The sequence below is a fragment of the Vitis riparia genome, chromosome 3, assembly GCF_004353265.1.
Source record: "Vitis riparia cultivar Riparia Gloire de Montpellier isolate 1030 chromosome 3, EGFV_Vit.rip_1.0, whole genome shotgun sequence".
In the NCBI taxonomy this organism is placed as follows: Eukaryota; Viridiplantae; Streptophyta; class Magnoliopsida; order Vitales; family Vitaceae; genus Vitis; species Vitis riparia.
This window is the reverse complement of record NC_048433.1, coordinates 15,157,199-15,229,287: the sequence shown is the minus strand read 5'-3', so window position 1 is coordinate 15,229,287 and position 72,089 is coordinate 15,157,199. Positions and strand designations below refer to the sequence as shown.

At 32.4% G+C, this 72,089-nt stretch overlaps 1 protein-coding gene across 2 annotated transcripts; it reads right to left on the bottom strand.

The window, feature by feature from the left end:
* Positions 1–31,408: 31,408 nt before the first annotated feature.
* Positions 31,409–47,460, bottom strand: LOC117910739. Of its 2 annotated transcripts, none has more exons than XM_034824886.1 (5): positions 46,748–47,460; positions 44,664–44,864; positions 43,980–44,019; positions 38,737–39,295; positions 31,409–32,315 (listed from the first exon to the last, which is right to left on the bottom strand). In XM_034824886.1, the coding sequence occupies exons 1-5, from the start codon at positions 47,274–47,276 to the stop codon at positions 31,545–31,547; spliced, it is 2,100 nt and encodes a 699-aa protein (XP_034680777.1). In that variant the 5' UTR covers positions 47,277–47,460; the 3' UTR covers positions 31,409–31,544. The 2 variants fall into 2 exon arrangements, with proteins under 2 accessions (XP_034680777.1, XP_034680786.1); XM_034824895.1 differs by having other exon boundaries at positions 32,200–32,315; positions 38,841–39,295.
* Positions 47,461–72,089: the final 24,629 nt, after the last annotated feature.

Genomic DNA, 72,089 nt, shown 5'->3' with positions numbered 1-72,089 from the left:
CCAAAATTACCATACTTAAAACATGAAAATAATTACACGTGATTGACTAAATTAATTAAACAAAATTATAATCAACTGCAAAATTGGATATAAATAGATTAAATTCAAAGTTAATGAAATAAAAAACACACAAAGACATTCAATACTAAAAATAATTAATACTAGATTAAATTAAGAACATCAACAACATCTAATAAGATTGGCTAAACTATCAAATTGAAATCACAAATATATTTAAACTAAAGCAAATAAATAAATTAACAAAATAAAATTAAACTAAGATCAAAATTAAAAATATGGAATTTGTCTAAGAGGGTTAATCAAACAATTGAATTAAAATCATGAACGCATTCAGATTATAAAATAAATTAAAATCAAACTAAATTGAAATTAAATTCTATTTAATAAAATTATTGGAATATTAAAAACTCAAACTTTATTTGATACAATCATTTAAACTAAACAATTAAGATCCACGAATGCCTTTAAGTTTTCGAATTAAAATTAAAGTAATTGGAATTAAAAACTCAAACTTTATTTAGTGTGATTATTTAAACTAAAAACGAATTAAAATCAAACTAATTAGGATTACTAACACATTCAAATTAAATCATAAACTAAAACTAAGTTAATCCGAAATTACAAAAATAAACTTTATCTCACAAATTATTTAAACTAAGGAATTAAAATCATTAACGCATTCAAATTAAATTATAAACTAAAACTAAATTAATCCGAAAAAGATAAACTTTATCTCTTAAATTGTTTAAACTAAGGAATTAAAATCACAAACATATTTAAAATAATAGCTAAATTAAAATTAAAATTAATTTGGGATTTTAAAAATATGAACTTTATCTATCAGGAATACTTAAACTAATGAATTAACATCTCAAACACATCTAAACATATAAGATAGATTAAAATTGAACTAAATTGAAATTAAAAATAAGAACTTTTCTAATATGAATAATTAAACTAACGAATTAAAATCACAAAAACATATAGGATAGATTAAAATCGAACTAAATTGAAATTAAAAATAATAAATTTTCTAATATGAATAATTAAACTAACGAATTAAAATCACAAACATATGGGATAGATTAAAATTGAACTAAATTGAAATTAAAAATAAGAACTTTTCTAATATGAACAATTAAACTAATGAATTAAAACGACAAACACTAAACATAAAAGGTAGATTAATAGTGAACTAAATCAAAATTAAAAACAAAAACTTTTCTAATAAAAATAATTAAACTAACGAATTAATATCATAAACACATCTAAACATAAAAAAAAATATTAAGGACTTTTATAATAGAAACAATTAAATTAAAGAAAACTACAAACACATCTAAACATAAAAGATAAATTAAAACTAAATCGAATTGGAATAAAAAAAAAAGGGAACTTTATCTAATGGGATAAATTAAACTAAAGAATTAGAACCACAAACACATCCAAACTAAAAAAGAAAAAATAAATTAAAACTCAATCGAAATTAAAACAAGAAATTTATTATATAGGATTAATTAAATCAAAGAACTAAAATCATTAAAACACTAAAGACTAAAAGGATGAATCAAAACGAAATCCAAATAAATTTGAAAGCGTACACTTACCTATAAACCATTATTTTTGGAGATTTTGTGGGCTGCTCCTCTCTTTTTTATGGTTATGTGTCGGCTCCTCAAAGTTCTTCGCGCGTTCTCTCAAAAGAATTGCTCTCATGTCCTCTCTGCCCCGAAAAAAATCCCCCTTTTCATGTGTTTTCTCTGCCCTTGTTTATATGGCAGCATCTTCCTTCTATTGAATATTCTATTTCCTTTTTTAATGCACATGGATAAGGAAAGTGCATACATGGTGGCTCATTGGGAGATTCCCTTAAGGATGCAGCCGTGTCTTATTTGGTAAGTGTCCAAATCCTTACCATGTTGACTTTTCTTTCTAAAAAAAGAAAAAGAATCTCCTCACAGCCACTATATGTGTATTGTGCACTAATGGTGAACTACATGTCCACTTCTCCTCATGTGTGGATGAAGAATTGATGCGCAAATTGGAGGTAGACCAATCATGGAGGTTCAAGAATTGGGATGCCAATGTTATTGTCAATTTTCCTTTCCTCTCTTCAATGCACGCTGAAAATGTATAAAAAATGGTGCAGCTGGTTGATGGTCGTCTTCCCAATGGTGCAATTGCACCTTTATCCTGATCAGAATTGGTGTCCGCTCCTCTCCAAAATCTGGTGCATCTTCATTCAAAAATCTGGTGCGTCCCCCTTTCAAAAATCTCATCATACCCCCTTCCAAAATCTGGTCATCTTTCCCTTCAAAAATCTGGTGCATCCCCCTTTCAAAAATCCCATCATACTCCATTCCAAAATCTGGCCATCTTTCCCCTCAAAAATCTGGTGTATCCTTTTAAAAATCTGGTCATCTTTCTCTTCCAAAAAAGTCCGGCACGATCAGAACCCCTCCTCAGTTCCTCAAGAATCTGCTAAAAAATCCTTCCTTCCATATTTGCTCCCACCTTGCAACCGTAGGGATCCTTCAATATGTGGACTGCCCAGATATTTCACATGCGTGCTGGCCACTTACCATCCTTGCATGGTGATAGCTTCCTTCCTTTTTTTACAGGATTCATTCCAAGTCTCTTTATTTGGTTGTGATCTTCTCTGCTTGATGGCTCCAAGTCTCATGCAAAAATTAAAAATAAAATTGAAATAAGAAATGTGAGTTATGATAAAAATGAAATATAATGAAATAAAATAAAATGTCAAATCACATAGCCACAAAATCCAAGATATCAATTTATGGGATTAAAGAATAAATAAATAAGTAAGTAAATAAACAAATAAATTGATAAAAGTATAAAAATAAATATTAGACGTATGCAATTAGGAAAATCAAGAAATTAAATTAATGCAATGGATTATAATAATTTAAATGTCAAACTCAAACCATTAGAAATCAAAAAATTCATTCATGCAATAAAAAGTCAAGCCAACACTCATCTTATCCTAAAATATAAGTAGCCAAAATCAAGATTGTGCCTAAGTGAACTATGCCAAAAGAAGTGTCTAAGTGACCTATTCTGAAATAGTGTCTAAGTAACCTAGGGTGAATGTGTGCAAGCTATAGAAGGTGCCAAGTGCATCTAAATGGGCCTAAGGTGGTGCCTAATGGGCCAAGTGTATCTAAATGGGCCTAGGGTGTCTAAGTGGGCCTAAGTCTAAGTGAGTTTAAGTCTAAATCAAAACTTCCAAGGGTCACAATAAGGGGTTAGGCAATCCCTCAACCAGAGTCTCCAAGGTGGCTCAAGAAAGGTAAGTAGTGTGAGTAGCTATGGGCCACCAAGGAACTACTATAAAGTATCAAATAAGTATCTAATAGGACATGTGCTAGAATGACAAAATTGAGGGTCTACAATATGTTGAACTAATCTCTCCCCTCAACCTAGTTCTTTCTCAAACTTTAGCAACCTGACCAACCTCCAATAGGCTAAGAACGCACCTCTTTTATTTCACAATTTTTTCATTATAGGTGTACAATGCTAAAGGTATTGTTTCCTAAAGTGTCCATGTAATGGGGATCCATCGATGACTCCCAACCAATCAAGGTTTATGGCATCAAGCTTTAAGGATCTTTCGACCACTAACTTCTCAGATTTCACCCCAGACTTTTGAGAATGAAATTTAATACCCAAGCACCTACAATATATTAAACTCCACCTATTCACCCTTGTAACGAGCATTGAGGTCGGTGGCTCCTAACCAATAAAGGTTTAAGGCACCGGGTTTTAAAGACTTTTGCCATATACCCCTCAGACCTTGCTCGGGTTTCAAAGCAAGTGCAACACTTTGTTCTTGTTTATTTTTTCAAAGGCTCATTGGCCTTTTATAAGGTGTCCCAATACTATTAAAACGAAGTCAAAAGTACCAAGTCGAAATTTTCCTAAGTTTAGGGGGTGAGATAGTTTTTCATCTTATAAACGGAACTTAATGTGCACAGTATGTGGTAAGATTAAAGTGAAAGAAATAAAGTTGAATTCAATAGGAGTTTCAATAATTCATCAACCTTAATACGCATTGATTACTACTCACTAAGTGCTATTTCATAGCTTGTAATTAACTCTTTTAAACACTTTTGAGTAGTAGTTATCACCTTTTAACCCAATTAACATATTAAGGACCCTTGCAATCAATTCTAATCAAATTGTGTTAAGTTTTTGTGTTTTGATAGCTTTTTGATCACCAAAGCAATCCGAGATTGAGGAGAGTTCTTTGGAATCCATGGCAAAAGATGTCCGGACAGGGCATCGGGACACACCATCGGAGGGTGGCGGAATATGGGCTGTGGCAGGCTGTCGGAATGACGTAGCAAGGCTTGCTCACTTTAGTCAATGATCCGGACAACATATCCGGATAGGATAGGCTATCGTCCGGGTGTGATGTTCACGAGTGCCATGTGCTTCTCCCTGAGGGAATCCGGATAGGGGAGTGCACCGCGTGTCCTCTTGGGGAATCTGGATGGAGTTGCTCCGGATAGCGACGCGCAGCATAGCTCATTCCACCTTCTCCGGATATTTCACAGCCGGATGGGAGAGGAGGACGTTTCAACTTCCCCGGTCAGACATGTCCGGATCCTTTGATCAGATATTTCACATCTGGATATCTTTCAGTCGGATGGGAGAGGAGGACGTTTCAACTTCCCCGGTCAGACATGTCTGGATCCTCTGATAGCGCTTACCCGGAGAGTTTTTCTCTCAATATACAGTGCCGCGGTGTTCTCCTGAAGCTTCCTGATATTTCCGACCAACATCTTGAGATATTTGCTTTAGATATTTGATGTCTAAATCCCCAAACTCTCCTTGTAACCCACCTATCATAGGATTCCTTAGTCTTTAAGTAAGAACAAAGGGTGAATAACCTCATATATATAGTTTGTAATTTTCTTTACACAAGCATATAATATAGAAGAGAGTCGAGAGCTTATTCTCGGACGCATCCTTTGTACAATTTTGCAAGAAATATATTTTACAGAGCACTTGCTCTGTTTTTCCTATATATTTTCGTTTTCTCATTCTTTTTCTTACTAGCCAAACAAGCTCTGAGGAAGTTTCCTCAGAGAATGAGTGGTTAGACTTTTAGTTCCTTGGAGCTAAGGTTGCTGGGAAAGGTTCCAAGTGCAAGAATTTATAGCTTTGTGGTTTCAGCCATTAATGAAGAGAAAGTGTGATCCTTTAATGATTTCTATGTTTTTAGTGAACTTAAAACACCTTCAATTCACTTGAGTCAACACCTGGTAAGGCAAATGATCTCCATCCATGGAGATGCACTAGTTTACCTCTTGCGAGCTTTTGGAAAGTGACTTGAAGGTAGGATTTTCTAGAATTGCCAACACTTGGTAAGCTTTTGGACTCCAAGGAGACATCCATTAGTTATCTCTTGCGAGCTTGAGAAAGGAAGTCCAAAGTTAAAGATCACCTTGAATGGCAAATGCTAGGTGAGAGGCACGAGCCATTGCAAGTTGCATTAGTGAGAGGGAATTAGAGCTGGAATCCATTTAAAGGTTACATCTGTACAACACCGGTTAGAGAAATAACTATATGTTAATTCTCTAATGCGAGGAAATGAACCAAATGACCGAAGCTCTGTTTTTGCATAAGGAACCTCCCCTGTGAACCCAAACCTTCAAGGAATGTTTTTCTTCATAAGCAATTTCCATTACTTTCTTTTTAGTTAGCTTGAAACAAAACCTCATTTAACCAAAGTTTGTGTTTTATTTCTTAAGCTAACCTTGAAATGAAAAAGCACCAATTTAACCTTGAATTAGTATCAGTTGTGAGTTGAAAACCCTTCCCAGTGAACGATCCTATAGCCACTATGCTATATTAGCTAAAGCTATCCTAATGCATGGTGATATAGGTTATAAATTTTGTTGATTACTCTCTCAATCAAAAAGCACCAGCTGGACATGAATCAGCTGAGACACCAATTGGGAACGAATCACGCATAATACAAAATCTAAGATTTAAGTAAAAAGATAAGAATTCATTTTCTCCCATTTCATTTTGAGAATTTTTCTTTAATAATCATGGAGAGTAGAGTAAAAACTTTAAAAATTATTAAAAATTTAAGCAAAAACAACAAAATAACCTAGCTTTATTAGCAAAACTTCCTTCCTTAACTCTCCTCCCAACCAAGATCAACATTGCCCTCAATGTGGCAAGAACGATTGCAAATAAAGGGAGGAAGTGGTACCTCTTGAGTGACATGGAGTATGAGTCGTATAGGAGAAACCACATGATTCAAAAAAAAAAAAAACAAAAGAGTAATGAGTAGAGGAAATAGATGAATGGAAAATATAATAAAAAAATGATGTGTATATATTACTATGAGAAAGTACAATGTGAGATATGATCATGTAATACATCCAATCCTAGAATATAAAACATCAAAATAAGTAATTATGTCTACTAATATAATAAGTAAATATAAGATAAAGAGATGATCAAGTAGTGGTAGGATCATGTGAAGATGATAGATCTGTGGTGGCCTCGTGAGTGGGTTAAATCGGGAAATCGACTCTAGTGGTCTCCTCAACTGGAGCTATGGGCTCTGATGGTCCAGGAATGTTAGGCTGAGGTGGTGGCAGAAGTTCCAGATGCTGCTGAATCTGACGAAGGATAACAGTATGTCGGTCCTGCTGAGCACGTATGTCGGCTATCTGCCGGAATAAAGCAGTGTGTGTAGTGGTCAGTGTCTGGAATGTATGTACCATGGCACGAAACTTTGTGGCAGAAATGGTGATGGAGGCCTCAGATGTAGAAGGTGCATCCGGTGGAACGACAAGAGTGGTAGGAGGAGCAGTATAAGTGGCCTCAGGCATAAGTGTTGTAGGGGCATGTGGTACAGACTCCATGGGAAGTTCATCCTGCTGTGTCTACTCAGCCTATGGTGGCACTGGAGGTGCTGGCCTAGGTGGGGCTCCTAGAGGTACGAGAGTGAATCACTTTCGACAATGGTGGCAACGCTCAAAGTGGGGCTCAGTAGGATAGCCCATATACTCCAATATGTGACAGAGCAACCTCGGAAACAGTAGTGGAATAGTGTCGGCCTCTGGAGCTTCTTCTTGTGAACCTTCTCCTCGAAGTGGAGGAGAGAGGTGTGGACCCGCATTTTTCACGTGCGTCCCCACTCGATCGGCGAGACTCGCTTTTTATTTGTGAAAAATTAATTTTTGGAAAAAGTTGGAGTCGCCACTTATTTTATTTTTATTTAAAAGGGAAAATAAAACAAGAAAGAAAAACCCTAAAATGTGACTCCATAATTTTTGGAAAAAGCATGTCTTTGAAAAATCCGAGTCTTGGTCCGGGGATCAGGTTACTTATTGGGAAGGTACCTCTAGGAGGTAGCACCCCTCTAAACCCTAAAAAGGTCTCTACTAACAAAGTTAAGGGGAGTGTGGCCATTAATCAGTTAATTATGAATACCTAAGTAGACTAGGTGATTTCGAATATTGCATGCCTAACAAGAAAATCAACCATAAGAGGGAGTCAAAGTGCATACCTAAACGGCTTCTCAAGCGCTATCATAAAACATAAGAGATTAGTTTGGGAATCTATCACACAGCATGTGTCTTATCCGAGCAAATCAAGTATGTATTTAAACACCCAAGAATCACATCATGCATGGATATGGTCACTAATCACATACGTGTCCATAGAATTCTCGAAAAAATAGATGAGAAGAAGCGTACCTGTATAGCAAGCTAAAGCGCCTTTATGTGAAACAAGGTTAGCCCAATAACAAATATGAAACAAATTCATGTATATCATCAAGAGGAATAAAAAAAATCAATTAGATATCAAACAAACAATATGGAAGAGGGTATCAAGAATGTCGGGCCCCCACCAAAGCCCTAATTAATTTTGCATGAGTTGATTCTATGAATTCCATTATTTGGAATCATGAAGTTTATTCATGCTTGAGAAAATTGAGAAAAATCAAGAAAATCGATTGAAAGTCAAAGAAAATAGTGAAAGTGCATGCCGAGAGGAAAAATGGCAGCAAAGGATTATTGAAGATGGATTTTCAATGCTGGGAATATTTAGTTGAAAAAATGATTCAAAAATTCAATTTAAAACAATAAATTCCCAATCAAAGAAGCGAAGAGAGGAGGAGGTGTGTGTAGCAAGATAGCCATGAGGGACTGGAGATTGGGAGGTTTAGCTATTGCTGGATTGCTGATGGTTGTATGAAGAGGCCTCTATACATTGCTGGCATGTCTGGAGTAGAGCTGGCCATATTCATTTCAAAGCATGTGCTCACTTGCTGCCACTCATTCTCAAGTTTCAAATCTTCACTCAGAAGTTCATCTGATTCATCAATTTTCTTATAGTTCACTTCTGGATTTTTCTGTAGTTCAGAATCTGAGTTTTCTAGCTCATTGCGAACTTCATCTTTTGCCCTTTCAGTAGTACTAACTGGTCTTCTTTAGCTCGCATGGGAAAATTCACTGATGTAGCTTTTCGAATAAATACACGGACTGTTGCAACATCTCCAAGCTGTACGTGTGTTCCACTTATGTGAAATCCTTTGCATAGCTTTCTCTGGTTCAAACACTTGAGTCAGTCTGGAATTGAATTGCTGAAATGGGAGCCTGATATGAGCATGAAGGAGGCCGCTGTCCAGCACATAAACTTTCTGGCGTATTCAATGAGCCATCAAATCCAACAGCTGAGTCTGAATATTCATCATTTAATCCACCATCTTCTTCAAATGAAGGAAGCTCCATTGATTCTGGTTTGAATCTAACCTTTGCATTGATTTTATCCATGTGCTCATTGACGGTTTCTTCGGATGATAATGCCTCTCCTCTAATTTACTAACACGGTCTTTGTAATCAATTTTCAAAACATTGTCGCTATTCACATTATTGCCAGGGTTAAGAAATGATAGGAGATTCATAAACTCCAACGTGCTCTCCCTTATCTAACCATTATAAAGAAGAAGCCTTAAATCAGCCACAAGTATCTTATATTCTGCAAAATGTGATGAAATTTTGGGGCGTTGACATTCATCAATTATGACAGCTTCCCATTTTGATTCATATTTCCATTCACCCTATCATTGACATTGAAAATTGGGTGTGTAATCTTTACAAGGGCAGTAGGTGGCATATTGGCAAAATGGTCATAGTCAAGAAGGTGAGCTGTCACTTCTCTAAACCTGTCCCCTCAACCCTCATTAAACGTTTCAGGCCTGATTGCCCAAGGGTTTTCCCCACCCAACTCTTTGGGCTATTTGGGAAAAGGCTCCTCATCTATTGGCTTCACAAATGGTAACAATCTCACCGTTACAGTTTCTAAAATAGTATGAACTTCCAAACCCACCGCAAACAGGAATTGGATCAATACCATTCTCTATTGCCTTCTCAATGTTCTTCACCCGTAACTTTATTGAAGCAAAGTAATTTGAGCACCCCGATATTTCAATTGGACCACTCTTTCATCGTCATTACCACCAATAAAGTTTGCATTAATACCAAATCTTTTACTTGAATTTGTTCCAATTCTGAGTTGTCAGGTTCAATTACTTCAGCCTACAGAGTCAGCCCAACTTCTTCCAATTCCGGATTAATCTATGAAGCTTTTTCAATTGTAAATCCGGAAAGCATCATGCATAATCTACATTTCTGGAAGTCCTTGGGGAATAATTTCTTCACTGAGCCTTTGTCGATACACTTACGGTGAACATCGACTTCAATCCTCATGAATTATCATCACTCCTTTAGCATAATCAGTGGACCTTGAGGTGAATTGCAAAAAATGAAGATCATCTGGCTGTTTTTCAAATTGATCAGCAATATCTTCTTGAAGCAAATCTCTGGAACACTTGATCCAAGAATCTGTATGCGACCATGGAAGATCAGACCAACGAGTTGAGGCTTTCGATTTTATTTTATTTTTTATATGAGATCAAAACTCTTCACAGAACCTGCACAGCCAGCTCTTTGCAGTAGATCCGGAGAAAGAACTGGAACTGGTAAGAGTTCTGCCCTTATGCACTCAAAGAGGGGATCAATGAAGTCCAGACCTGGAATGTAGTCCTTTGTAAGTCCTCTGGCTTGCCATTACCCCTTCTTCATTAATTCAGGTATAGAGTGTTTTATTTTGGATGACTTTGTGAGTCTCCCAGTGCTTCAAATAGCCATTAAGGGAAACAATATTCGAGGAATTACACTCCTGGGAATACATCCAATCTTTTGAAATCCCCACCCCGCCAATCTGATTACAATGAAAACATCCTCAAAAAAAATATGGGAAATCTTGGTAAAGGATTGTCACTTGTTGTCTAACTCTGATCAAAAGTTTTCTCCGAAGCATGACCCTCATCCACAAACATGCTAATTAAGTTCTGATTAAACGACATGCATCCAGATTCTATTTTGAACTCTGCCATCAATCTTTAACAGTTTTTTTTGGTCTGTTATAATGCAGTCAAATCTCCCAATCTGATAGTTCTTTACGAAAATATTGTGCAACTTTATACAGCCAATAACCTAACAGAATCTTGATCATCCTGTATCAGATCCTCAAATATTGACATGGTGTCAGCCTTTGAATGAGCAGCTTCAACAGCAGCAGCAAACTTTCCCAGATTTGATGCAGCAGATCTCTTCACCATTGGCATGTCATCTTGACAAAGCTGGCTATATATTGCTATATTGAAGTAGATGACGTATTCTGGAAAACTGTGCTTGTCAACTGGATTAATTTCTCACGACATTCAGAGGAACCACGTACTTCTTCATTTGAATCTTCCCACCAAGCATTTAATTGAATACTGGATTCTTATATTACCAATAGGATAAACAAACTAATTCCTGTAGCTTCACTTACAAGATCGTAAATACCTTGCTGCCATGTGTTCAATATTAGTCTTGTTTCTATCTTTTAGAGCATATATAAGGACATGCTTCAGCACTAAGAACTAGAGGGCCTTTACAAATGTCTAGGCATCCCGCAGAAAGAAAATAACTCTACTAATCAGAGATTGACCGGGCGGGTGCACTTCAAAAGGAGATAAAACAGAGGATAACGCCCCTAGACAGCCCATTAGTTTTCCATAGCTAGGTAGAGAACTGTAAAACCATGAAAGATCAATCTATTCCTTTCTGTTATGCTCTGAATTCTGGTCATCAGTCTCCATTGGTGAAGTAGGAGTCCTACTATCCATAAAAGGCGGTTGACTACAGCTAATAGTGTAGTTAAAACTAACTGAAACAATACATGATCGTGCAAGCGATTCACCAGAACAGGATTATAGGAATCTGGCCCATCCGTTAGAAATGCCATTAATAGAATCAGTAACTTTACCATCTCGACATTCTTAAAGAGAGCAATCTGCAGTGGGACTTGATGTCATACACATCCAATATCTCCCAAAACATCTTTGCTGTCGTTTTTTGAATTCAGTGGAGTTGGGTGATGCTGAGCAGAGCCTTTTGTATACCACGACGCTGTGCAAAGCAATAGACATTCCTTCAGAGGGTTGGACATCATTAAGTTGTGGTAGAGGCTTCATTAAAACTTCAGTCCCTGATCGTTCTATGAACCGAAACTATCACACGAAAGATGCAAAGTTGGAGGAACCGCTCATCATTGATGTTTACTACAACTGAACTTATCAAAGCTCTACGGCAAAGGCCATCCTCTTTTTCCCCACTTCAAGCTGCATAGCTATCCTCCTTGCGATATCAAGGCCGAATTCTTCACCAGTTTGCATTCTCATAAGAAGTGTTGACTAGTATAGAACCTGCTCAGCTATGGAATCTTCAGGAGAATGACCTAGGCTCTGCACAAGCCGAGAGGATTTCAATAACACAAGCATAATATCGCAAAGAGCGACAGAACCTCTGATTCCCTAGCATCAGGTACATTCCTTGTGTAGTCACCAAGAACAGGATCCATCATTGGAGAAACAAGTTGCTTTCCAATTTGTGACTGATCTTCAGCCTTGTCCAAAAAATATCTCAGTGAGCTTGAGAGTCTCTCCCTTAACTGACGGCAAAAGCTTTACGTAGGACGTTTTAGAGGCAAAGGGCCTTCCTTCAGTAATGCTATTTGATATAAGCTCACTGTACATTCTGCATACGTTAAGCATGTCCAAAAATATCAGCGTAATTTGTGATAAGAAATATGTTCCAAGTGAAGTGGCAACACTTGCATTTGTTTGCAATATATTAAGCATAGTCCGGATCACATCTTGATCCTTCAGGAAATCAACACTTTGGCGTGCCTGTCCAACAATTTCAGCCCATTTCTGATTTGAGAGTTCCATCAACTTCTGTAGACACTCATCCTTCTTCCGGGGATCAGATTCTGCTTGGATCATATGACCAACAGATCTATAAAAAGTATGGATCTGGTAAGGCTCAAGATCTGCTATGGTTGATGGAAGGCTTGATAGTAATTCAGATACAAATGGTTCATTCTCACCAACCTGTACAATAACAAATTTACGTTTGCACTTCTGGACAGTTTTCAAGAATGTATCTCAGGCCATGTCCTGAGCATCTGGATGTGTTTCGTGCATGAACTCAAATAACTTATTCACAACAGTTTTCGAGAATTTCCAATGGGCCCTCAGAAATTTTGGGGTATTGTTTAACAACATACATGATATTGCTTGCAATGACGTCCTTATTATTTTTTTTTTCTTTTGTGATTTCTCATAAATTTAGTAAATCATGGATGACCATCACCAGAAATCTGTTTTCCTACTCAATTCAAGCAACCATGGAAGCTGTAATGCTACAAAAGACAAAAATTTTCCATTCTCTCTCAGAAGAGATTCCCAATCAGTCCCATCTTCCAAGGGTGGATTTTTAGCAACAACAGAAAGCATGGTTTTTTATGTCATTGAAATGATTTTCTTGATCAACATTGTCAACCCCTTCAACTAGTATAGAGCAATCTCTTAGATTAACAATATCTGGAATACTGTGAACTGGAAGTGAGATAACAGAAGAACCTTGAATTGAGAAATTGGGAGGATTTGTCCCTGTCGACATCAATCAATGTCTCACACTGGCCTTGCGTATCTAGATCTTTCCAGGCATGTAGCAGTTCACCAATGGATTCCTCATCACAATGACTCAAGGCAAAACCTAGTTGCTGCTTTCGAGGATTTATATCCATGTTTTCAAGGGCAGGACCCTTGCTATAGCAGCACATAAGTCCCAAATGGGACCATGTCCTTTCTTTGCCAAACTAAGGCAGAGATCAAAGGTCAATTGTAGATCACCAGCAACCGCTGCTTCTCTTGCAATAGCTTCTTCAACAGCTGATACATCATCCTGAGAATTCAATCCAAGGAGTTTAGCAATTTCAATGAGTTCATCAACCTGCAGATAAGCTCCAGTTCGACTTGTTATTGTCTTTTTAATGATTTCCATAGGATCTTTTATTTGCCTTTCCAAGATAACCTCAAACTTCATCCCCTTTAAGCCTTTCATTCATCACCATAGAATTGAATTCTTCAGTGAACTACGCTGTAGATTTCTTAGGCTATTGAGCAGAGGCTGGCAATGGCAATAATTGTGCTTGAAATGCTGGAGTAGACATTATGCTCAAAGTATTAAGTGATGTTGATGTTGAGGCAACCTTATCCATTTGATCAAGGTATGTGGCTGCAAAATAGGACATGTTCAGTCTTGTTTGGAAGCTGAGGATTCACATCAGCTTTCACGTAAGACTACTACACACCTATAGGCAATGGATGCTCGGAATGGAGAAGTATTAGCATAGCCATCAGCATATATGGGAATTGCAAATTCTGCTTCAAATACAAGCAACACTCCCAACTTCCCAGGGAAGACAAGATCGAATAAAGACCACAGCTCAGCCAGCTTGTTCTGAATTGGTGCACCAGTCTTTATTATACAATGAACGGCCTACTACTGTTTACGAAGTATGGTAACTTCAGCATTTGGATTCCGAATTCAGCGTCATTCATCTAAAATTGCATGACCCCATTGCTGCTACTCATATCCCTTGTTGGGAAAACTGATTTACCATTCAAAGTCAGTTCATTACTCTTCACAACTGTCTGTAAAGGCTGCTGCTCTATTTTGGCTGAAGGTGACATTGGATAATTATTAAATGCAGCAGGATATTTCACCAGCGGTAAAGTCGAATCTGGTAATGATGAGAAACCTGTTTGTATCCTCTTCTCATCCCGAAAACCATAATTCATGAGAAGGTGCTCAAGGCCCGAACAATTACTACGATCTATCTTCGAGGCATCTAGATTTTCGTCAATGCAATGATGACCAATGAATTTCAGATTAACTGATTTGTTGTTTAACTTAGGATTATGGACCCTTCTTTTATCACCATTCTCATTACTACAGGATACGCAAGAAGCTCATCTAGTAATAACCAATAGATGAACTCTCGTGTAATTGCTGCTGAATGTAAGGACTACACAATTGTTCTGGTCCATTGATGTACATCTGTCCACCAACAAAAGGAGGAAGGGAATATCCAGAGCCACCCCTATTCTGATTCAAAGTCCCCCCTTACCACTACAATAGTACAGAATATCATCAGTATTGTCATTGGACCAGTAACTCATCTCCATTGAAGAATATGAACCAGCTTTCTCATCAGAATTGCAGTAAGATGAGACCTGACCAATCTCAGAGACTATACACACTCCCAGGTACTTGGCTGTGAAGGCAGCATCATAAGTGCCAATGCATAAGTATGACACTGAGTTGTCATGTGCAGAATGCAATACTTTCAGTCGTCTCCTTTTCATAGAGATGGATTGTTGAATTAAAGAATTTAGTTAACAAGCCTTCTGGTTCACACTTGAATAGTAAATTATTGCAATACCTTCATGTTGTTGTGAAGGTACATCATTGAACCCTCACCTGACTGACCTTCGTCAAATCCATAGATTTCTCCCCTGTTTTACGGCAACAACATGCTTTTGAACAGCACCACTATATAAACTGGGGATTTTCTAATTGTTGATCCATTTTTTTTTTTAGTCTGTACCACTGCCTTCTCTCGTTATTCTCAAAACTGGCGCCGAAATCTGCATCAAAAGTAGTCAAAAGAATCCCAAACAACACCACAAAATGCCATAATCAGAATTTCCCAAAAACTCATTGCCTGCAACCATTCCCCATGACATTTTTCCTCACGGATCCAGAATCTCAACCCCAGTTGCATCTCCTCATTACTTCTCATCTCTTTCCATAATCCCCAAAATTTTTGAACCAACGCTGTCAACTTTTTCCTTGCTTCTGTAGAACTGATTAGGACTGTTACTGAAGGTGAAAAACCCAGGTAATATTTGACTTCTAGATTTTAGGATCACAACAACAGTACCAGAAGGCTTAGAGAAGTCCATGATTTTGAGCGCCACATTATGCTCATCTAAATGCAGAAAAAGCATAGTGTCCTTTTCCCATGATTTTTAATTTTTAATTCCGAAACAGAGAACAAATCTTGAAGACTGGGGAGTGGAGCTTGTTGAGGTACGAGCCAAAAATAGAAGAAAACAACAAAAACGTATAGAAAGAGGAGAAGGATGACCAACAAAAGTCACAATTTCACATTTCAATCTATTAGCTCAGAATAGGGGAGTGATTCAGAGTAAGATTTGAATAAAAACAGGGAGTGATTTCTACCATCCAGTCCGAAGATGGACATGTATGCAATTTATTTTCAGATGGGATTAATGACATTAACAGAATGAAGAACATACCAAACAAACAAAGATTTAATTTCAACACAGCAATTCGTGGCCCTTTCCGTCCACACCAATCAACAAAATAAACGCCTAGAACCGTCAAAGGATCCTCAAGAATGGAATAAGATAAAGCATAGGTAAATAGTCGCAAAACATACCTGGGTGGTCTTGGCTGCAATCGTTCTTTTCCGCTCCCTCTGTTCTTCTCTCCCAAAAATTCTCAGAATTTTTCCCACTTCAGAATTTCTCTTCTCTCATATATATATCACCCGCCAAAGGCCTAAATCTGTTCCTAAAAAGGAAAATTCTCCTATTTCCTTTCTTCTCTTCTTCCTTTTTCCTTTTTCTTTTTTTTTTAAATCTTCCAATTCAAATTCCGCTCCAAAACCTTCCAAGGAGAGTCCCACCTTCCTTAAACTCCAATGGTAATTTTCCTTGCAAAAACATGAAATTTTTGAAGTTAAATAATTGAATGAATAGATAAGTAAGTAAATAAATTAGGAAACGGTAAAAAAAATAAATAAATAAATAAATAAAATAAAAATAAACAAATAAATACAAAAATGGACCCCACAAGCTATGCAACCACACAAGTCATACAAGTCACGCTAAAGATGTCCGAGTAGGCCAAGTGTGCCTAAAAGGGCCTAAGGTGAAGACTGGGTGGGCCTAACTAAATGAGCCAAGGGTATCTAAAAAACTATCCTAAAAAAAAAAACACAAGAAAAGCCTCAAATAACCCCTCAACCAAAATCTCCGAGGCGACTCAGAAAAAGGTAAGTGGTATGAGTAGCCACGGGCCACCAAGGAACTATTGTGGAGCATTGAAAACGAATTTTAAAGACATGTGCTAAAGGGACAAAATTGAGGGTCTACAAGAGGCCATAATGAAGTGATGTGGCTCGAAATAAAAGCCCTTTGATATCCAGAATAAAGCATCCAGAATAGCTCCTCGCCTCTGCACTAGATGCTGAAAAGGAAAAAGGTTGGACTACAGCAACACATCTACTAAGAGCATCCTAGGTGGAAGCTCCTTACGTAGAAGGACTGAATCTACAGAGGTCTCCCTAGATAAGATGTGGACCATGTCCCGCTGAGATACAGGGGACCACTCCCTGAAATCTGCTAGATCCACTGGCTCGTATGGAATATGTAGAGCCTCCGCAACGTGTCTAGCCTCAAGAATACCCTGGTGCCCATCAATGCTAAAGTGAATGGCGGTTGGACTCCGGGTGCCATGAGTAGTCATAGACTGATAGAAGTCCATTGCCACTATAGGGTAAAAGAACTCCCTAGGAGTCATAAGGTGCTCAAGATGGTACCTCAGGAGCAGTTCAAATGAATCTCGAAGCTCTGGATGTTGTTACATGACCTCGAAGTCAAAATATAACTCGGAATGGAATGGTTTGGCTCTACAATATGAATTTCCCTCAATGAGCGGCGTGGTGACCATAGGTCATTTGATGATGGCTTTCGATGACATGCTAGAAGGACGCTGAGAATCGGTAGGGGCCCGAGGATTCGGTTGTGAATGTCTAGACTACTCTCCAAGGCTTGAAGTCCTGGCCCTCTTAGTTGGAGTGTGACCTAATGAGCTTTCAGGGCTCGAAGAAGTCACACCGGGTGTAGTCGGTGGTCTACGCATCTCGTATCTGCACTAAAGAGGATTAGAGAGCACTCCACCCTCCGAAGATTAGATGGTTGGGGCCTCGGGGGCCTAAGATGTCGAATCCCGCTGAGGGGAGGCTCTTGGCCTCAGCTTGCAAGACAACAAAGAGTCAGTATGACCTCCTCTAATCCGCGCCATGTGAGAAATAGAGTGAGAGGCTTGGGTCTGTGTTCCACAGATTTGGTGTGGGTCGCCTCTTCAAATGGGTGGCCGCGAGCCGTCCAATGGAGAAGAAACGATGGAAGCTTGGGCGTCACAAGGTGATGGAGGGTTTCGCAATGAGCAGATGGGGTGTGCGAAATGAAAACAAAGCCTGAAGGGCTTTAAATAGGCTTTTAAGTGACTGTTGGTTTTCGCAACGGCTGTTGGCCTTCGCATAGGGTTTGAAAAATGGGTTTGCACACCCACACAACTTTTCTCAAAGCAAAGTTGGGTTTGCAAATTTTTCGCACCCCATGCGAAATGGTATTTGGGATTTTCGCAAGCCCTGTGAAATTTTCGTAGGGTGTGCAAAATGCTCTATTTTTCTGGATTTTCCTCCATCTGTTTTGAAATCCACCCGCAATTGATCATCAAATATTAAATTAAATCATAACAAAATAAAATTAAAGCAAAAAATTACAATTAAAACAAGTACTAAATCAATAAAACTTTAAATCAACATTAAAACAAAAAATTATGGACTTAATATCTTCCGACAGACTAAGTCCATCTAACCACTTGTCTTGTTAAGCTTGATGTGGCTCAAGGAGGATGATTTCCTCCTTGGCTCAAGAAAAAGGCTCCACAAATGGCTTGAGACGATGGCCATTGACTTTGAAACTCCTGGTGCTGTTGGAATTAAGTAGTTCCACTACTCCATTTAAATGCACTTATTGAATAGTAAAATGACCTATCCACCTTGACTTCAGCTTTCCTGGGAAGATGTGGAGCTTAGAGTTATATAGCAAGACTCTTTGTCCCTTCTGGAATTCTTTGCGGGAGACTAATTGATCATGCCACCTTTTCAGTCTTTGTTTTGCAATGTTTGAATTATTGTAGGCGTCATTTCTCAATTCCTCCATCTCATTAAGGTCTAAGAACCTCTTCATGCCAGCTCTGCTCAAATCCATGTTAAGCTTCTTGATTGCCCACCAAGCTTTATATTCCACTTCTACGGGGAGATGGAACTCTTTGCCATAGACTAGGCGATAAGGAGACATTCCAAGTATGGTCTTGTATTTTGTTTTGTACGCCCATAGTGAATCATGAAGCTTAACAAACCAATCTCTTCTGCTCATATTCACCACCTTCATTAGTATGTTTTTTATATCCCGATTTTCTAACTCAACTTGCCTAGAAGTCTGAGGATGGTAAGGTGTAGCTACCTTATGCTTCACCCCGTACTTGGCTAAGAGAGTTTCGAAAGGCTTGTTACAAAAATGAGTACCCCCATCATTGATTATGGCCTTGGGTACTCCGAATCTAGAGAAGATGTTCTCTTTGAGAAATTTGAGAACAACTCTGTGATCATTGTGTTTGCACAGGATTGCACGGGATTACTCCCACCAAGATGTGGGAGTAGCCAAAGGACATAGGAAAAGGTCCCATGAAGTCAATGCCCTAGATATCAAAAAGATCAACTATTAAAATGAGGTTCAAAGGCATCATGTTCCTGCGTGTTAACTTCCTAAGCCTCTAGTATCTATCACAGCTCCTGCACATGGTGTGGGCATCTTTGAAAAGTGATGGCCAGTAGAAACCTGATTGCAATATCTTCATAGATGTCTTTTGAGAAGTAAAGTGGGCTCCATATGCGCTTTTGTGGCAATGACTAAGGATCCCCTGTTGCTCTTGTTCAGGGACGCACTTCTGTATTATTTGATCCGCACAATATTTGAATAGAAATGGCTCTTTCCAATAGTAGGCCTGAATTTTTGCAAAGAAGTACTTCTTGTCTTGTGTTTTCCACTCACTTGGAACTTCTCTGGTAACTAGATAGTTAGCAATATGGGCATACCAAGGAGCGACTTCCATCAACATGAGTGACTTCTCTAGAAAATCATCATTAATGGGCAAACTATGGGAATTATGTGCGATGGCTAGCCTTGACAAATGGTCGGCTACCACATTCTCCATTCCTTTCTTGTCTTTGATCTAAAGATTGAACTCTTGAAGCAAGAGAATCCATCTAATCAGCCTCGCTTTTGCATTCTGCTTAGTCAGCAGATATTTCAAGGTCGAGTGATCAGTGAAAACCACAATAAAAGACCCCACCAAGTAAGCGCGGAATTTGTCTAAGGCAAAAACTACAACCAACAATTTTTTCTCTATGGTTGTGTAGTTTCTTTACGCTTCATTCAACGTTTTGCTGGCATAGTAGATCACATAGGGCTTTCCATCTTCTCTTTGCCCAAGAACAACTCCTATAGCAAAGTCACTGGCATCGCACATCACTTCAAAGGGCAATAGCCAGTTGGGAGCTCTCACTATTGGAGCGGTCGTCAGAAATAGCTTCAGTTCTTCAAAACTCTATTGACATCAATCATCCCATACGAATTTAGCATCTTTTACCAACAGTTCACAAAGAGGTCTTGCAAGTTTAGATAAATCTTTGATAAACCTCCTATAAACCCAACATGGCCAAGGAATTGACTTACTCCTTTGACAATTGTTGGCGATGGCAACTTGACAATTAGTTTAACCTTTGCTTTGTCCACTTCAATGCCTTGCTTTGAGATAATATGCCCAAGGACAATCCCTTGGTGTACCATGAAATGGCATTTCTCCCAGTTAAGCACCAAGTCTTTCTCAATGCATCGGTTCAGAACAACTTCCAAGTTGATTAAACATTTGTCAAACGTACTTCCATATATGGTACTATCGTCCATAAAGACTTCCATAATACGCTCCACCATATCACTGAAAATGCTTAACATGCATATTTGGAATGTTGCAGGTGCATTGCATAAGCCGAAAGACATTCTTCTGTATGCGTAGGTTCCGAATGGACATGTGAAAGTGGTCTTTTCCTGGTCTTCAACATTAATTTCTATTTGAAAAATACCCGGAGTAGCCATCCAAGAAACAGTAGAATGGATGGCCAGAGACCCTCTTAAGCACTTGATCAATAAACGGCAACGGGAAGTGGTCTTTCCTTGTTATAGCATTCAACTTTCTATAATCAATACACACCCTCCAACTTGAAGTGAGGCATGTAGAAACTTCTTCTCCCTTATCATTTTACACCACAGTGATCCTTGATTTCTTTGGCATGACTTGCGTAGGACTCACCCATGGGCTATTTGATATGGAGTAGATAATACCAGCCTGAAGTAGCTTAAGTACTTCAGCTCGCACCACCTCTTGCATGTGAGGGTTTAACCTTCTCTGAGGTTGATGAACTGGCTTAGCTTCTTCTTCCATGCATATATGATGGGTACAGACTAAAGGGCTGATCCCTTTCAAATAAAAAATTTGCCACCCTATCGCCTTCTTATATCTCCTTAGGACTTCAAGTAGACAATTCTCCTGAGGAGTGGTAAGAGATGAAGAAATAACAACAGGGCTTTGCTTGTTTTCTTCCAGGCATGCATACTTCAACTCCGTGGGTAATGGCTTCAGAATAAGCTTTGGGGGCTCCTCCTTAACTGCTTCTTGTGTCTCCTCCCCATTGAATAAAGGCAGAATTTCTTCCCTTCTCTTCCAAGGGGGCAGAGTAGCAAGCAAATCTGAGGGTTCAAGTAACCCTTCATTAAGATCCCCAAGACTCTCATTCAAATCTTTGAGCATTTTCTGATCACAATGCTTCTCCACTAAGTTGTCAATCATGCACACCTCTTCTGGTCATTCTTCTTCTTCTATATGGAATTGTTTCTTACACAAATAGAAGATGTTGAGCTCTAACGTCATGTTGCCAAACGTAAGTTGCATGACTCCATTCCTACAATTGATTATAGCATTTGATGTAGCTAGGAATGGTCTTCCAAGTATGATTGGAACATAGTTAGTTCCTTTGGCAACTGGGTCCGTATCAAGAACAACAAAATCCACTGGGTAGTAGAATTTGTCAACTTGAACTACGACATCTTCAATCATGCCTCTTGGAATTTTCACAGATCTATCTACTAGAGATAGAGTGATTGATGTTGGCTTCAACTCTCCAAGTCCTAATTGCTTGTAGACAGAGTAGGGTAGTAGATTCACCCTTGTCCCCAAGTCCAACAAAGCTTTCTCCACACATGTCCCTCCAATCATCATTGAGATGGTAGGACAGCTTGGATCTTTGTATTTCGCTGGAGACTTGCACTGTATAATGACACTTACTTGCTTAGTGAAGAAGGCTTTCTTATTCACATTCAACCCTTTTTTTATAGTGCATAAGTCCTTCAGAAATTTTGCATAAGTTAGAACTTGTTTAATCATGTCTAGCAAAGGGATGTTAACTTTCACTTGCCTTAACACTTCAAGAATTTATGATGCATTATTGATTCCCTTTTTTCCATGCAAAGCTTGGGGGAAAGGTGGAGGCGTGTGTTTCTTCATCATTTCTTCCTGGTTGATGGTCCTCTCCGGTTCTTCATTCACAGTAGATTCAAGGTTCTCATTCTTTGCACTGTTCCCTTTTCTCTTTCCTTTGATTTCCTCTCTCTTCTCTTTTTTTGCTTCACTCTCTGGTACATGCTTTGGCTTGGGTGTAGGAAGATCAACCTCTTTACCACTCCTTAGAGTGATTACTGCTTTGACTTCCCTCACCTGTGAAGATTCTCCTTCCTGAGCCTCCACTTCATGAATACCCTTGGGATTCTTATGAGGTTGAGAAGGAAACTTTCCTTTCTCTTGCATTGTGTTGAGGTTGGTGAGCCTTGAGATTGAGTACTGGAGATTATCTATCTTCTGAGATAGATCATTTTGCATTCTATCCATTATTTTGTTCAATGTACTCTCTACACTGTCAATTTTTTTACTGAGCTAATCATTGATGGATTTCTGGTCTCCAACAAAGTCTCCCACGACCTTGCTAAGATTCATAATGGCTTGTTCCAGATTCGAGGCTTGCGGAGGTGCTTGGCCAGGTTGCGTGTACTGAGGTGCCCTTGGCTTCCAAGAGAAATTCGGATGGTTCCTCCAATTTGAATTGTAGGTGTTTCCATATGAAGCATTGTTATTTGGCTTAAATTGTCCAATAACATTTGCTTGATCCTGAAACATTTCTCTCACAGCTGGAATCGTAGGACACTCCTCCACCAAGTGCTCAAAAGATTGACAAATAGAACACGACATAGCTTGCACTGGTGTTTTAAATGGCCTGCACTTCTCATATCTTCTTCATTTCTAGCTTCTCCAATCTTCTTTCCATAGCTGTAACTTTTGCTTTCATATCGATGTCTTCGTTCAAAGTATACATCCCAGCCTTAGCATTAGGAGCATTAGGTTGAGACTTCATTCTTCCCACTTCTCTGGCATTCGACTCATCCCATCCTCTTGAAACTTCAGCCACATAACTCAAGAAATCCATGCTTCCTCCGAATTCTTACTCATGAAGTCTCCTCCGCACATAGTTTCTAAGAGTTGCTTCATTGAGGAAGACATACCGTCGTAAAAATAGCTCACCAATAGCCATGTATCAAAGCCATGGTGAGGACAAGAATTGATAGCTTCCATGTATCTCTCCCAATACTCATAGAATTTCTCATTCTCTTTAGCTGAGAAGTTTGAAATTTGCCTTTTCAAGCCATTGGTCTTATGAGTCGGGAAAATTTTCTTGAGAAATTCAGCTTGCAAATCAGTCCAAGTTCAGATACTCCTTGGCCTTAAAGAATTAAGCCAGACCTTGGCCTTATCCTTTAAGGTGAAAGGAAATAGCTTAATAAGCCTCATCAAGTCGATTGAAGCTGCTCCTTCTTGGAAAGTATTACAAACCTCCTCAAATTCCTTGATATGCGCATAGGGATTCTCACTTTCCATCATGTGGAAATTAGATAGAAGTGGCACAATATGTGGTCGGATCACTAGCTGCTCTATAGGTGGCACTATACATGACGGTGCACTCATATAAGGTAGATGCATGTGGTCCCTCATGGATCGATATGCGTTGAAATTCTCCTCCTGAGCATGTTAACTATGCTAATCTTCAAGTGTAGCTTCCATGACATTCATGCACGATTCCAACTCTGTTTCGTGAGGAGTTTCAATTTTAACAAGTCTTCCCTCACTATCTTGTATCCAATAGGGCATGCACAACTAGCAATAACTGAAACAAAAACAGAGAAAAGAAAAAAAGACAAAATAAAAACAATTCTAGAGAAAAAAAAATTATGGTTAACTAAAAACTAAATAAAAGATAAACAAAAATAAAAACAAATAAAAAGGGTTAGAAAAAGAAAAGAAAAATCACCATACTTGTGATGAAGATCACAAGTGTTCTATAAAGGTTATATCTTTGTGAAGTGGCACCATCCACGGCAACGACGCCATTTGATTCATCCCCAATTGGTGTACCATTTGATTCAGTTCTCAGACGGAAGTTATCAACAAAATTTATAAACCTATTTTGCCATGCACTAGGGTAGCATAGCTAGCATAGTATAGTGGTTCTAGGATCGTCCACAGGGATGGGTTTTCATATTACAAGTAATATTAATTAAATTACTAAAATGGTGCTTTTTCTTTTATGAGTTAGCTTTAAAAGAAAACATAATTTTGGTTGAAAAGGTTTGGTTTTAAGTTAACCAAAAATAGTAACTGAGATTAATTACAAAGAAAAGGTTTCTTGGAGTTTTAGGTCACTAGGTTCAGGCTCCTTAGACAAAAAGGGAAGATTCCGGATCTTTTCCTTGCGTTCGGGATAATAACATAAAGAATGGTTATCTCCCGAACCAGTGTGTATTTAACAACCAAGATTTGATTCCACTGGTCCATGAAAAACTGCAGTTGCTTCCCATTAATGGTTTCAAACACTAAAGACCTCTCACTATGAATCATCTTTCAATGGCTCATAAGAGATAACTAATAGACATCCATGGATTCCATGGAGCCCGAAAAGCTTACCAAGTATTTTCCATTCAATGTGATCCTAACCTTGGATTACCCTTCAAAGGCTCGTAAGAGATAACTAATGGATCTCCAGGGAGTCCGAAAAGCTTACCAAGTATTGGCCCAGGTGATTTTAAGTTAAACCTTAAAATAAAAACCATTAACGGGTAACAACTCTTCTCATTTAAAACAAGGAAAACTCCCACCTTTGTATCTGGATCCCTTACCTAGCTTTCTTCAGTCTAAGAAACGAAAAACCTAGCCACTCATCCTCTGAGAAAACATCCTCCAAGGTTGTTTGGCTAGAAAGAAAAATAAAAACAAAATGAATAGGTAAGACACAACAAATCTCTGTGTATTTCTTACTGAAAGAATTTACAAGTGTTCTCTAGAAAAAACTCCCAAGTCTTTCTTAAAAAAGAGATATTTTAAGATATATATAGAGAGATATTTTTAACCCCTCGTTTAGATATCCTAAATATCTAAAAATATCTTTAGCTGATTACAAGGAGAAAATAGGTAATTACATAAAATATCTCGAGATAAAAATCTAACTGAGTCAGTGCAAAAATATTTGAAAATTACACAGGAGGATTTTCACAAGGCTTGCAAATTTTCGTAAGGCTTGCAAAATTTCGCATAGGGTGCAAAATGAAATTTTCACAGTCTTGCTCTCTGTCCTGCAGCTTGTACTCCTTTTAGCATTTCGCATGCTATGCGAAAATTTCTTCTCTGATTCTCTTCCTTGCATACTTGATTGATTTGACAAAGGCTACGAAGCTCTCTAAAACTTGGATTCTTCATGTGTTTAAGCTTCAACTTGCTTTGCTATGGACTATACAAAATTCTCCCCCATTCTTGGCTCGTTTTAATGATCAAAAAGCTATCAAAAACAACAAAACTTGCCAAAAATTGATTAGAAACATTTGCAAGGGTCTTTAATGTGCCAATTGAGTTAAAAGGTAATAAATACTATTCAAAAGTGTTTAAAAGAGTTTATAGCAAGCTATAAAAGAGCACTTTTTGAGTAGTAATCATTAAGTAACTGAAAGCATACCTGTTTGCTTAGTTTTTTCATGTACTCATGTATAAAAGTGTGAAGAAAAAAATGAGAGATATGTGAGTTTTCTGAATACAAAACAAAAGTGAGAGGAGTTAAGAGTGTGAGTCTTCTTCATTATACTGTAGAGAAAGCTTGATAATTCTCAAGATTCTTAAAGGTGTAAAATGGTTCAATTTTAGTGGATTTTTGGAGGTGATCTTGATCAATGGTGTATGATTCAAATTCTGGATCCGAACCACGTAAATCCTTCTTGTTTTGTTCTATTATTATTATTATTATTATTATTATTATTATTATTATTTATGGTATTGTTTTCTTTGTCTTCATAGATTGGTGTTCGATCATAATTTATTAAGGAACTTGGATAAAACCTCAATATATATATATATATATATATATATATATATATATATATATATATATATATATATATATATAGAACTCCTTGATTTCATTCTTTTTTTAATATTATTTTCTTTTGTTGTTATTTATGAAGACTCTTTATTATTATTATTATTTATGGTTGGAATTTTATAACTTTAATTTTATAACTTAACAAATTATTTTTTTTATATATAAATTTATTCTTCAAAAATAATTTTTTTCTTGTAAAAGCAAATTTATTTCAATGGGAAAAGTGGGTTATGATTAACTAATTTGAAGAAATATAGAAAAAATAACCCTAACCCTAAATTTTATTAATTACTTTTATCTTCATCTATTTAGAAATATTTTAAGATAAATCCATTTTTTCATAAGTTAGATAATTATTTTTTGAAATAATCCTTTTATTTGTCATGTCAATAACACCTTGTAGACCCTCCATTTTGTCCTACTAGCACATGTCCTATTATGTGTTTGTTTGGTACTTTACAATAATTCCTTGGTGGCTTATTAGACACCACCTTGGAGACTTTGGTTGGGGGATTCATCTTACCCCATTGTGATTTTGGGTAGCCTTAATTTAGACTTAGGTTTTTTCCTTCATTGTTAGGCCCATTTAGATGTACTAAGCCCATTAGACACCACCTTAGGCACCCTAGGCCCACTTAGGCATCCTAGGCCCATTTAGATACACTTGGCCCATTAGGTCCACTTAGGCACCCTAGGCCCATTTAGATACATTTGGCCCATTGGGCACCACCTTAATCCCACTTAGACACCTAGGTCAGTTTAGATGCACTTGACTCATTAGACACCACCTTAGGCCCACTTAGGCACCCTAAGCCCATTTAGATGCACTTGGCCCATTAGGCACCACCTTAGGCCCACTTAGGCACCCTAGACCCATTTAGATGTACTTGGCCCATTAGGCACACACTATCCCACTTAAGTAGCCTTTTAGGTCATTTTTGCATGTTTGCATAGCGGGCATGGATTGCATTTGTGTGTGGTTTGCATGATTGCATGGCATTCTTGCATGGCTTACAAGATACTTGGTTTTCTTTCTTTCTTTCTTTCCTTTTTTTATTTTATATGTTTTATTTATTATTTATTATTTATATTTTTTTATTGATTTTTATTTTGTAATTTTCTAAAATGCCTTTTTATTCATTTATTAAATCTAATAATTTTATGTTTATGTAGGAAACTTACCAAAGCGATTTGGCATAGAAAAAAAAAGAAGGAAAATGCAGCATGCATGTGGATGGAATGAGAGATGTGTTCAAAGGGAAAAATTATGATCGTGCTTGACTGTCGCCGATGACATTGCTAGCTCTCTCCGGACTGGTTATGTGTCCTTTCCATGTTGGTGGAGTCAACAAGAGGGGAAAAGGAAGGAGGAAGATGCACAGGCTGGTAAAGAAATGAAGCTAATTTTTGGGGAAGATACAGAGAAGGAGGAGGAGCTTTTTGGAAAGGGAAAAAAAAATTGATTACGTGAAAGAGGAGGAAGGGGAAAAAAGAAAAGAAAAGGGATCAGCTCTTTTTCCATTCGGGAGACGGCTTCAGGATTGAGATATGCAACTGTGACAACATTCCAATCGTCCTTCTGACCTTCTGTTCATGCTCTCGGGTGGATCTCCAGATGATGCAGTCGTAACAGATCAAAGTGGTGCAACCATGAATATCAACATCATCATCCTCGTCCTTCTCAGCGTCGTAGTCTCTTCATCGTCATGAGCAGTAGATGAAAGCAAGCAGCACCAGAATTGGAAGGGAGGGCGCATCCTCGTGGACATCAGAACGGTTTTGAGGCATCACCAACTTGATCATCTTCAAGGGCACAACAACAGCCAGATCCAGATCATGCCCTCTTGGATTGGTATTCACGGAATTATCGCCTCTAAATATATCGTCGAAGAAGTCCTCATTGTGGTAACTCCGCCGATTACCACCGTCTTCACCAAGCACAGGCTTCTCACTGAGACCAGTCCACGGATTGTAGACTAAAACCCCATCCTCCCCTCATCTCAATGAGAATGATTCTGTACCTTCTCGGAAGCTGTATCGTGTAACCTGATTCAAAAACCGCCACGAGGGACCGCCGAAGACGTCATGAAAATTGATGTTCGAGTGTCTCAACGGCGATGAAACAGGGGTCACGAGTGATCTTTGATGCTTGCAATCCAGCATAATATTCTCTTTATGACAGCACGCTCCATCTCTAGAAGGAAAACACTTCACTGCCATTGAAGACTAGCACACCAGTTTCGTCATCTGAACACTACACCCACATCTTCACCTCGCTGGTTTTCAGACAACCATCTCCACGTTGCAATCAATTGCCATCTGCCCACACCTCACTGCACCAGCCATGCATCATTCGGTTTGTTTTGTGGCACCATAGCCGGCTAGGTAATCTAATCCTTTTATATGGGGTCTCTTTGGAAAAGTTAAAGTTTGGTTTCATTTTAGTTTGGATTCATTATGTTAGGTTGAGTGACTTTGATTATTTATTTATTTTTTAACTAGTTTTAGTTTAGATTTGGTTTATCAGAGTGTGGAAGCATGAATTTCATTTGTATTTAACTTTGATCCATTACATAAAGGTTTGAATTTTGTTTAATTTTTGTTTTGATTTATCATATTAAATTAAGAAAATTCGATTTTGTATAGTTTTAACCTTGATTTATTATATTAGGTAAAAAATGATTTGATCTCTGTTTAATTTTAGTTTTGATTCATTGCATTAGATTCAGAACATTTGAGTTTTGTTTGGTCTTATAATTAGATCCTCTTTGAGTATATATGTTTTTTTTTTAGAATATTGGCAAATAAATTTAATTGATCTCATTCCATTGTGTCCATGCCACAGGTCTATTAATTTCTATTTCCTAGTTGACCAAATTTGGGTTCATGAGTTTGTCAGATTTCCATTCAATTAGTTTAACAGATTCTCACTTCATTATACCCATATTTTATGCTTGTTGACTTGAATTCCTGATTCACCTTGTTCTAGTTTATAGTCATTTTTTAGTTAATTAGATTAATTAATCCAACACTAATTTGTTCATGTTTCAAAAATTATAATCTAAGTTAATGAATATAATTGATCCTATGTGTTGAAGACTTTGTTTCAAATTTTCTCTGGTTGGTTTTTGATTCATTGTTTTAGGTTTGAGTGTTTTTATATTTTTAGTAGTCAATGTAATTGATCTAATGTGTTAAAGATTCTATTTTGAATTTACTTGGGTACATTTTGTATTCATCTTTAGGTTTGAAGTTTTATTTATTTATTTATTTGTTGTTTATTTATTTATCTGTTCATATAATTGATCCCATAGGTTAAAAGATCTAGTTTTAAAATCTGTTTTGGTTAGTTTTTAATTCAACTTTAGGTTTAAGTGTTCTTATAAAATTTTAGTGTGTTAATATAATTAATCCTATGTGTTAAAGATTTGGTTTAGATTTACTTTAATTAGTATTTAATTCATTTTTTAAGCTTAGATTTTATTTTAATAATTTTAATTTATTAAGAAAGTTTATTCCATGTTTGAAAATTCATAATTGCTTTTAGTTTACTTTAATTTAGTTTGGTTATTCCATTAGTGTCATGTTTAATTTATTTTTTAAGATAATTAGTTTAGTTGCTTTGTAAATATTATGCTTAGTTTATCTTTTTAAAAAAATTATAGTTTAGGTATCCTATTGATCTTGAAATTCCATGTTTCTATAATTTATTGTTCTAGGCTTACTGATTTAAATTGAAGGATAATAAAAATATTCTTAAGTCATTTAAATTTAGTTTCCATTAATTTGTTTGCTAATTTATACTCTTAAAATTCCATGTTTTAGTTTTCTAAATTTAGTGTAAGCTTGTGTCCTAGGATCTTTATGTCTGGGTCCCCTTGAATATGTTATTTTATGCGTTTAGAGTCATTTATTGTTGGTTTATTGATTAAAGACTGGCCTATATGACTTGTGTGATAATTGATGTTTTCGTATACTCTTGATCATTTTTGGTATGTTATTTAGATACCAAACATGCTAGGATTCTTTCCTTTACCAATCATTATTATAACTTTGATATAACCTCATGTCTTGTGGAAGCGCATTGTAAGTTATCTATGCTATTTAGGTACGCCCTCTATCACCCACCTTCTAAATTTTGTGAATATGCTTGTCATTGTGAACTATGTCTATATTTGATAGTGCTTGGGTGTCTTAATATTTGATTAATTGTTCAATTATTTCTGATAAAGCGCATGCCAGGTGATATACTATTTGAACTAACTTTGATGTTTTTGTGATAACGCTTAAGATGCATCTCAGGTACACACCCTTTGACTCTATTTTATGATCATGATTTGACTTTTTGGCTTGGCATACTATTTTTGAAATCACCTAGCCTACCTAGGTATCTATACTCAACTAGCTTATCAGGTTGGTACATGTACTTCGATGGTGCAACCAACCACTCAAGGTATGGGATAGGCGTTTTGTTGATATCCTCCCAAGGTGATCATATTCCAAAGTCAGTTCGTTTAGCATATTCAGATCAACATCCTGCCATGAACAACATTGTTGAGTATGAGGCATGTATCCTTGATCTAGAGACTGCATTGGAGTTGGGCATTAAATAGATGGAGTTATTAGGTAAGACATCCCATCTCATCCACCAAATAAATAGGTCGTTGCCTAACAACTTAAATTTCTAACTTAAATTTCTAAGAAAATAGATCATGAAGTACAAACCATTGGTTAATGATATTTAAGAAATTTAATGTTATCTCTCACCTAAGATTAATATAAAAATTTAAGATGAGGAAATAGTTGTTTCATATTTAAAATAGAATATCTTAATAATTAAAAATAATATAAAAATAAATACGTACTGACATTATTTAAAATCCATTTGCTTATAAATTTAAGTTGTTAAATAATACATCGTATTTTATCCTCCAAATAAATAAGATCTTACCTAACAACTCAAACTTGAAAGTAATTAGATGTTAAAATATGAACATTTGATTGATGATATCTAAGAAATTCAATTTTTTCTTTGACCTGAAATGAATATAAAAATTTGGTATGAGGATTGTTTGCTCAACTATTGAAACTTAATGAGAAGATCGGAAGGGACAAAACTTATGGGGATATGTTTGCCAATAGAGTGAGGAAAATAAGGAATGGGTAGCATTTAGTACTTGATTCAAAGAGTAAAAGTTAAATGGAAGTATCAAGAAACATTGGGTTTGGAAATGATAGTGCACTTTTTAAGAGAAAATTAGAACAAATGAACTTCAATTTTTTGGTATTTTGGATACTAAAAGGGTGTTTTGATACAAATGAACAAATGAACATTTTGCTGAGAGAAATGCTTGGAAGGAGTAAGAAAACCTTCTCTCTCTCTCTCTCTCTCTCTCTCTCTCTCTCTCTCTCTATATATATATATATATATAGTCTCTAAAATTAAAATTTAAAACATACATGCACAGAATGAGTCAGCAACTAATACTACACTCTCAATATGCTAATTATTAACTTTACACAGGCAAGTTCTATTACTTTATAGAAAAAGAAGAGAGGACAACACGCTCTGAAAAGAGTTCTGAAACGAAATTCTGTTTCTTCTTTCAAACTTGAGGAATAGGAGCTGCAGTTGGCTGTGGAGATTGGGTATCGGATTTATTCCCACAAATCCAACGAAAAGCCTTTTTCACGGTCCAGAACAGTCCTTTGAAAGCTAGATATAAACAATAAAAGAGGACAAAGACGAATATTGCAACCCCAATGGCAACACCTTTGAGGAATTTTGCAACAAAATTTTTGGAAGATTCTGTGCAACGTGCCAGGACTGCTGAACGTAGAGGTGAATATGAGAGAAAAAAAATGGGGACAGGAAGAAATCCAACCACACTCCAAACAGCATTTTTCCAATTATGTGTCATCATGATCAGGATGATTGTTGCTCCAAACGCCACCGCCATCATTGAGACCGAGAGGATCATACATATAATTCCCTGTGTCAGCTTCTTAAAAAGATATGTTTCGAAGTCTTGTAGTGGAAATGAGGATGTAAGGATGGAGAGAAATATACCCACAGATGTCAAAGCCAAAGTGAGGGAGAACACATCAGCTAATATGAAAACCACAAACAAGGGTTTAGAGTTAAGGATTGGAATGCCGGTGTCTTGATTAGGACCTCCTGGTACCGTGTAGGCTGCTGCAAAGGCAACAGTGGCTATGAAAACAGAAAGAATGGTGCAATTCTCAGTGGTGCGCATTAGCCATTCCTTGGCATCTCGATGGAGTCTCTCATTCCTAGCAGCAAATAATTCTTCAGCAGTCTGGTTATCTTTGTTGAGAGGCTTGGTCAAATGCATCTTACAGGCTGACTTCACTTTCTGCACCCACACATACAATCACAAGTAGCACCGTTATTCTAATGTAACACATACAACCCTCCATTTATCATTAGACTAAATTAAAAATATTAGGGAAAAAAAAACCTTTAATGTAATTAGTCATGAACTTTTAGGTTGTGTTTGATTCTTAGACAATTCTTAAATAATTTGAGGGAAGTGGAGAAAAATAGAGAGAAAAAGTAGAAGGAAATAAAAAGTGAAAAAAAAAGATTTAAAATCAAAAATCATTTTTACATATTACTTTAAACTCATTTTACTTATTTTAACTCTTATCTAAGGATTAAATAATTTCAAAATATTCAAGTTTTTTTATTAATTTTAATTATATTTTATTTTTACATTTTATATTTTATATATTAAAACAAAACATGCGAAAATTATTTTTAATACTTTTTTCTTTCTTTAGTAATTTTCTAATAACTTAAACTTTAAGGTCAATTAGTGGATTTTAACATGGTAAGAGTAGCTTGGTCTTGAGTTTGAATCTCATTGGTGTATTGTTTATTTTCTCTATGCATTAATTTAACCTTGTGTAAGCCTAAAAAAAGCCTATAGTAATAACTTGAAGGATCATTTTACAAAATTGAAAAGCTAATTTTCATATCATACACAAAAGTGATGGCCAAAGAAAAATTGATAGGTGGTAAAGATAATCTTATTTATATTTATATTTGTTAAAAAGGTCCTATTTATCTCTATTTGTGAAACCGATCTTGGTTTTGATAATAATAAAACAAAATTTAAAACTAATATTTCATCCTAAGTATGTTTAGGTAAGAAGATTTTCAAAAAAACAATAAAAGATATACTAAATCAAGTAAAAGTTAAGAACAAGGAAAAGACCTCAAAGAGAAGAAAAGTCAAGACCTATTACCTAGGATCTCTTTGTAAAACTGTTGGTGCACTAGGTTCATAACACATTACATTTTTATTGAAGTACATAAAATCATCCAAATGTCTAAATAGATTTTATTTTCTTGAATCTAATCCTTCCTAATTAAGCTTTTTTTAAAGGGTTTATGAAGTTGAATAAAAGTTTCCAGGAATTCCAAGCCTCAAACTAGCTAGGGTCTTTTATACACTTTACAATATAATTGGTTGAAGTAGACAGGAACTGATTAAGCCAGATAGGCTTGATTTAGTAACCCCAATAACTAGTAGCCAATTGATTGGTTGGACCTAGATTGTGTCTAACAACTAGTTTGAGTTTCTAAATCCTATTTAAACATTTCAAATTTCTTATATTGATTAGGAAAAGTTTTAATTCATTCTTAAATATTATTTAAGCCTTTTTAAAGTGTTTTCAAAGTGACTTGCTTTCAAACTTGTATTTCATCTTAGTACTATAGGAAAACCCATATTTCTTTGTTCCCTATACCCAAATCAGTTTATGTACATGCAAATCTTTCCTAGGCTTGATCTAAATCCTATATATATAGAGAAAACAAGCAATTTTAAACAATAATAAGATTTAGATACCAAAAAAGAAAACTTTAACTTAATTTGAATATTTTCAAATCAACTCCATGCAGTGAAGTATTTGAATGAAGTCGTTGGAAGTCTCATAGACCCACGGTCTTCCACTCGATGGCTCTTCCTTAAACCTTGGCACTCAACCGATGGGAAGAAAAATAGGGTAGAGGCTATGACTCTTTCTCTGAAGATGGAAGACAAGTCTCTCGGAACCCTCCCTAAATGGGCATTTATAAGGTTCTCCATAAGCTTAAGTGACTTGAGCCCATTAGGGGCTTGGGTCACTTAATCTAGACTAAAAAGGTTCCTAATTGATTAATTAACTCAATAGGGCTATATAATTAATTAATTAACCCAATTTAGAGACCTTGTTCACAAACGAATGTGCAATCTTATGTAATTATCAAAATATTTGTATGCATAAAAGTGAACCTAGAGCCAATCCAACTCTCATAGACAATGTCATCAAGGTATATGAGCTTGAGCGGGAACCACTAGAACCCATAAGAGAATTAATTCCATAAGAATTCATTTTTGAAGTTGATTCAACATCCCACGATAGAGAATCAACTACACTTTAGTATCCTATGTAAATAACAATGAGACAAAGCTTGGATTTGTGACCTACTGTCCATTGCATGTAGAGTACTCTCCATGAACTGGTGTTTATAATCTAATAAGTTAATGTTATATCACCTATCAAGATTACCCTTCCAATCCTTGAATTACATATCTCACTTATTATATGATTAATTGACATACTCTAGCTTCAAATAGCATATGTCAAATTTCCACTATTGGAAATGTTATGACCAAAGTCTTCTAGATCACATGTCCTTTGAATCACCTAAGATATTATGGCGCCTCTATTGAGAATACCTGTTACCACCACTAGCCTCCATTAACTGTGACTCCATCCATAAGGATATGTGACCACCTTAGGGTCTCACCCATGGGTCAAAGACTCAATACCTACTCAAGGTTGAGAGTCTATGCAGTATAGTAGCTTGGTGAATCATGATAATTAATTAATAGTCTTACATCATGATTCACCATTAGTCCTATCTAGTGTGCATTACATACACTAGAACACTCACTATGGAAAAACCATCCTAATAACCAAGACAAGTCATCCCTCCAATTAGGAGATAGTGCACTACAGTCTCACATGGATTTCCCAAATCCATGAACCGATTGTGGACTACTTATCACTCTACAAGGAACCCAAGACATGGATTTTTTTTGCAACTCTTAATACACCCAAGTCATATACAATGCAAGTGGTGTGAGCATTTATGCTCAAATGACCAATTAATGCATATGGGAAACCAAAAAACATAGATAAATAAATTTGTAAATGAATCTCAATTTGTTACTTTATGTCATTCTCTATAGGGCTCAATCCTAACAAGTACACCATTCAATTCTAGTTTTTGTATATTCCATTGTACCAAAATTGTAAACTAGAAGTTTTATTCTTATCAAATTTTTTCTTATGCATCTTGTGAGTTAGGCTTAACTGTATAAGGTATCAATTTAGTGGAAAATTTAAGTGTGAGGTATCACTTAGGGTTGTCCAAGTGTGGAGCGTCACTTGGGGATCTTTAAGAGTGAGACGTATCTTAAACAATGAGGCATCACTTAAGAAAAATTATAAGTGTCTATTAGAGACATCTATTAAAGAGTGAGGTATCACTTAAGAAAAATTATAAGTGCCCATTAGAGCTAGTAAATCCAAGAGTAAAGTATAAAGGCTTGGTTTGGAAGCATAAATATAGTGGAACCTTAAACTTGGATTGAAACTTAAGGAGAATGGATATAGGTTGAGTTGCTTCAAATCACTATAAAATCTTAAGTTCACATTTCTTTCTTCCCTTACTCTCTTTACTTTATATGCAATTGCTACAATTGTCACTTGCTTTGTAAGTTTAAATTTATAAAAAGTGATCATCACCTTATTCAACCTCCCCTCCCCTCCCTCTCTCTTTTAGGGTGATTACCTTAAGTTGGTATAACTAGATTCATAACAATTGATATCAAAGTAAGGCCTTTTGCTTAATTAAGACTTAATAATATGTAAGGAATAGCAAATCAACCTAAGTCTCTACTCATGGGAGGTTTTTCAGTTTCAAAATAAATGTCATATTCCAACTAAAATTGAAAAGAAAAATAGATATCATATTCTTTTTTAGATATGATTATAGGTATTCAAAAACAAAAATGACTTGGTTTTTAAAGTCTATTGATTTTGATTTATGGAAAGTCATTCAAAATAGATATAATATTCCAACTAAAATTGAAAATGAGGTATCCATTCCAAAGTCAATCCATGAGTGAAATGAGTAAGAAAAGAAAAATGCGTAATTAAATGCTAAAACTATATGTCATCTGATAGAATAAAGTCCTTATAAGCATGACATGATGTAATTAGATTTAGAATTAAATTCCTAAATGAATTTTTTCATTTCTAAAGAATCAAAAACTCTTCTAAAGGAATGGATAATCATCATGAAAAGGATTATCAAATTGGCATAAGAAGTTTAGAAATGCTTCAAATTGTTTTTTCTATCTTATCCTATTGGTTTGAATTTTTTTCATAAAGAACAATTGAAAATGTATTGAATTATGATCATACAAAGAAAAATCATTTTAATGAAATTGACATAATTGCTATCCCAAGGTTTGTATTAAGAAGTCATCATTTATGAAAACCTTAGGTGACATAAAATGATCACATGCTTGCATGTTTTAATGATGTTAAATTATGCATGTTATGTGTTTCATCTTTTAAATTGCATATGTTGGGAAATAACAATATGCTTTAAATGAATAATATTTCATTCCCTTACCATTTTTAGCAAATAATGCTTTAAATTGGAAAATGCTCTAAGATTGAGAAAATTTTTATTTGAAATATATTTTCAAATGAAAAAGAAAAAGAAGAGGAAAAATGATGTTATGCTTATTATTTATTTTTTGTGACATCATTTATGATTGATTAATAAATTCTCTTATCATACTTAATTGAGACTTTTTGTTGATGACAAAAAGGAGGAAAAATAGTAATAAGTTATTATAGTACTAGGATGATAATATTTGTTTCAGCAATCTTGAATATTGATGCTTCATACTTCAATTATTATATACATGCATGCATCCTATTTGTTATCTTACCAATTGCTAATTGCTCTTTGTGCTGTTAATATTTGGATATATTATTTTTTAGCACTTTAAATATAATCGTTAAGATTCTTAAAATTGAACATTTTCTAAAAATCAAGGAGAATATATTAAGGGGGAAGTATTTGAGAAACTTTGATTTTGTCATCTCAAAAAGGAGGAGATTGTGAAACTAAAGTTTGGTTAATTTTGGTTTTGATGATAATAAAACAAAGTTTGACACTAATGATTTATTCTAAGTATATTTAGACAAAAAGATATCTAAAGAAGCAATAAAAGAAAATCAAGAAGGATAAAACTTCAAAGAGAAGAGGAATAAAGACCTATTATCTAGGATCTTTTTGTAAAGTTGTTAGCGCACTAGGTTCATATTACATTACTTTTTTTTTATTGAAGCAAATAAATTCATCTAAGTATCTAAATTGATTTTATTCTCTTATAAACTAAATTATCTCATGTTCTTTATTAAAACTATGAATCTAATTCTTTCTAAACTTGTTTTAAAAGATTTATGAAGTTGAATATAAGTTGTTAGAGGTTCCAAGCCTCAAACTAGGTCTTTTATACACTTTACAGTGCAATCGGTAGAAGTAAGGAGCAACATGTTCAGTTGAGGTGCACTTGCACTTTGTTTCTTTTAGTAGCATGTATTCAACCATTGAGGTTAAGCCTCAACTAGTTGAGCTAATTGGCCAACAATAATCACAATAGCTAGTAGTTGGTCGATCGGTTCATCGACTTGTTAAACCTAAACTATGCTTAACAAGCATGACTAGTTTAGGTTTCCAACTCTTATTTAAAGGCTCCAAGATTCTTGTATTAATGGGAAAGAGTTCTAAATGATTATTAAATTTAAAGTGTACTTAAAGAGTTCATCTTAGTGCACCATTCAACCTTATTTTCCTTATATTCCATTACACAAAAATTGTAAAATAGAAGTTTTATTCTTATTGAATATTATTTTATATACCTTGTGAGTTAGGCTCAGTTGTAGGGTATCACTTGAGGGAAAAATTTAAGTGTGAGGTATCACTTAAGGTTTGCCAAGTGTAAGGTATCTCTTGGGGATCTTCAAGAGTAAGGCATTTCTCGAGGAAAAATATAAGTGCCCACTGAAGCTAATTAATCCAAGTGTAAACCTTGAAGGCTTGATTTGGAAGCTTTGGGATAGTGGAATCTCAAGCTTGGGATTGAACCTTAAAGAGAGTGGATATATGCTAGGTTGCTTGAACCACTATAAAATCTTAAGTTTACATTTCTCTTTTCCTTTACTTTCTTTACTTTATATGCAATTTCATTTCATTATACTTGTTATATTATTACATACAATTGTCACTTGCTCTTTATATTTAAATTTGTTAAAAGCAACCATCACCATATTCACCCTCCCCCGGGCAATCATCGTAGGTTAGTATAGTTAAAACCCTAACACTATTTAATTAAGACTTATTTACTACATCTCGGTTTTATTTCTTAGTACCTTGGTTTTATTTGGAATCTAATGATCTAAATTTTATTAAATACATTAATGACTCAAATTTGAAATTTAGTACCTAATAAGTACCTTATCATTTTCCTAACTTGGGTACATATTTTCATCCATTACTTAATAACTTATTATTATTATTATTATTATTATTATTATTATTATTATTAGTAATGAAGATTAATAATCAAATGACTTGCCACAAGTGTAAGCATGAGCACAATGCTTATGGTTATCATTAATGGGTAAGTAGAAGTGCACCTTAAACAGCAGCAACTCTTTTTGTAGTTGGGAGGCAGGGTTTTGCATCTTTTCACTAGCTTGACTTTTTCTTTTTAGGCCAACCATATGTAGTAAGGAGTTACCTTTGTTATCTGTAGCTGATAATAGACTTCTTGCAAGCAATTCAGATTTTGCCACTATATCAAAAATTTCAATATGACGGTGAAGAATTGCCACATGTAGTATGTTCATTCCCTCCTTGTTAATATGATCAAGCGCCTGAGGATGACAAACCAGTGTTTCTTCAACAATGTCTTGAATGTTTGATATTGTTGCCAAAAATAATGGAGCTTCATCGCTCTTCTTGTACTCGTAGTTGGTTGAACTTTCTTGGTAGTTTCGCCCTTCATTTTCTTGGAAATTTTGTCCTTTCTTTTCTTGGGAGTTTTGTCCTTCAATTTCTTGGGATATTTTTTCTTCCTTTTCTATATCCAACTCCTTAGTCTCACCTAAGCCAACTTCTTGAGAATTAACACTAGCATGCCATGATGTATCATTCTTTACCAAAAGCTTAACGAGTCCTTGAAGTGAATAGAATCTGCTTTCAGTAATATGAGACATGGTGGATTACTTTTACATAATATATTGAAATAAAAAAATGTATCACAAGTAAATAATATAATGTTTAGGTATGGAATATTATTATATTGAAGAGGGTAATTGAAGTCTAATAGTACATATTAATCCAACCACAACAGCTTTCAATAATACATTTGTAATTTAATCGGTTATAAAGGGTGAGGAATATTTTACAATTTTTTTTTTTTACTAGTAGTGCATAGATGGATCTATAAAGAAGATTTTTTTTTTCCTTTTCTCTCTTTTTTAAAAAAAATATTTTCTGAAGGCCTTTTAAAGTGTAATTGCCAAAAATGAGAAATAATCACAAGTAAAAATAGTTTCATTTCTTTTCTACATTGCCTTTGTATTGAAATATCATTTTTTTTTATATTTAATTTATTCAACATTGCCTTGGTATGATATCTATTTGTTTATACCTTAGAGTTGTTCTTTAAAAGTGTGATCTTTGTATGAAAATATTTATTTTTAAAATTTTCCTTCTTTCACTTTGAGTAAGATTAAAATGGGTTCTAGAATATGTGCATGTGAATGATTCCCCTTTCAGTCACTCCTAATCATATAATTATTTATCTTCCAAAAATTTCACATAGCCTAGCTGAAAGTTATTTACCTAAATTATTTAATAATCTCCAATACAACTTATGTAACCTATCATAACTTAATTTATAGAACCAAATATTTTTGAACAAAAAATTATATATATAACTCATAAAATTTTCAATTACCATTTTCAATAATCACTTAATAAATTTCAGTTTAAATATAGATTTATGAGGGATTTTTTGTCATCCATTAGAAATTGGCATCATATGGTTTAGAAAACATCATTACTTTGTACTTGATTATTATGATTTACATATTTAACTCTCATTCCTTTCTATAACTAAGTTCTGTTTCTTCATTTCTTTATTCAATGGTCTAGATTTACCCATACACATTAATGACTCAAATTCAAAATTCAATAAAATAATAAATCGGTATCCTAAATTTTTCTTCTATGAAATCTAAAAGAACAATTGAAGCCTTTTTTAGCCTAGCAATAGGCTTGGGTTGAGTATTGAGTCTTTTGAGCATTTCAAATGTTGATCAATCAAGAATTGTTGTATGTTCAAGAAAGAATTAATAGTTTAAGAAGCAATTTGCAAAACCTATTAATAACATTTGTGTAGTTACAAATTGTAGTGAGAAGCTACCCATGTGTGTTTTTTTAATTTGTTTTACTTTAAGGAATTATGTATGATAAAATTTATGAAGTATTTAGTTTGAATATATTTAAGGATATAAAAGAAATAATGATATATGCATAATTTTTTAATTTAAAATTTTTTATAATTTTATTTATAAATTTTAGTTTTTTGATATTTAATTATTATACAAAAAAATATAAACATATTCATTAAGAAGATTATTATGATAGTTTTTATATTTTGGATGATAAGGCAATGAAATTTACAAATAAAATTTGTTAGCCCAAGGGTTCTCCTGATCGCTTTTTGATGATAACAAACCATGGTTAAGTGGCTAATTGGTTTGAATTATAAAGAATTTTAGGTGTTAGTTTGGAAATTCATCAATTGACTTAATGGATGCAAGATCAAGACATTTGGAAGACCTTTAATCATAAGAAACATATGTAAGATGTTGCGAGAGCACCACTCGAGTGCTCCCCTATGGCCGCTTCATTTCCCAAGTATTCAAGGATGCTGGCATTGACCTTAGCAAAGAGACGAACTTTGAGGATCCCAATACATATGATACATATGATGATCAATCCATGGGGCGAATGAAATTTGAGAAGACTCCAGATGGTTTTTGGATCAGAAAAGCAAAGAGAGCATAGCCAAGAGGACAAGATAGACACACCTTAGAGTTAAGAAGAAGGCAGGGATTAAAGAGATGAAGAGTGGAGTAGACCCTCAGGGTGGAATAGACCCTCAGAGTGGCTACTAGCAGAGAGGGCTCGAGCTTGATATTTCCTTACTTCAGACAGAGATTCCTTCATAGACCGAGGTTGTTTAGTTTGAATCCACTTTTTTTTTAGCCGATGATGACTTAGTCAGCTTTTATAGACGGACCATCTACTCAACCATTATAGACCAAGCCCTCCTTCTCTAGACCAACATTCACTAAGCCCACCTATACTAAGATACCACAACCTCAAGTACCTTATACTCCTAACCATGCATGCTCCTTGGATGGATATATTTGCTCAAATTAGCTTTCTTGGTACTTGCATGGTGGAACTTGCAATGGTCAGTGACACATGATTTTATTCTATGGAGGATAGGATGGACAAGTATCAAACTAGGTTCACTTCTCAGTTTAAGTATCTCCAATAAAGGATTGATTGCATTAAGGATTGCACGGTTCGTTAGCATGAGGACATTATAGCCTACTTGAGTTCCGTGCTTCCACCTCCACCTCCTCAACCTTGATTCATTGGGCACCTCCTTTGTTCTTTTTTTTTTTTTTTTATGTTGCCAAAGGGGGAGATATTTTAGGATCTAGGAGGCTAGATATAGGAGACTCATACATGCATATCATCTTTGTTGGATCATACATTGCTTATGTTTAGTAATGTTAGTTTGATTGGACATATGATGTACTGACTGATACATTTGACTTATAATATATGATATGCCTATATATTTGATGACTTATATTGTTTTTTGTTGCAATACTCTCTAACATGTCTTGATCTTTTTGTTTTCAATTCTTAAATTTTGATTGTTAATCCATGATTGGTTTAAGGGGAAGGATTTTTTTCCTCCTAGATAACCAAGGTTTTTTATCATAAAAAATGGCGAGATTGTTAGCCCAAGGGTTCTCTTAATCATGTTTTGATGATAATAAATCATGGTTAAGTGGCTAATTGATTTGAATTATAAAGAATTTCAGGTGTTTGTTTGGAAATTCATCAAAAGACTCAATGGATACAAGATCAAGGCATTTGGGAGACCTTTAATCATAAGAAATATTTGTAAGATGAATGCATGGGTGCACTTGGGATTTTCATATCTTTTCATACATTTTTAAAAACTCGGTTTATGCATTAAAGTTACATTTCCATCAAAAACCCGAGTTTTATCAAATGAACGTTAGGCAAATCATTTAAAAATTGGCATATTAATTTGCTTAAAGACCCTGCCAAGTGTTAAACAAGAAAAAAATAAAAGAAAAAGATAGGTTTTTAGGCCAAAAAAGGTGAACCAACTGAGGTAGTGGCCAACGGGCTCAATTGACTAGGGTATCGGTCGACCAATTACACTTTCCTGGTCGAGTTCCGATCGAGAGATGCAAAAAATCTTCTCTCTCTTCCAATATCCTTTCTTCCCTAGTCGAGGGATATGTCTTCCCAATCGAGGTCCGGTCAAGGCCTAATGGCCACCTGCCATGCATTTAATGCCCAACGGCTAGTGAACCGATTGACCCCCAACTCGATCGATCGAGGCTGCTTTTTGGCATTTTGGTTCCTGATGCTAGAAACCTATAAACTGAGAGCTCCACTTCATTTATGAGTAAGAGAACACCTACATTTATTTGTTTACCTACTTGTTCTTGCCGCAAAAGCTCACATTCTTTCTTTGGTGCATTAAACCTTCATTTGCATATTCCTTAGTGCACCCTTGTGATTCTTCTTAGCTTTTAAGTTGTATTTGAGCCCTTGTTGAGTTTGGTTGAGAGATTTAAGCTTATTATTTCAAGTGAGTAGATATTTGAAGGGATTGTGTAAGAACCCATTGGATCCAGAATCCAAGTGTAAAGATGATTAGAAGCTTGGTTGAAACTTCAAGTATAGTGGAAGCCCATAAGATATGTTTCCTTTTGTTTTAGATTTTCTACTTTTTATTTAGATATCTCATATTATATATATAGGAAATGGAAACAGTAGGTGGTTTGAAGGCCACTAAATAATAAATGTGATATCCTACATTGGATAAGGGAAAATGTTTTTAGTGCTATATATATACATCTTTTAACCTTGTAGGCACGTTTTTAAGTCGCAAGGGCCCCTTTTAGGTCCATAGTGGTTAATATCTACACAATTAAAAGCGAGTCATTACAGATGTATCAAAGTTGATCCTCTACTCCTATATGGAGGTTTCTTTTGGTTTCATGAGAAATGTTTCTTTATTTGACCCTACAATCCCGTGAGACACAACGAAGATATTGTATCTATATGATGGAGGAGGGGTTGGGGTATTTATGTTTCACATGGGATAGGGGAATATATATATATATATATATATATATATATATATAAGTTCCTCTTAATCTCCTAGACATATTTTAAAGTTGTAAGAGTCCCTTTAAGTCTAAAGTAAACAATATCTACACAATTGGGATGAGACTGTTACAATAGATATAATTTTTAAAATTGAGATTAGAATCAAGAAAGGAGGTTTTCTTGGTTAGACCATGGGTGGGGCATTTTTACAAAAGACTGATCCTATTCTTCCTCCTCTTAGCTAGATGCATTAAATTGAAACAAAATCTTATTTACTTAGAAAGTATGTCCAAATGAAGCATTAAAATTTAAATTTCTAATTATATTTTAAATTTCTTATGCAAGAGCTTTTAAGAACACTAACCTTCAAAATAAATAAGTATGGTGCTTACCAAAACTTTTCATATCTCACCTTTCATCACTTGTCTTCTTGTTATCCTTGGGGGGCCACTCTGGAAAAGAACTTCGATTGTGAGATGTTTAGGCCACTATTTGTTAGTGAAAAAAAAAAACATATGTAACAGAAAAGGAAAGAAGCACTACTTAACAATTATAAGAAGTTGAAGTAAATAATTAATGGTGAGTGGATATAAAAAAGAACCAAATTTTATTAAACAAGTCCATCAGACCAAATCCTTATTTTATTGGACAGGAAAATTTGAGGAAAAAAAATTACATCCATTAGAGCCCCATTTTGTAATATGGAAGAAATTGTAGACATTGAATTTTACTTGCTCACGTTCCATTCTACACCGTGCATGGGTTCTATTCTATTTATTGAGCAAATAAATATTAAATCCATTAAAATATTTTCAATTGAGTTGGATTAACTTGAAAGCTTGAATGTAAATCATACATTGTTGTATAAGATAGCTAATTGATTTGTTTCCAAACTATATTTTTCAAAAAAAAAAAAAAAAAAAAGAAAGAAAAAAAAAGAGAGAAAATATATAAAACTATATTTAGCATTCCAAAATTATGTTAATGCCCATACCCAATTTCTAAAAAATGTTATTATCTAAATAAAAAAAAAAACAAGAATAATTGAGTAAATGAAGAATAGATATTGATGAGGAAGGAGTTAAATGTACTATACCGGAGTTAATGAGTATCTCCATGAGTCCTTGTGTCGGTACTGTTGAGATCATGAGTTCGTCCATGAATCCTCGTCTCATTTTTATTTTCTTCTTTTCAAATGCAGTTGGATTGCATGCAAGATATTGAAGAGCAGTCATTGAATCTTGATCTCTTTCTTCGATTAAATATAAGTAGCTCTCCGCAATAAAATGGGCCAATTCTATTTCATGTTAATTTTGTAGAGATAACACAAAAAAATAAAAAATAAAAAAAAAAAATTAGATTAGTAACCTAATGTTGTCTTTGCATCCCAAAAAATATTTGAAAAAGAAAATATACATAAATTATCTTATTTGATTTATTAAATAAAATCAAAAGTATTTAAAATTTGTACATTTTTATAAACTATTTAATTTTTATAAACAAAGAAGAACAAAGAAAAATAAATTTGAAGTTGATATTTAAGTAAAGCTTATTGATTTTAAACTTATTATTAACTTTTAAATTTTTTTTTTTTTGGATTTTTCTTTATTTTCATTCCTTGATACTTTCTCCATTTCTAAGATCCACATGGCATGCACCTAGACTAAAGGGCATATGCAAATTATCTAAAACGTGCTAACTTAATATTTTTTTTACTAGTAACATTTATGTTTTGAACTTTGAAAAGAAGGCATGACATGATATGTCCCCTTAAAGTATAAACTCCCTTTGTACAAACCCATCACATGCCTTTCAAGCTTAACCAATTAAATATGAAGTTTTTAAATGATTTTAAGTGGGTTATGAATTTTCTTGACCAACATAGTTTTGGGTACCATTTTTAGGCCTAAAAAAGAGGTTTTGAATAATAAAAACTCTTTTGTTGTATATTTTGATTACGTTTAAGAAGTTGTTTGGAGAAAAATATTAAGACTTAAAAGTAGCAAAAGTTACAATATAGTAACTTTTGGCCAAAAAGGGCTTTGGGAAGCTAATATTTCTTTAAAAGTTTATTTAAAAAATTATATCAATATTTATAAAAAAAATAGAACCTTATATCTTTAAAAATTTTGCAACTTGAGGTAGATAAATTAAATATTTTGATACCTTAATTTGTAAACCATTTTTTTTTTTTATAAATCAATCATTGCTTTTCAATGTAAGTATCTAAAAAAATTTGGTATTTTATATGAAGTTATTAGTATTTTGTAATTTTAAAAATAGAAATGAAATGAAAATAATAAATCTATTTTCAAGAAATTAAAGATATTTCTTAAGAAGTTCCTTTAAGGAGGAGTTAAGCTACTTCAAACAAGGCTTTCATTAGAACATGTACTAATATTTTAAATTTTCAGCACTTAGGTTTATTAGAAAACATTATCTAAAGCTTTGTTTGGATTGTAAAATATAGTAGAAAAAAAACAAAAAAGAAAAGTTAATTTATCTTGAAAATAGTGAAAAAATAAATATAATAGAATAAAAAAAAAAGAAAATAATGAGTTTTCATACATTCATGTAAAAAAATAATTATAAAATAAAAATTCTCTAAAAATAATTCAAGTTTTATATGGTCAATACCTATATTATTAAAATGTAGTACTTGAATAGTCAAAGATACTAACTTTTGACTAAAAAAATGTATAAATACTAATTATTTTTATATAGCTATTTGAAATTTGTATTTTATAAACTTGAGTTTTTATTTTGTGGTTTTTTTTTCATTTGAGTGTATAGAAATACATTTGTCCAAAAAAACAAAATAGAATGAAAAATATTTAAAGTTTATATATACATGAGAGCAAAAGAAGAAAAAGAAATTGGGAGAATGATATAAGAAAAATCTATTATGCTGAACTTTTTTTTTTTTAAATATTTATTCAAAATTTTCTTTTCTGGACTTTTCCTTATTTTTATTTTTCCATTTCTCAAACATATTTTCCATCATCCTCCTATTTTGTCACATCTTGCAAGAACTCGAAACATCCTCACCTAACGTACCTAGATTGGTTGGGGGTTAGCCTTCCTTAACCTACACTTGGGATAGCCTATAATTTCTATATTTAATAATAGAAATGGATATTATAGGAAAAAACTTGCAGATGAATTGAGAGAAGAACTCACCGAAACACTCGGTGAAGATGGAAATATGAAGAACTGTTGTTCTATCATTCCTCTGCAAATACTGTTTACCATCTTCTGGATTTCGTTCCGTTAGTTTCATTTTCCCAGCCAGAAACTTAAACATTTCAGTTTGGCCGTAGCGGGCAGCACAAAAAATAGGCGTCTCTCCTAAGTCGTTACGCGCAATTAGCAACTCTGGACCTCTCTTCAACATCTCCTTCGCCACATCTTTCATAGTATCACTGGCCGCTACTTCGTGGAGTATATTGCTGCCGGCGTTGTTTTTTGTAGCGGCAAGTTCATGGTTGCGTTCTTTAGGCAACATTTTCAGTAACTCGGGTACCAGTTTACTTCGTTTGAAGCGAGAGGCCATGTGGAGGACTGTGTCATTGTAAACACTAATTCTCTGTAGCGGGCCTTCACGATGAGAACTGCAGAGGTCGGTCACCTTCTTGTCGTCTTTGCTGATCAAGTGAAAGAACAATTGAGCTTGGAGTTCCTGTTGGTCGGTAGAGTTGGTGTCGGCCATGAGAGCGTCTTTGGAGAGGGATAGGGTTCTTACAGTGTTCCACAGTCACTGCAAAATCCCTTTAATATAATTTGAGGATGCCCATAAGCATGATTGGTGCCGGTTGCCGGAGGAGTCTCAAATCTCAATCATGCTTGGAGTCACTCCGCAATGATGAGTATTAATAATCTTTTCATCACGTTTTCCCAATTCATAAGGTTGTAAGCAATCTTATAAAACTCGGATGGGAGTGGCCAAACAAACCATTGACCGGTCTTCTATCGGATTCCATTTGCTAATTGAACCGCTTCAAGCTTCAAAAACGAATTAAACCGAGAGAAGACTCGAATGAGAGACTTTCCATCGGACCAAGTTTTGATGTCATCTTCAACTATTAATTTTTATTTTTTATTTTTTTAATAGAGGCCGGACACTTGATTTTTTGAATTTTTATGAAACCATTAAATGGTAATAAAAGGGCCACTTTGAATATAAATTTGACAAAATGGTTAAACTTCATTTTTTTCCCATAATGGGGCTATTTTGGCCCAAAACTCATTTTCTCTAACCTGAATATAAAAACTTGAGATGATTAAATCATTGTTTAATATATTTAAAATATAGTACCTTAATAATTAAAATAATATAAAAGTGAATATACACATTATTTAAACTCTATTTGCTTATTATAAATTGAAGTTGTTAGGTGATACATCTAATCTTATCCTCAAAATCAATAAGACATTAACTAACAAATTAAATTCTTTAACCCAATATGAATATAAAATTTTGGAGATAATGAGACTGTTGTTTCATATGTTTAAAATACAAAAACTTAATAATTAAAAATATATAATTTAAAATCTATTTGTTTATAAATTTAAGTTGTTAGGTAATGCATCACATCACATCTTCTAAATGAATGACACTTTGCCCAATAACTCATTGTAAGATAGATTTTAAAATGGGAACAATTAGTTGATGATATTTAATATTTTCTTTAACTTAAGATGAATATAAAAATTTGTGAAAATGAAACCGTTGTTTCTTATGTTTAAAATACAAAACCTTAATAATTAAAAATAATATATTTAATTTAAAATATATTTGTTTATAAATTTTAAGTTGTTAGCTAATGCATCCCATCATATCCTCTGAATGAATATGATTTTACCTAACAACTTGAGTTTGTAAACAAAGAGATTTTAAAGTGCGAATAATTGGTTTATGATATTAAGAAATTTAACAACTCAGAGTTTGCAAGCAAAAAGATTTTAAAATGTGAATAATTGGTTTATGATATTTAAGAAATTTTATATTTTCTCTAATTTAAGATGAATATAAAAATTTGAGATAATGAAATTGCTATTTCATATAGATAAAATTTAGTACCTTGGCAATTAAAGATAATATAAAAATGAATATACACATTATTTAAAATCTATTTGCTTATAAATTTAAGTTGTTAAGTAATACATCTCATCATCCTCCAAATGAATAAACTGTTGCGTAGCAACACCAATTTGTAAGAAAATAGATTTTAAAACTTCAATAATTGATTGATGATATCTAAGAAATTCAACGTTTGACCTAATATGTGTATAGAAATTTGAGATAACAAAATCGTTGTTTGATATGTCTAAAATACAGTAACTTAGTAATTAAAAATAATGGATATATATTCTTTAAAATCCATTTGTTTATAAATTTAAGTTGTTAGGTAATACATCCCATCTCACCCTCTAAAAGAATAAGGCTTTCTCGGACAACTCAATTTTGTAAGTAAATAGATTTTAAAACACAAACAATTGGTTGATGATATTTATGAAATTCAATATTTTCGCTAACCTAAGATGAATATAAAAATTCAAGATGAGGAAATAGTTGTTTCATATATTTAAGATACAATACCTCAATTATTAAAAATAATATAAAGATAAATATAGACATTATTTAAAACCCATTTGCTTATAAGTTTAAGTTGTTAGATAATACATCCCATCTTATCATCTAAATGAATAAAATGTTACTTAACAATTCAAATTTGTAAGTAAATAGATATTAAAACAACAACAATTGGTTGATCATGTAGTATCCCACATCGCCTCAGGAGTGAATGGTGAAGAGCCATATACGAAGGGCTTTCACAATACACTATTAAGGCCTTTTATTAAGGATGTAGGTCTAATAAAGAAGTAAAATTCGAGCTGATTGGTGGGATATGTGTACCACTACAACCTTGAATCAGACAATATTTGATGAAGAGTGGGGTTATGACATAATGGTATCAAAGCCTAATCTTCAACTGAAAGTATGCTAGCGAAGACATTGGGCCCCAAGGGGGTGGACTATAGTGTTCCACGTCGCCCAAGGAGTGAATGATGAAGAGTCATATATGAAGGGCTTTCATAATATACTATCTAGACTTTTTTTGAGGGTGTAGGCCCAATAAAGAAGCAAAATCGGTGTTGGTTGGAGGGACGTGTGTGTGCTACTGCAACCTTGAATTAGACAATATTGAGTGTAGAGAGGGCCATGACAGATGATATCTAAGAATTTGAATGTTGGACCTTAAATGAATATAAAAATTCAAGATGAAGATTGTTTGCTCAACTATTGAAACTTAAATGAGAAGATAGGAAGACACAAAATTCATGGTGATGCGTTTGCCAATGGAGTAGGGGGAAAACAAGGAATGGGCAGCATTTAGTACTTCATTCGAAGAGTAGAAGTTAAACTGAAGCACCAAGAGATATGATAGTGTGCATTTTAAAAGCCATATGTAAAGAGAAGAGAAAATTAGAACAAATGAAGTTTAACTTTTTGGTATTTCAAATTGAGAGGGTGTTTAGTAAAATAATTTAATATTACAATTTAAAATTTAAAATGACTTAATATATAAAAAGTTAAAATAATTTATTTTTTCTATAGCACAAATATCCTTTATTTTCATAGATTATGTCTCTTTTTTCCATCGTTTATTTGTTACAACCTTTTTATTCAATATCAATGAGGATAAATATATCAATTTAATTGTTTACAAAAAATTTTAAATTGGTTTTAAAAAAAAATTAACACTAGAAATAATAATTAAATATTGAATTTTATACAAATAAATTAATCATAATTTAACTTAAAATTATTTTAATTTATTTAGAATTAAGTACTTTAATTCATTAAGCATTAATGATTAAGTTATTGAACACTTGCTAACTTTCAACCTATTTCTCATCTTTTCCATACCATTCTAAAATAATATATAAATATAATTCAAAACATTGAGATTAATGGATAAAGCTGAAGTTCAAATTGTGGAAAAGATAGTGAAAAGAGGAGATTTATTGATTGGGAAATCAATTTCACTCTATCCCAATTGTTAGAGATGCAGTACTAGCCCCACAGAAATAACTCAAGTATACCAGCTCTATAGCAACAACACAGGTGCACTACGTACGTCTAAGTTTTGTTTTACACAGTATGGTATAAAATTAAAAATAATTCTAATGGTTCAATCGAGCAGTATAGAACTTGATTAGTTGATAAGGGGTTCTCTTAACAGTATGATATGGATTATGAGGAGACTCTGGCCTTTGTTATAAAGATGACTACTATTTGTACTCTTATAGCAGTTTCCTCTATTTGTTAGTGATATATATCTCATATGGATGTTAAAAATACCTTCTTGAATCATGATCTTTAAGAAGAATTCTACATGGTACCCTCTTTTGATCTTTCTCCTAACCCTGAAGAAGTTTGCAAGCTCAAGAAAGCTTTATATCGTCTCAAACAAGCACTTCAAGCTTGATTTGCAAAGTTCTCTTATGTGTTTACTTCTCTTGGTTTTCATCCCAATCATCATGATCATGTATTCTTTCTAAAATACACTACTATTGGTTGTATTCTACTTTCTTTATAAATCATATTTGGCTTTTCATTTTGAAATAAAGAATTTAGGTTCTTAACGATACTTTTTCTCCAAAAGGTTATCTTCTCTTGTAGTCTAAGTATACAACTGATATTCTTGATCGTGCTCACCTTATTGATACTAAAAGTACTGTTGATACTCTCCTTCAAGTTAATGTTCGATAATCTTGTTCTTATGATAACCCCTTACCAGACCCTACACTATATCATACGTACTATTGTTAGCAACTTAGTCTATCTCACCATTATACATACGAGCATTACTTATGTTGTTCATATTGCTAGTTTGTTACTTCTCCTATCACATTTTATTGGGTTGTTGTTCTTCCTATTCTATTGTATCTTTGGGGCACTCTATTTTAGAGTATTTTCCTTCCATCAACTTCCTTTTTGGAGTTGTATGCACATTTTATAAAGGGACCAAACATATTGAGATTGTATGTCACCTTACTTATCATCTCCTTTATCATGACACTCTTACTTTGCTTTTTGTTCTGTCTTCCCTATAAATTGCGGACTTGTTTACCAAGTTACACTCCATTTCCACATTCTCGGTTTTGGTTGGCAAACTCTCGATATTTCTTGTAGTTGCATCATGAATTTGTGAGAGGATGTTAGAGTTATTTATTTTTTATATTAAAATTATTATCATTCTTTTTAGGAATAAGATAAATTAATCATTTCTTTTTATTTTCTTTGATTGTAAACTTGTTTAAACTCTATTTGTATTATATTTATTTTTTAAGTAATTATATAAAACACCTTAGACTTTCTTTCTTCTCTTTGTTTGTGATTCTTTTGAAGCTCATATTTGTGTAGAACTTGGAACAATCCCTTATGTTTTCTTGAAAGAATAAATCATGGAGTCCATGCGTTCTACCATTTTGGAAACATCTTAGTTTACCTACATGTTGATGCTATAAATTAAAAAAAAAAAATTACTTGAATTGCTTCTTTGAATTGATTCTCCAAATAGACACAAGCAAAAGGTTACCTAATGAACCCAACATTGGTTTTATGCGGTGTTTGAAAAATCGGTTATCGACAATGGCCAACCGGGGAGAAAAATTGACAGAAAATCTACAATTTCACCAACAAATTGGCGAAATATTGGAGATAAGTCGGGACGTGTGGCAATGCGTTTATGGGCGACGGGGCAATGTCAAAAAATCGTCCATAAATGGGCGGCAATTTTTATTTTTTATTTTAATTTATCCTATTTTAAAAAATTTTAATTATTCATTTTTAATTTATCATTTTATTTTATATTTTCTTTTTATTTTTAACTACTTTCCATATTTATGTCATTAATTCTATTTAAAAAAATTGCTATCACTTCAATCTTAATATATATATATATATATATATATATATATATATATATATATATATATATATATATATATATATTTATGTTTATCCTTTTAATTTTATTTTATTTTAAAAATGTTTTTCTTTTAAAAAATTAAAAATATAATTTTACTCAAAATTGATAGTATATAAAAAAAAATTAATGAAGTTTTAATATTTTATAAATTAAAATTAATTTGATAAGATAAATTAATAATAATTTTAATTATTAAAATAAATTAATATTAATAGAAAAAGTTATCACCATAAGATTTGTAATAAAATTTTAGAAATTAAATCTCAAATAAAATATGTTATATAAATCAATTTAATTTTTTATTTAAATGTAATAAAACATGGCTTAATAAAAATATTTTTGAAATTTTAAAATAAATGAATATAAATATATTAAAGGAATTTAAGCTATTTTTTAATAAAAAATTAATAAATATTATCTTTTATCATAGTTATCAATTACACTTATAAAATAACTTTAAAATGTGTATTCTTTATTTTATCATTTTTTTTAAAGTTTTTAAGCATTTTATTGAATTTTGAACTATTTATGTCCAATTCGATATTTTTGCCAAAATATTTATGATATTTTCGATATATCCGTAAAATTTAATTATCGATATATTCGTATTTATCAATATTTCAAATCTTAGGTTGGTGATGTTGTTGGACTAGTGTTAGTCCATGCTTTGACCCATTCAGCTTTAATGAGTAATAATAATCTTTTCATCACAATTTTTGAATTCATAAGGTTATAATTGGTTGTTAAAAAGAAGAAAAAATTGGTAACCTAATTGCTTGAGGCCAGTTTGTCAATATTTTTGAATATATATTCAAGATACGGAATAAAATAATAATAATAATAATTATTATTATTATTATGGGATATATTTAATCCAAACCACTTAAAATCTAAATCTTTAAATAAATTAATAAATAAAGAAACCTAAGTATAAAAGAATAGAAATGGGTACAAACAATGAAATTGAAATACTAAAGGATCAAACAAATGTATAAAACAATAAGATGTTCAAAATAATGGGATCTACGCACATGTGGTGCAATTTGATTAATTGCAATTTTGATATGTTGCACAATTTAATAGTGTAGTGAGAACCAAGAGTATACAACATGAATGTTAATATTTTAATGAAAATATAAGTTATATTTTTTGTTAAAATAAGTAATAATTTTTCTAAAAAAATACAGATTAATAATATTTTATTTAAAATGAATTCTAAAAGACATACATAACTTTTTTTAAATATATAAATAATCTTTTTTTTTTCCATTTGTTTATTTATTTTTTAACTAAGGAACATGTTTACTATCTAATTATTTTGAGTATTTTATACCAAATTTAGTGTTGGAATTTTTTCTATTAAATGAGTTACAAATACAAATTCTCTATTCAAGAAGTTCACGCACAATGGGTTACATTTTTGTACTCCTTGTCCATTAATGCATTTATGAAATGATATGCTAATGTTTTGAAGTAAAATAAATGTTTATGGTCTATTGATAAGAATTAAAGAACTTCTTGTTTAGGATTCTCTCGTCTATCCATAAGAGACTTGTAAGCAACAATTATGGGCTTCTCAAATCAGCATGGATATGATTGGAGATGGTGTATGAAAATAAGGTCATGAAACTTATAACCATAAGGTGATTAGTTGTTTTGTATCTTAAATAAAACATTTTTTCTATTATAAAAACTAAAATAAAAAAATTATATAGAAATTTGGTAATTGAATTACATTTAAGAAACCTTAAATGTTATTTCATATATTTAAAATATAGTACCTTAATAATTAAAAATAATATAAAAATGAATATACACATTGTTTAAAATATATTTGTTTATTATATAAGTTCAAGTTGTTAGGTAATACGTCCCATCTTATCCTCCAAATGGATAAGAATCGACCTATTTCTTAACATTTCAAAATTTTAAGCAAATAGATTCAATTTTTTCTATAGCTTAATATGAATATAAAAATTTGAGATAATGAAATTATTGTTATATAATACATTCCATCTTATCCTCCAAATGAATAAGACATTGTCTAACAACTCAAATTTGTAAGCAAATAGATTTTAAAATGTGAACAACTGGTTGATGATATTTAAGAAATTCAATGTTTTCTCTAACTTAAGATGAATATAAAAAATCTAGATAACGAAATCGTTGTTTCATATGTTTAAAATATAGTACCTTAACAATTAAATATATATATATATATATATATATATATATATATATATATAAAGATGAATATACATAGTATTTAAAATCTATTTGCCTATGAATTTAAGTTGTTTAGTAATACATCCCATCTTATCCTCCAAATGAATAAGACGTTACCTAACAACTCAATTTTGTAAACAAATGGATTTTAAAATGCAAATAATTAATTGATGATTTGAAAAAAAATTCAATGTTTGACCTAATATGAATATGCAAATTTGAGATAGTGAAATTGCGCATTGTTTCATATGTTTAAAATACAATACCATAAAAATTAAAAATAATATATTTAAAGATGAATATACTCACCATTTAAAATCTATTTGCTTATAAATTTAAGTTGTTAAGTAATACCTCCTATTTTATCCTCCAAATGAATAAGACGTTGCCTAACAACTCAATTTTATAAGCAAATGGATTTTAAAATGCAAATAATTGATTGGTAATATCTAAGAAATTCAATGTTTGACCTAATATGAATATAAACATTCGAGATAACCAAACTGTTGTTTCATATGTTTAAAATATAGTATCTTAATAATTAAAATAATATAAAGATGAATATAAATATTATTTAAAAACTACTTGTTTATAAATTTAAGTTATTAGGTAAGACATCCCATCTCATCCACCAAATGAATAGGCCATTGCCTAACAACTTAAATTTGTAAGAAAATAGATTAGAAAGTACAAACAATTGGTTAATGATATTTAAGAAAGCTGTTGTTTCATATTTAAAATACAATATCTTAACAATTAAAAATAATATAAAAATAAATACAGACATTATTTAAAATCCATTTCTTTATAAATTTAAGTTGTTAGAAAATACATCCTATTTTATCCTCCAAATAAATAAGATCTTACCTAACAACTCAAATTTGTAAGTAATTAGATTTTAAAATGTGAACAGTTGGTTGATGATCGATATTGAAGAAATTCAATACCTAACAACTCAAACTGTAAGTAATTAGATTTTACAATATGAACATTTGATTGATGATACATAAGAAATTCAATTTTTTCTTTTACCTAAAATGAATAAAAAAATTTGTTATGAGGATTGTTTTCTCAACTATTGAAACTTAATAAGAAGATAGGAAGGGACAAAGCTTATGGGGATATGTTTGCCACAATAGAGTGAGGAAAATAAGGAATGGGTAGCATTTAGTATGATAGCGCACTTTTTAAAAGTCATATATCGGTAGAATGAAGAGAAAATTAGAACAAATGAACTTTAATTTTTTGGTATTTTTGAAACTAAAAGTGTTTAATAAAATAATTTAATATTACAACTTACAGTTAAAAATGACTTAATATGTAAAAAGTTAAAATAATTTATTTTTTCTATATCACAAATATCCTTTCATTGGTTGTCTCTTTCTTCCATTGTTTATTTTTTTTACAGTAAAATAATTATTTTTTCAAATAATTATAATAAAAGTAAAAACAATTAAATATATCAATTTAATTGTTTAGAAAAAAAATTAAATTGGTTTTTAAAAAAACTTAAACACTAGAAACAATAATTATATACTGAATTTTATATAAATAAATTATTCATAATTTAACTTAAAATTATTTTAATTTGTTAAGCATTAAGTACTTTAATTCATTATGCACTAACTATTAAGCTTTACTGAAAGCTAGATATGATTAAAGAAAGAGGACAAGTTTTTATTTTATTTTATTTTTACTAAGGAACATGTTTACTATCTAATTATTTTGAGTATTTTATACCAAATTTAGTGTTGGAATTTTTGCTACTAAATGAGTTGCAAATACAAATTTTCTATTCAAGAAGTTCACGCACAATGGGCTACATTTTTGTACTCCTTGTCCATTAATGCATTTATGAAATGATACACTAATGTTTTGAAGTAAAATAAATGTTTATGGTCTATTGATAAGAATTAAAGAACTTCTTGTTTATGATTCTCTCGTCTATCCATATGAGACTTGTAAGCAATTATAGGCTTCTCAAATCAGCATGCATATGATTGGAGATGGTGTATGCATGAAACTTATAACAATAAGATAATTAGCTGCTTTGTAGCTTAAATAAAACCCTTTTTCTATTATAAAAACTGAAAAATAAAAAAATTATATAGAAATTTGATAATTGAATTACATTTAAGAAACCTTAAATGTTGTTTCATATATTTAAAATATAGTACCTTAATAATTAAAAATAATATAAAAATGAATATACACATTGTTTAAAATCTATTTGCTTATTATATAAGTTTAAATTGTTAGGTAATACGTCCCATCTTATCCTCCAAATGGATAAGAAACGACCTATTTCTTAACATTTCAAAATTTTAAGCAAATAGATTCAATGTTTTCTATAGCTTAATATGAATATAAAAATTTGAGATAATGAAATTATTGTTATATAATACATTCCATCTTATCCTCCAAATGAATAAGACATTGCCTAACAACTCAAATTTGTCAGCAAATAGATTTTAAAAGGTGAACAACTGGTTGATGATATTTAATAAATTCAATGTTTTCTCTAACTTAAGATGAATATAAAAAATCTAGATAACGAAATCGTTGTTTCATATGTTTAAAATATAGTGCCTTAACAATTAATATATATATATATATATATATATATATATAATATACATAGTATTTAAAATTCATTTGCTTATGGATTTAAGTTGTTTAGTAATACATCCCATCTTATCCTGGTACCGTGTAGGCTGCTGCAAAGGCAACAGTGGCTATGAAAATAGAAAGAATGGTGCAATTCTCAGTGGTGCGCATTAGCCATTCCTTGGCATCTCGATGGAGTCTCTCATTCCTAGCAGCAAATAAATCTTCAGCAGTCTGGTTATCTTTGTTGAGAGGCTTGGTCAAATGCATCTTACAGGCTGACTTCACTTTCTGCACCCACACATACAATCACAAGTAGCACCGTTATTCTAATGTAACACATACAAGCATTTCTGTTCTTTCTAATCCCTCCATTTATCATTAGACTAAATTAAAAATATTAGGGAAAAAAAAAAACCTTCAAAGTAATTATTCATGAACTTTTAGGTTGTGTTTGATTCTGAAACTATTCTTAAATAATGTGAGGGAAGTGGAGAAAAATGGAGAGAAAAAGTAAAAGGAAATAAAAAGTGAAAGAAAAAAAATATTAAAATCAAAAATCATTTTTACATATTATTTTAAACTTATTTTACTTATTTTAGTTATTATCTAAGGATTAAATAATTTCAAAATATTCAAGTTTTTTTTATTAAGTTTAATTATATTTTATTTTATATTTTATATTTTATATATTAAAACAAAAATGAAAAAGTTATATTTTTTAATACTTTTTTCTTTCTTTAGTACTTTTCTAATAACTTAAACTTTAAGGTCAATTAGTGGATTTTAACATGGTAAGAGTAGCTTGGTCTTGAGTTTGAATCTCATTCGTGTATTGTTTATTTTCTCTATGCACTAATTTAACCTTGTGTAAGCCTAAAAAAGCCTACAGTGATAACTTGAAGGATCATTTTACAACATTGAAAAGCTAATATTCATATCATACACAAAAGTGATGGCCAAAGAAAAATTGATAGGTATTAAATATGATCTTATTTATATTTATATTTGTTAAAACGGTTCTATTTATCTCTATTTGTGAAACCGATCTCGGTTTTGATAATAATAAAACAAAATTTAAAACTAATAATTTATCCTAAGTATGTTTAGGTAAGAAGATTTTCAAAAAAGCAATAAAAAATATATTAAATCAAATAAAAATTAAAAAGAAGGAAAAGACCTCAAAGAGAAGAAGAGTCAAGACCTATTCCCTAGGATCTCTTTGTAAAACTGTTGGTGCACTAGGTTCATAGTACATTACATTTTTATTGAAGTACATAAAATCATCCAAATGTCTAAATGGATTTTATTTTCTTGAATCTAATTCTTCCTAATTAAGATTTTTTTTAAAGGGTTTATGAAGTTGAATAAAAGTTTCCAAGAATTCCAGGCCTCAAACTAGCTAGGGTCTTTTATACACTTTACAATATAATTGGTTGAAGTAGATAGGAACTGATTAAGCCAGTTAGGCTCCACTTGGTGCACTTGCATTTTTTTTTTCTAGAAGTATGTATTCAACCGATCAAAGTTAAACCTAAATTGGTTAAGGATAAACCTCAGCCAGTTGAGCCAATTGAACAATGGTAACCCCAATAACTAGTAGCCAATTGATTGGTTGAACCTAGATTGTATCTAACAACTAGTTTAAGTTTCTAAATCCTATTTAAACATTTCAAATTTCTTATATTGATTAGGAAAAAGTTTTAAATCATTCTTAAATATTATTTAAGCCTTGTTAAAGATTTTTCAAAGTGACTTGCTTTCAAACTTGTATTTCATCTTGGTACTATAAGAAAACCCATATTTCTCTATTCCCTATACCTAGATCAGTTTAGGTACATGCAAATCTTTCCTAGGCTTTATCTGAATCTTATACTTAGCAAAAATAGGCAATTTTAAATAATAATAAGATTTAGATATCAAAAAACAAGAATTTAACTTAATTTGAATGTTTTCAAATCAAATCCATGCAATGAAGTATTTGAATGAAGTCATTGGAAGTCTCATAGACCCATGGTCTTCCGCTCGATGGCTCTTCCTTAAACCTTGGCACTCAACCGATGGGAAGAAAAGGAAGGTAGAGGCTATGACTCTTTCTCTGAAGCCGAAAGACAACTCTCTAGAAACCATCCCTAAATGGGTATTTATAAGGTTCTCCATAGGCTTAAGTGACTTGAGCCCATTAGGGGCTTGGGTCACTTAATCTAGCCTAAAAAGGCTCCTAATTGATTAATTAACACAATAGGGCTATCCAATTAATTGATTAACCCAATTTAGAGACCTTGTTCACTAACTCATATGCAATCATGTCTAATTATCAAAATGTTTGTATGCATAAAAGTGAACCTAGATCCAATCCAACTCTCATAGACAATGTCAGCAAGGTATATGAGCTTGAAAGGGAACCATTGGAACCCATAAGAGAATTAATTCCATAAGAATTCACTTTTGAAGTTGATTCAACATCCCACGATAGAGTATCAACTACACTTTAGTACCCTATATAAATAACAATGAGACAAAGCTTGGATTTGTGACCTACTATCCATTGCATGTGGAGTACTCCCCATGAACTGGTGTCCACAATCTAATAAGTTAATGTTATATCACCTATCAAGATTACCCTTCCAATCCTTGAATTACATATCTCACTTATTATATGATTAATTGACACACTCTACCTTCAAAAAGCATATGTCAAATTTCCACTAATGGAAATGTTATGACCAAAGTCTTCTAGATCACATGTCCTTTGAATCACCTAAGGGGACACACTGTCTCCAACCTATAAGATATTATGGCACCTCTATTGAGAATACCTGTTACCACCACTAGCCTTCATCAACAGTGACCCCATCCATAAGGATATGTGACCAACTTAGGGTCTCACCCATAGGTCAAAGCCTCAATACCTTCTCAAGGTTGAGAGTCTATGTAGTATGGTAGCTTGGTGAATCATGATAATTAATTAATAGTCTTACATCATGATTCACCATAAGTCCTATCCAATGTGCATTGCATACACTAGTGCACTCACTATGGGAAAACCATCCTGATAACCAAGACAAGTCATCCCTCTAATTAAGAGATAGTGCATTGCAGTCTCACATGCATTTCCCAAATCCATGAACCGATTGTGGATTACTTATCACTCTACAAGGAATTCATGACTTGGATATTTTGTGCAACTCCTAATGCTCCCAAGTCATACACAATGCAAGTGATGTGAGCATGTATGCTCAAATGACTAATTAATGCATATGGGAAACCAAAAAACATAGATAAATAAATCTATAAATGAATCTCAATTTGTTACTTTATGTCATGCTTTATAGGGCTCAATCCTAACAAGTACACCATTCAATTATAGTTTTTGTGTATTCCATTATACCAAAATTGTAAACTAGAAGTTTTATTCTTATCAAATTTTTTCTTATACATCTTGTGAGTTAGGCTTAATTGTATAAGGTATCAATTTAGTGAAAAATTTAAGTGTGAGGTATCACTTAGGGTTGTCCAAGTGTGGAGTGTCACTTGGGGATCTTTAAGAGTGAGACATCTCTTAAACAATGAGGTATCACTTAAGAAAAATTATAAGTGCCCATTAGAGCTAGTTAATCCAAGAGTAAAGTATAAAGGCTTGGTTTGGAAGCATAAATATAGTGGAACCTTAAGCTTGGATTGAAGCTTGAGGAGAATGGATATAGGTTGAGTTGCTTCAAACCACTAGAAAATCTTAAGTTCACATTTCTTTCTTCCCCTACTCCTTTTACTTTATATGCAATTGCTACAATTGTCAGTTGCTTTGTAAGTTTAAATTTATAAAAAGTGATCATCACCTTATTCAACCTCCCCTCCTCTCACTCTCTCTTTTAGGGTGATTACCTTAGGTTGGTATAACTAGAATCATAACAATTGATATCAAAGTAAAGCCTTTTGCTTAAGACTTAATAATCTGTAAGGAATAGTAAATCAACCTAAGTCTCTACTCATGGGAGGTTTTTCAGTTTCAAAATAGATGTCATATTCCAACTAAAATTGAAAACAAAAATAGATATCATATTCTTTTTCAGATATGATTATAGGTATTCAAAAACAAAAATGACTTGGTTTTTAAAGTCTATTGATTTTGATTATTGGAAAGTCATTCAAAATAGATATAATATTCCAACTAAAATTTAAAATGAGGTGTCCATTCCAAAGTCAATCCATGAGTGAAATGAGTAAGAAAAGAAAAATGCATAATTAAATGCTAAAACTATATGTCATCTGCTAGAATAGAGTCCTTGTAAGCATGACATGATGTAATTAGATTTAGAATTAAATTCGAAAATGAATTTTTTCATTTCTAAATAATCAAAAACTCTTCTAAAGGAATGGATACAATGTCAATCATCATGAAAAGGATGATCAAATTGGCATAAGAAGTTTAGAAATGCTTCAAATTGTTTTTTCTATCTTATCCTATTGGTTCAAATTTTTTCATAAAGAACAATTGAAAATGTATTGAATTATGATCATACAAAGAAAAATCATTTTAATGAAATTGACATAATTGCTATCCCAAGGTTTGGATTAAGAAGAAATCATCATTTATGAAAACCTTAGGTGAAATAAAATGATCACATGCTTGCATGTTTTAATGATGTTAAATTATGCATGTTATGTGTTGCATCTTTTAAATGGCATATGTTGGGAAATAACGATATGCTTTAAATGAAAAATATTTCATTCCCTTACCATTTTTAGCAAATCATGCTTTAAATTGGAAAATTCTCTAAGACTGAGAACATTTTTATTTGAAATATATTTTCAAATGAAAAAGAAAAAGAAGAGGAAAAATGATGTTATGCTTATTATTTATTTTTTGTGACATCATTTATGATTGATTAATAAATTCTCTTATCATACTTAATTGAGACTTTTTGTTGAAGACAAAAAGGAGGAAAATTAGTAATAAGTTATTATAGTACTAGGATGATAATATTTGTTTCAGCAATCTTGAATATTGATGCTCCATACTTCAATTATTATACACATGCATGCATCCTCTTTGTTATCTTACCAATTGCTAATTGCTCTTTGTGTTGTTAATATTTGGTTATATTATTTTTTAGCACCCTAAATATACTCCTTAAGATTCTTAAAATTGAACATTTTCTAAAAATCAAGGAGCATATATTCAGGGGGGAAGTATTTGAGCAATGTTGATTTTGTCATCTAAAAAAGGAGGAGATTGTGAAACTAAAGTTTGGTAATTTTGGTTTTGATGATAATAAACTAAATTTTGATACTAATGATTTATTCTAAGTATATTTAGACAAAAAAATATCTAAAGAAGCAATAAAAGAAATATCAAGTCAAAGGAAAATCAAGAAGAAGGAGAAGACTTCAAAGAGAAGAGGAATAAAGACCTATTATCTAGGATCTTTTTGTTAAGTTGTTAGTGCACTAGGTTCATATTACATTATTTTTTTATTGAAGCACATAAATTCATCTAAGTATCTAAATCGATTTCATTCTCTTATAAACCAAATTATTTTATGTGCTTGATTAAAACTATGAATCTAATTCTTTCTAAACTTATTTTAAAATATTTATGAAGTTGAATATTAGTTGTTACAGGTTCCAAGCCTAAAACTAGGTCTTTTATGCACTTTACAGTGCAATCGATTGAGGTAAGGAAGAACATGTTCAGTTGAGGTGCACTTGCACTTTGTTTCTTTTAGTTGCATGTGTTCAATCATTGAGGTTAAGCCTCAACTAGTTGAGCTAATTGGCCAACAATAATCGCAATGGCTAGTAGTTGGTTGATCGGTTCATCGACTTGTTAAACCTAAATTATGCTTAACAAGCACAACTAGTTTAGGTTTCCATCTCTTATTTAAAGGCTCCAAGATTCTTGTATTAATGGGAAAGAGTTCCAAATGATTCTTAAATATTATTTAAGCTTGAAGGAGTGTTTTTAAAGTGTACTTAAAGAGTTCATCTTAGTGCACCATTCAACCTTATTTTCCTTATATTCCATTATGCAAAAATTGTAAACTAGAAGTTTTATTCTTATTGAATATTATTTTATATACCTTGCGAGTTGGGCTCAATTATAGGGTATCACTTGAGGGAAAAATTTAAGTGTGAGGTATCACTTAAGGTTTGCCAAGTGTGAGGTATCTCTTGGGGATCTTCAAGAGTAAGGCATTTCTTGAGGAAAATTATAAGTGCCCACTGAAGCCAATTAATCCAAGTGTAAACCTTGAAGGCTTGATTTGTAAGCTTTGGGATAGTGGAATCTCAAGCTTGGGATTGAACCTTAAAGAGAGTGGATATATGCTAGGTTGCTTGAACCACTATAAAATCTTAAGTTTGAATTTCTCTTTTCCTTTACTTTCTTTACTTTATATGCAACTACATTTCATTATACTTGTTATATTATTACATACAACTGTCACTTGCTCTTTATATTATAATTTGTTAAAAGCAACCATCACCCTATTCACCCTCCCCCGGGCAATCATCTTAGGTTGGTATAGTTAAAATCCTAACACTATTTAATTAAGACTTATTTACTGCATCTATATTTTATTTCTTAGTAGTAGTAGTAGTAGTAGTAGTAGTAGTAGTAGTAGTAGTAGTAAAGGATTGCCACATGTAGTATGTTCATTCCCTCCTTATTAATATGCTCAAGCGCTTGAGGATGGCAAGCCAATGTTTCTTCAACAATGTCTTGAATGTTTGATATTGTTGCCAAAAATAATGAAGCTTCATTGCTCTTCTTGTACTTGTAGTTGGTTGAACTTTCTTGGTAGTTTCGCCCTTCATTTTCTTGGAAATTTTGTCCTTTCTTTTCTTGGGAGTTTTGTCCTTCAGTTTCTTGGGATATTTTTTCTTCTTTTTCTATATCCAACTCCTTAGTCTCACCTAAGCCAACTTCTTGAGAATTAACACTAGCATGCCATGATGTATCATTCTTTACCAAAAGCTTAACGAGTCCTTGAAGTGAATAACATCTGCTTTCAGTAATATGAGACATGGTGGATTACTTTTACATAATATATTGAAATACAAAAATGTATCACAAGTAAATAATCTAGTATTATATGATGTTTATGTATGGAATATTATTATATTGAAGAGGGTAATTGAAGTCTAATAGTACGTATTAGTCCAACCACAATATCTTTCAATAATACATTTGTAATTTAATTGGTTATAAAGGGTGAGGAATATTTTACAATTTTTTTTTTATAAGTAGTGCGTAGATGGATCTATAAAGAAGAATTTTTTTTCTTTTTTTTTTTTAATATTTTCTAAAGGCCTTTTAAAGTTATTAAAAATTAGGTAATTGCCAAAAATGAGAAATAGTCACATGGAAAAATAGTTTCATTTCTTTTCTACATTGCCTTTGTATTGAAATATCATTTTATATATATATATATATATATATATATATATATATATATATATATATATATATATTTAATTTATTCAGCATTGCCTTGGTATGATATCTATTTGTTTATACCTTAGAGTTGTTCTTTAAAAGTGTGATCTTTGTATGAAAATATTTATTTTTTAAATTTTCCTTCTTTCACTTTGGGTAAAATAAAAATGGGTTCTAAAATATGTATATGTGAAGGATTCCCCTTTGGTCACTCCTAATCATATAATTATTTATCTACCAAACATTTCACATAGCATGGCTGAAAGAGATATACCTAATTTATTTAATAATCTCCTATACAACTTATGTAACCTATCATAACTTAATTTATAGAACCAAATATTTTTTAACAAAAAAATTTTTTATATATATATATATATATATATATATATATATATATAACTTATAAAATTTTCAATTACCATTTTCAATAATCACTTAACAAATTTGAGTTTAATTATAGATTTATGAGGGATTTTTTGTCATCCATTAGAAATTGGCATCATATGGTTTAGAAAACATCATTACTTTGTACTTGATTATTATGATTTACATATTTAACTCTCATTCCTTTCTATAACTAAGTTTTATTTCTTCATTTCTTTATTCAATGGTCTAGATTTACCTATACACATTAATGACTCAAATTCAAAATTCAATAAAATAATAAATCGGTATCCTAAATTTTTCTTCTATGAAATCTAAAAGAACAATTAAAGCCTTTTTGAGCCTAGCAATAGGCTTGGATTGAGTATTGAGTCTTTTGAGCATTTCAGATGTTGGTCAATCAAGAATCGTTGTATGTTCAAGAAAGAATTCATGTAGTTTGAGAAGCAATTTGCAAAACCTATTAATAAAATTTTTATAGTTACAAATTGCAGTGAGAAGCTACCCATGTGTGTTTTTTTAATTTTTTTTTTTCCTTTAAGGAATTATGTATGATAAAATTTATGAAGTATTTAGTTTGAATATATTTAAGGATATAAAATAAACAATAATATATGTATAATTTTTTAATTTAATTTTTTTTTATAATTTTATTTATAAATTTTAGTTTTTTGCTATTTAATTATTACACAAAAAATATAGACATATTAATTAAGAAGATTATTATGATAGTTTTTATATTTTGGATGATAAGCCAACGAAATTTACAAATAAAATTTGTTAGGCCAAGGGTTCTCCTAATCACGTTTTGATGATAACAAACCATGGTTAAGTGGCTAATTGGTTTGATTTATAAAGAATTTCAGGTGTTAGTTTGGAAATTCATCAAATGACTCAATGGATGCAAGATCAGGACATTTGGAAGACCTTTAATCATAATAAATATATGTAAGATGAATGAATGGGTGCACTTAGGATTTTTGATGAATTCCCCAATTTTTTATGGCCAATGCCAAGGGAATTTTGATTTTTGGTAAAAAAAAATTGACCATTTTCTAAGTAAATGTCTATATGATGTTCTATATGATGCATATGATTGCATGTTGCGAAAGCACCACTCGAGTACTCCCCTATGGCCGCTTCCTTTCCCAAGTATTCAAGGATGTTGGCATTGACCTTAGTAGAGAGACGAACTTTGAGGCTCCTAGTACATATGATACATATGATGATCAATCCATGGGGCAAATGAAATTTGAGAAGACTCCAAATGGTTTTTGGATCAGAAAAGCAGAGAGAGCATAGCCAAGAGGACAACGATAGACACACCTTGGAGTTGAGAAGGAGACAAAGATTAGGGAGATGGAGAGTGGAGTAGACCCTCAGGGTGGACTAGACCCTTAGAGTGGCCACTAGCAGAGAGGGCCCGAGCTTGATATTCCCTCACTTCAGACAAAGATTCCTTCATAGACCGGGGGTGTTTAGTTTGAGTCTACCTTCTCTAAGTCGATTATGACTTAGCCAACTTTTATAGATGGACCATCTACTAAACCGTTATACACCGAGCCCTCCTTCTCTAGACCAGTATTCACTGAGCCCACCTATATTGAGATACCACAGCCTCAGGCACCTTATACTCTCGACCATGCTCCTTGGATGGATTTATCCGCTCAGATTATCTTTCTTGGTACTTGCATGGAGGAGCTTGTAGTGGTCAATGACACACGATTTTATTCTATGGAGGATATGATGGACCAGTATCATACTAGGTTTACTTCTCAGTTTGAGTATCTCCGGTAGAGGATTGATTGCATTAAGGATTGCATGGTGCGTTAGCATGAAGAGATTATGGCCTACTTGCGTTTTGTGTTTCCACCTCCACCTCCTCAACCTTGATTCGTTGGACATCCCCCTTGTTCCTTTTTTATGTTGCCAAAGGGGGAGATATTTTAGGATCTAGGAGGCTAGATATAGGAGACTCATACATGCATATAATCTTTGTTGGATCATACATTGCTTATCTTTAGTTATGTTAGTTTGATTGGACATATGATGTACTACTGATACATTTGACTTATGATATATGATATGCCTATATATTTGATGACTTGTATTGTTTGTTGTTGCAATACTCTCTAACATGTCTTGACCTTTTTGTTTTCAATTCTTAAATTTTGATTGTTAATCCATGATTGGTTTAAGGGGAAGATTATTTTCCTCCTAGATAACCAAGGTTTTTCATCATAAAAAAGAGGGAGATTGTTAGCTCAAGGGTTCTTTTAATCATGTTTTAATGATAGCAAACCATGGTTAAGTGGCTAATTGGTTTGAATTATAAAGAATTTCAGGTGTTAGTTTGAAAATTCATCAAAAGACTCAATGGATGCAAGATCGAGACATTTGGAATAACTTTAATCATAAGAAACATATGTAAGATGAATGCATGGGTGCACTTGGGATTTTCATATCTTTTCATGCATTTTTAAAAACTCGGTTTATGCATTAATGTTACATTTTCATAAAAAAAACCCAAGTTTTATCAAATGAACCTTAGGCAAATCATTTCAAAATCGGCATATTAATTTACCTAAACACCTTGCCAAGTGTTACAAGAGAAAAGAATAGAAAAAGATAGGTTTTTGGGCCAAAAAAGGTTAACCGATTGAGGTAATGGCCAACCGGCTCAATTGACTAGGGTATCGGTCGACCAATTACACTTTCCCTGTCAAGTTTCGATTGAGAGATGCAAAAAATATTCTCTCTCTTCTAGTAGCCTTTCTTTCCTGGTTGAAGGATATGTCTTCCTGATTGAGGTCCGGTTGAGGCCTAACGATCACCTACCATGCATTTAATGCCCAACGACTAGTGAATCGATTGACCCCCAACTTGACCGGTTGAGCTGTTTTTTGGCATTTTGGCTCCCGATGCTAGAAACCTATAAACTGAGAGCTCTACTTCATTTATGAGCAAGAGAGTACCTGCATTTATTTGTTTACCTACTTGTTCTTGCCGCACAAGCTCTTATTCCTTTTTTGGTGCATTAAACCTTCATTTGCATATTCTTTAGTGTACCTTTGTGATTCTTCTTAGCTTTTAAGTTGTATTTGAGCCCTTGCTGAGTTAGGTTGAGAGATTTAAGCTTATTATTTGAGTGTTAAAAGCTTCAAGTGAGTAGAGATTTGAAGGGATTGTGTAAGAGCCCATTGGAACCGAAATCCAAGTGTAAAGGTGATTAGAAGCTTGGTCGAAGCTTCAAGTATAGTGGAACCCTTACTCGATTAGGAGCTTGAGGAGAGTGGACGTAGGCAATGAAGTACTGAACCACTATAAAATCTGAGTTTACTTTCTTTAACCTTATCTATTTATATTTGTACTTCTTGTGTTTAAATTTATTGTGTTTGAAAAAGAATTTTTTAAACCCCAATTCACCTCATCTCTTGGGTGTTTTTCTCTATTAAGATTAGTCTTTATTTTTTCAAATTAATTAAGTTAAAATAATTAAAATTAATTAATTTAATCAAGTTTTATTTTAATATTTCCTTTTTTTTTTTTTTGCATGGGATGTTGAAATATCATAAATATCAACAGTTGGTCTTTCTCTTGGTGGACCAATATTCTATCGATATATTTGACAATATTGGCCAATTTTTGGCAAGCCAAGATTTCAACCTTTTCTTATTTTTTTTTTCTTTTCTTTTTTTGTATCAAGGCTAGTATGATATATCGAAATTTTGATTATATTTCTAGAAATTTTAATCTTTGTAAATAACTACTATGTTTTAATTTTAAAAATAAAAAATAAGAAGTATATCCAATTGATACCTTAGTGCTCATTTAGATATGCTTCTTGGTTTTTATTTTGAAGGGTAGCAAATAATAATAACTTCTATAAAGTATATAAAATACAATAACGTTTATATAAAATGTTCAAACTTAACTTATGTTCTTAAAAATATAAAGTTAACTTATATTTTTAAAAATTACTTTTAAATTTTCTAAAATTTGAAGTAGTAATTTTTTTTAATCTCTCATCTTTTTTTAATAATTTTTAAAAATCATTCTATTTTTGAATTAAGTTTCAAATAGTTCTTACATTTTATAGAGGTATTATGATTACTTTCTATTTTAGAAAAGAGAAACAAAAAGTTTATCCAAATTACACCTTATTGTCTATTGGATACACTTACTATTTTTTATTTTTAAATGTAGAAAATAATAATAGTTTCTATATATATAAAATATAGGATTTCTTAGAGGTTTATATTGAATATGTTATGGATTTAAAAATTGATTGAAAATTTGAGATAATAAAAAATTTTACTATCTCAAATTATAAAATTTATTAAAGTAATTTTTAAAGACATAAGATATGTTTACCTTTTGTTTTAGATTTTCTACTTTTTATTTAGATGTCTCATATTATATATATATATATATATATATATATATATATATAGGAAATGGAAACAGTGGGTGGTTTCAAGGCCACTAAATAATAAATGTGATATCCTACTTTGGATAAGGGAAAAAGTTTTTAGTATTATATATATATATATATATATATATATACACATTTGAAAGTTGCGAGGGCCCCTTTAGGTCCATAGTGGTTAATATCTACACAATTGAAAGCGAGTCGTTACAAATGTATCAAAGTTGATCTTTGACTTCTATGTGTGGGTTTCTTTTGGCTTCATAAGAAGTGTTTCTCTAATTGACCCTACAATCTCGTGAGATACAACGAGGATATTGTATCTATATGATGGAGGAGGGGTTGGGGTATTTATGATATCTCACATGGGATAGAGGAATATATATATATATATATATATATATATATATGAGTTTCTCTTAATCTCGTAGACATATTTTAAAGTTGTAAGAGTCCCTTTAAGCCCAAAGTAAACAATATCTACATGATTGGGATGAGACCGTTACAATAGATATAATTTTTAAAATTGACATTTGAATCAAGAAAGGAGGTTTTCTTGGTCAGACCATGGATGAGGCATTTTTACAAAAGACTGATCCTATTCTTCCTCCTCTTAGATAGATGCATTAAATTGAAACAAAATCTTATTTACTTAGGAAGTATGTCCAAATGAAGCACTAAAATTTAAATTTCTAATTATATTTTAATTTTCTTATGCAAGAGCTTTTAAGAACACTAACCTTCAAAATAAATAAGTATGGTGCTTACCAAAACTTTTCATATCTCACCTTTCATCACTTGTCTTGCTGTTATCCTTGGGGGGCCACTCTGGAAAAGAACTTCAATTGTGAGATGTTTAGGCCACTATTTGTTAGGAAAAAAAAAACATATGTAACAGAAAAGGAAAGAAGCACTACTTAACAATTATAAGAAGTTGAGGTAAATAATTAATGGTGAATGGATATAAAAAAGAACCAAATTTTATTAAACAAATCCATCAGACCAAATCCTTATTTTATTGGACAGGAAAATTTGAGGGGAAAAAGTTTACATCCATTAGAGCCCCATTTCGTAATATGGAAGAAATTATAGACATTCAATTTTACTTGCTCAAGTTCATTCTACACCATGCATGGGTTCTATTCTATGTATTGAGCGAATAAATATTAAATCCGTTAAAATATTTTCAATTGAGTTGGATTAACTTGAAAGCTTGAATGTAAACCATACATTGTTTTATAAGATAGCTAATTAATTTGTTTCCAAACTATATTTTTCACAAAAAAAAAGGAGAAAATATATAAAACTATATTTAGCATTCCAAAATTATGTTAATGCCCATACCCAATTTCTAAAAAAATGTTATTATCTAAATAAAAAATCAAGAGTAATTGAGTAAATGAAGAATAGATATTGATGAGGAAGGAGTTAAATGTACTATACTGGAGTTAATGAGTATCTCCATGAGTCCTTGTGTCGGTACTGTTGAGATCATGAGTTCCTCCATGAATCCTTGTCTCGTTTTTATTTTCTTCTTTTCAAATGCAGTTGGATTGCATGCAAGATATTGAAGAGCAGTCATTGAATCTTGATTTCTTTCTTCAATTAAATGAGTAGCTTTCCGCAATAAAATGGGCCAATTCTATTTCATGTTAATTTTGTAGAGATAACACAAAAAACAAAAATGTTGGATTAGTAACCTAATGTTGTCTTTGCATCCCAAAAAATATCTGAAAAATAATATATATATATATATATATATATATAAATTATCTTATTTGATTAATTAAATAAAATCAAAATTATTTAAAATTTATAAATTTTTATAAACTATTTAATTTTTATAAACAAAGAAAAAAAAAGAAAAAAAAATTTGAAGATGACATTTAAGTAAAGCTTATTGATTTTAAACTTATTATTAACCCTTTTTTTTGGTTTTTTTTTTTTATTTTCTTTCCTTATACTTTCTCCATTTTTAAGATCCACATGGCATGCACCTAGACTAAAGTGTATATGTAAATTATCTAAAACGTGTAACTTAATATTTTTTTACAAGTAACATATATGTTTTGAACTTTGAAAAGAAGACAAGATAGTAAGACTTAAAAGTAGCAAAAGTTACAATATAGTAAGTTTTGGTCTTTGGGAAGCTAATATTTCTTTCAAAGTTTTTTTTTTTTTTTTTTTAAATGTATGAATATTTATAACTTCATTTAAATTTGGTAACCAAACATTAAGTGTCTGGGTACATTTTTAGTATTTTTTTTAAGAGTAAAATATAGCAATAAATTCTATATAAAAAATAGAACCTTATATCTTTAAAAATTTTGCAACTTGAGGTAGATAGAATTTAATATTTTGATACCTTAATTTGTAAATCATTTTTCTTTTTTTTTTCTTTTTTTCTTTTTTTTCTTTTTATATATAAATCAT

Bases quoted from the DNA above. Each gene is read 5' to 3' on its own strand.
- LOC117910739 (XM_034824886.1), bottom strand. From the start codon at position 47,276: ATGGCCGACACCAACTCTACCGACCAACAGGAACTCCAAGCTCAATTG. The intron at 44,020-44,663 runs GTATAGTACATT...GTTCTTTTCCAG, and splicing joins GGAGATACTCATTAACTCCG to AGTGGCCCCCCAAGGATAAC. The intron at 32,316-38,736 runs GTGCACTTCTAC...GTGTGGGTGCAG, and splicing joins AAGAGTTGCTGCTGTTTAAG to AAAGTGAAGTCAGCCTGTAA.